The sequence below is a fragment of the Pan paniscus genome, chromosome 2, assembly GCF_029289425.2.
Source record: "Pan paniscus chromosome 2, NHGRI_mPanPan1-v2.0_pri, whole genome shotgun sequence".
NCBI classification, from domain to species: domain Eukaryota; kingdom Metazoa; phylum Chordata; class Mammalia; order Primates; family Hominidae; genus Pan; species Pan paniscus.
Window position 1 is genome coordinate 39593701 of NC_085926.1, and position 72089 is coordinate 39665789.

Consider the following 72089-nt stretch of genomic DNA (forward strand, 5'->3'; position numbering starts at 1 on the left):
CAGCAATCCTACTTCTGGGTATATATCCAAAAGGGTTCAAAGCAGGACCTCAAAGAGATATTTGTATACCCATGTTCATCACAGTGCTACTCACAATAACCAAGAAGTGAAAGCAGTCCAAATGTCCACTGACAAATGAATGGATAAAGAAAATGTGGTATATACATGCAATAGAATATTATGCAGCCTTAAAAAGGAAGAAATCTTGTCATGTTTTACAACATGGATGAAATTTGCTGAATACGCCAGTAACAAAAGGACACATACTATATGATTCCATGTATATGAAGTATCTAAAGTAGTCCAAATCATACCAACAGAAAGTAGAAAGGCGAGTGTCAAATACTGGGGAGGGAAGAGGGGGAATAAATATTTAGTGGATATAGAGCTTCATTTTTGCAAGACAAAAAAGTTCTAGAGATCTGTTTCACAACAATGTGAATGTATTTAATTGAACTATACATTTAAAAATGGTTGAGATGGTAAATTTTATGCTATGTGTTTTCTTACCACAATAAACCAGACTTTTTCTTTAAAGTCACAGATTGTTTGCTAGTCTTTGAGAATTGCCTTCTAATTCCACTGGAAGCATCCCAGTGACTTGCTTTGGTGACTTGTTTGACCAGTGAAAGGCAGAATAAGTGATATTCCGGGATTAGATCATAAGAAGACTTGCAGCTTCCAAGAGTCATTAGCTACCATTGAAGAAATCTGACTACCCTGAATGTGCCATGCAGGAGAGGCCATGTGCAGGTGCTCTGGCTGATGGTCTTAGCTGAGCCAAGCTTTCCATCTATTCCTCTCAGGCACAGGATGTAGAATGAAGCAATCTGGGACCCTCCATACCAGCTATCCACTGGCTGATTACCACTGAGTGATCTCTGTTAACAGCATCTGGAGCAGAATTGTTTTTAATGGCCAGCATGGGGCCTCCATGCAGCCTGTCCAATTTTTGTATCTGTGCCACTTTGAAAAAGTATAAATGAATATTCTTTAGAACCTAAGTAGGGAGTTCCAACTGTCCTTATTATTGTATGTATGTATGTATACATAGATGTACTTGTTCTCCTTTTTATATTTGGTAATAAGATTAAATCTTCTCCATGGGATAGGTTCAAAGTGATGGGACCAGTTTCCTTTCGGCCAGCAAATGCCATCTAGCCTTCTGAACAGCTCCTGTGGCCCTAGCTGGGTTGTGATTGGTACGAAGGAGCATCCCAGTGACCTGAAAATTTGAGCCTTCAAGGAGGGCTGGGAGAAAAATACACTTTTGTAGGTGCAGAGCAGGTATTGATAAAGGTCATATCTAGTGGGAATGTGCAATGGGCATCCCAGCATACCTGTGAGTAAAGGCCCTGGGAAAGCCTGGCTCACCCCACCTGTCCATGAGTGGATGCCTATGATCCACCATTAGTCAACTTCTCCCTAATGTTGAAGAGTTTTTACACCTGCTATTTCCTTATCTGGAAGAAGTAATATCTCAGTGCCTCAATTCCTTAATGTGAATGAGTTAATTAGGTGACTTTCAAGGGAATGGATGTTTGAAGGCCTTTGACAGTAAAGAAATAACGTGCCGGGCATGGTGGCTCATGTCTGTAATCCTAGCACTTTGGGAGGCCGAGACAGGTGAATCACTTGAGGTCAGGAGTTTGAGACCAGCCTGGCAACATGGCAAAACCCCATCTCTACTAAAAATACAAAAAGTAGCTGGGTGTGGTGGAACATGCTTGTAATCCCAGCTACTCAGGAGGCTGAGGCAGGAGAATCGCTTGAACTTGGGAGGCAGAGGTTCCAGTGAGCCAAGATCATGCCACTACACTCCAGCCTGAGCAACAGAGTGAGACTCCATCTCAAAACAAAACAAAAGAAAGAAAGAAAGAACCAAAGGAGAATGTGGAAGCACTACTAATGACTCTCCTCTTTCCCATTTTCTTGAGGCCACCATGCATGGGACAACAAAGGACCCGATAACTCCACAGCATATCAGATCTTGGTTTTCCATCTTGTCTTGCACACCCAAACAATTCTGTCTTCATTATGATGAGTTATAAAATAAATGCAAACACTCAGAAGATCAGCCATCACTATTCTGCCCAGGCAAAACTCCCTATCCATGTTTGTCTCATTCCAGGCTTCCCAGAGAAATAGAACTGTGCATGATGCTGGTGATTTCAGGTCCTCTGGGTTAATACCAGAAGGGTCATGATATGGTGGGCTGTGTCCCCACCTAAATCTCATATTGAATTGTAGCTCCCATAATCCCTGTACGTCATAAGAGGGACCCAGTGGGAGGTAATTGAATCATGGGGACAGGTTTTCCTGTGCTGTTTTCATGATAGTGACTAAGTCTCATGAGATCTGATGGTTTTATAAAGGGCAGTTCCCCTGCACATGCTCTTACCTGCAGCCATGTAAGATGTGCCTTTGCTCCTCCTTCACTTTCTGCCATGATTGTGAGGCCTCCCCAGCCATGTGGAACTATAACTCAACTAAACCTCTTTTTCTTTATAAATTACCCAGTCTTGGGTATTTCTTCATAGAGGTATGGAAATGGACTAATACAGGCCACTTCCCAGATCTGTAATTTCTGGTCTTTTAGAAAGGACTGGGGGAATGGGGCTGGTACTATGAATAGAAGAAGAAAAAAAGAGGCTGAGGGGCATCTTTCTCAGCAGGTGGAGTCATCCCTTGCTCCCTGCTTCCTCCACGTGGGGGACCCAGTCAGAGAAGCCCCATGTTTGGCTCCCAGATCTGCTGCACCTGTGCAAGCTGGCATTGGTTTTCTATTTGAAATAACAGTATCACAGCCTGTGGTCATTACTCTCTGGAGTAATTACCCTTCCACTACAAAGCTATAAAGTTCCACGCAGAGGAGGAGGAAGCAGGAAAGCCACACAGCCAGCCAGCTATAACCACTTAGAAACACTTTTATCCTTATGAAGTCAAGAGGCTCCAGCTGATAGAGCAAAGTGATGTCTCAATCTTTTCTCAAAGAGCACACTGGGACCAGGCTTTTATATATCACCCTTTTGTGGCCCATGTACTTGGATTCACATATTCCTCAGTATGTTCATGCCACTCAGCTGCTTCCCCAAATGTTTTCTCAGCTCAGACCTTCCAGAGCTGAAGACAGCATCTCACATTTGAAAATCCCAAAGTCTTGCCTAAATTTAACAAACTAGAATGATGGCTCAGACCATGCAGGGCAAATAAAGACAAAAAATATGTAATAGGTAGGCAGTGATATTCTTGGCTGGGCGAGGTGGCTCATGCCTGTATCCCAGCATGTTGGGAGGCAGAGTAGGTGGACTGCTTGAGCTCAGGAGTTTGAGACCAGCCTGGGCAACATAGTGAAACCCATTATCTATACAAAATACAAAAATTAGCTGGATATGGTGGGGTGAACCTGTAAACCCAGCTACTCAGGAGGCTGAGGTGGGAGGATCACTTGATCCCCAGAGGTTGCAGTGAGTTATGATTGCACCACTGTACTCCAGCCTGGGCAACACTGCGAGACTTTGTCTCAAAAATAACATAAAATAATAAAACCCTAATTAGACCAATGTATATCTGGCTAGTCAAAGCACATTGCCTCAAGATTACTTGTTATTAAATACTTGTAGGCAAAATCACTAATTTAACAAATATTAATTGAGGTCTAATTTCCTTCAAGGTCCTTTTCTAGGTGCTGAGGATACAGTGGGAATGAAATGAACAGTTTCTCTCCCCTAAATGGCTTTGCATTTTAGTGCGAAAGATATAAAATAAACAATGACCATCTCTGTCTGTTTGTCCCTCTCTCTTTCTGTCTAAATCTATCTATCATGTATGTATGTATGTATGTATCTATCTATCATCTCACACAGTTAGTAGGAATCATTAGTATAAAGTGGAGAAATTATAAATTTGGGTTGTCCAGTATGGTAGCCACTGGTCATATGGGGCTATTTAAATACACATTTAAATTTATTAAAATAAAAATTTAAAAAATTCAGTTCCTTAGTCTCATTAGCTATTTCAGTTGTTTAATAGCCATATGTGGTTAGTGCTTACTATACTGGATAGTGCAGCTATAAAACAATTCTATCATCACAGAAAGTTCTGAACGGCACTGCCCCAGCTTAGCTGTCTGCATGGCTAATTTCATTCTCCTTTAATATTAAGCCATGCTGATTATATTAGTCAGGGATCTTCAGAGAAATAGATACAATAGGGTGTGTGTGTGTGTGTGTGTGTGTGTGTGTGTGTGTAAGATTTATTATAAAAGTATTGGCTCAGGTAATTATACAGGCTGAAAAATCCCAAGATCCCAGGGTGAGTCCAATCTGGAAACCCAGGAGAACCAGTGTTGTAGTTCTAGTTGGATTCTGAAAGCCTGAGAACCATGAAACTCAATGGTGTGGTTCCAGTCTGAAGGCCAGCAGGGTTGAAGCCCATGAAGAGCCAATTTTTCAGTTTGAAAGCAGAAAAAAGCTGATGTCCCAGTATGACGGCTGTCAGGCAGGAAGGATTTTGTCTTACTTGGAGGATGGGCAGTCTTTTTGTTCATTTCAGGGCTTCAACAGATTGGATGAGGCCCACCCACATTAGGGAGAGCAATCTGCTTTACTCTACTGCCCATCCCTGCCCCAAATCACACAAATACCTAGAATAAAGTCTGATCAAATCTCTGAGCACCGGATGACCCAGTCAAGTTGACACATAAAATTCACTATCACCTCAACCTTAGTTACTTAACTTAGTTAATACTTAGTTAATATTAACACTAGTGATTGTGACATTTGGAAGCAGCATAAGTACACACCCAATCAGTCTAGCTACTAAAATTTCACCTGTGATTTCATTTCCTCTCCAAAATGGTAAATTCTGAAGTCAGAGGGAAGGAGCAGCTTACACTTCAACTTGTATCAAATGAAATTTTAGAGCATTTTCTTGGGCCAATATTGAGTTTGGATTTGTGGTGATATGACATGAGTTCAAATCCCAGCCTTGACACTTGCTAGCTGTACCACATTGAGCACATCATTTAAGATCCCTGAATCTTACTTTTCTCACCTGTAAAACAGGATGACAACATCTCCCTCACTGTTGCTGTAAAATATAAATGAAAAAAATGTGAAGGAGTGTTTGAAAGATGTGAGTCATGCCAAGGCCTCTACAATGTGACTTTGAAATGAGAGATCATTTCATTGTGTGCCTCCAGAGGGCACAAGATGCACTTTCTTCATTTTGATTTCCTCCAGTGCACCTGCTACATGATAGACATTGAAGACACATTGAATGACGAAACATATGCATGAATTTGGGGCCCAACTAATTATGAGCTTTTAAAAAGTAGATAACATATTTTGTCTTCCTATGCTTAACATAATGCCATATTCACATATTAAGCTTCTCTGGGACACACAATCTATACTCTCACACAACACTTCTGATAACAGATATCAAGCAATTCTCTAACTCTCCAAACACCAACTGAATATCCTACAATTTAACTCAATTCTTACACTATCTACCTGGAGTTAGGTTCAGATCCCACAAGTTAAGGGCTTAATCCTACAAGACTGCCCACTTCAGATGCCAATCACGAGTCTGGGCCTCCAGTGCTTCTGACAGAGCAGCTATAAATCACACGTTCCCATGACCGTCTCCTTAGTTTTGATGATTTGTTAGAATGGCTTATGGAACTCGGGGAAACACATCACTTATGTTTCCTGCTTTATTATAAAGAAAACAAAAGAGCCAGATGGAAGAGGTGCATAGGGCAGGGTATTGAGGCAGGTGGAGTGGAGCTTCCACGCCTTATCTGAGTGTGCCACCCTCCCAGAACCTCCACCTATTCAGAAACCCAGAAGCTCATCAAATCAAATCTTGTTGTTCAAGAGTTTTGTTGTTTTTTTTTTTATAGAATTTAATCTCCAGGCCTCCTTACCCCTTCCCAGAGGTAGGTGGGTGGGGCTGAAAGTTCCAACCCTTTAACTCTTAGTCTTTCTGGTATCCAGCCCCCATCTTGAAGCTATCTAGAGACCCCAACCTAAGTACCTCCATTAACATAAATTCGAGTGTGATCAAAAGGGGCTCCTTATGGATAACAAGACACTCTTATCACTCAGGAAATTCCAGGGGTTTTAGGATCTCTGTGACAGGAGCCTGGGATAAAGATGAACTACATTTTATATTATACTACAGTTTCCAAAAATGTTTTATAATATATTATCAAAGTTTGAAATTCAAAAAAAGAGTTTGTTCATAAGCAGCTTAACTCTAGGAGATTGACTACTTTATACAAATATAAAACCATTAGATGCTCAATTTTATGTCATTCCTCTTAGTGTGTCAGAGATTAAAATTACATTTAATAGCTTTTTGTTATTTTCACACCATCCAGCCACATTTTCAGTTCAATAATTCACCCACTACTGCAGTCATTACATCTCACTTGGGAGGAGAGAATAATTCTGTTTCACTCAAAAGGGCACATTGGTCTATTTTGTCTCCTCCAATATCACCTATAAAATAGTTTCTGATTTTCTATTTTTCAGCTTAATGTGACCTTTCTCTGTAATGAATAAAAATATATTCATCAACTGATCTCAGTGAATTTTCTTTCTGATAACAAATGCCATGACTCTATGAAGAGACTTCCTCATTATCTTAATAAAAGGAAAAGGGCTGAGTCACAGTGGTGTATGATTCATTGACTTAGCAGGCCAGTGAGTCAGTTGGGCCCTGACTAGAGATTGTAAGTATGACAAAGGGGGCAGGCAGATTTCTGCTTCATGAGTTGCCACTATGGAACAGGGGAGCAGGTCAATGAATAGGACCAGGGAATGGAAGCTCTGTTGCTTACAGAGATACTTGGACCTCTGCAGAGCAGCCAATGAAATCAAGAGGGCTTTCACCAGGATAGCCAAAAGGCTAAGAAGCAGGCGAGGGAAGTTTTGCAGAAACGGCAGAAGCATGAATCTGTCTGATGCGGGCTTGTTTGTGAAATCTGGAAATAAAAGCAGCACAATTTCTATTTTATTGGTACAATAGAATACTTATTAACACTTTTTCAACAAAGTGTTTATAAAAATGAAAATACCTGTTTTTAAGAGATGGTAAGGCAAGAAATACAATTGGGTTCAAGAAAACTAGAGGGATGGAAAATATTGGTAAGCACTTACTATGTGGTGTACTGCATATATCATTCTATTTAATCTTCAACACTCATGAGAATTATGATGAAGCTTATGTGTTGGGCAGGAAGTGATAAAATGACATTGCCCTTTTTAACGATAGTGCTCAGGAAAGTGTCCTATAACTGTAGAAACATGGGACCCATTGCCAAGCAGAAAAGAGTTGTTATCTTACTTACACAGTTAGCCAGAGTGCAAATGAGCACAGCTTTCTTGGAGCACAATTCAATAATATTCAAATTTGCCTTTGGTGTCTGCAAAATGTGGATGAGCATAAAAATATCACAAGGATATCCTTTATGACGCTATTAATAACAGAAAAAATAGAAATGACTTGATTCTATAATAAGAGGAAATTAAATAAAGTAAAAGCAGTGCAATAAATATAATAAAATGCTATTAAATCATTTAAAATGGTTATGTAGAAAAATAATGACATGGTGAAATAATGTTCGCAATGTATTGTTGGAAAAAAGTAACAAAATATGTGTGTAACATAACACAGCATAATAGGTAGAATCTCCTGATCATCTATGTAATTCTAAAGCCCATGGCTTTTAAAAATACATCAAATAGAATGTTTTCAGAGTCTCACTCTGTCGCCTAGGTTGAATTGCAGTGGCGTGATCTCAGCTCACTGCAACCTCCACCTCCCAAGTTCAAGTGATTCTCGTGCCTCAGCCTCCCAAGTAGCTGAGACTATAGGGTGCATGCCACCACACCCAGCTACTTTTTGAATTTTTAGCAGAGACAGGGTTTCCCCATGTTGGCCAGGCTGATCTCAAACTCCCGACCTCAAGTGATCTCCCCATCTCAGCCCCTCAAATTGCTGGGATTGATTACAGGTGTGAGCCACAGCACCTGGCATCAAATAGAATTTCCATTACAATTTCTTGTCTCATCTCCAGTATCACCTTCTTCATGGAGATTTTGTAGACTCCTTTTGCTGCTTGAGATTTCTTTCTCCCTGTTCTGTACCCCAGAGCACTTTGGTTAAGGAGTTTGGATATTTTACGAGCTTGCTTAGTTCAAGACCACATTCTTTGTTGACATGCTGAAGTACAGTTTCTTTAATGGTGGCTGCTTGGGGGAGGGGAAAAATAATTAGCTTCCTAATTTTATGAGCTTTTTGTTTCTCTAAGACCCTTACATTCAAACTTGTGCTTCTGTCTTTTCATTTACCATGAAGATTCCAAAAGACATCTTCCCTGTTGGTTGCCTCCTTATTCCCCAGAAGCAGTGCACTCTCAGATCATTTCCTTTCAATTTCCTTATAACCACCCCAACCCCATCCATAGCCTGTGTTGTGGTTCACCAGGTTTTAGATGCTCTCATTTTGCTCCACGGAGGGTGAGGCCATTTCCCTCTGGTGTGCTTTATTTTGTTTTTCATCACAGCTAGGCTCCTGCTGTCCTCTTCTTTCCCACACAGTCTCTGCCCGATGCTCCATTTGGGTGTGAGTTCTGAAGCTGGCTCCGGCTTTGCTGTTTTGAATATTTATTCCCCTACTTACATATGAGCTGATGATGTTAGTCATCTCTGTCTCCTAATTATGCTATAGCATGGTTGAGGGTGGTTTCCTTTGCTTTCTTTAATGGTCTGTACATTTTCTGGAGGATGTAGGAATTGATTCTAATTTAGACAGCTGCCATTATCCTCCAAAAACCTGTAAGCTCTATTCATGTAATTTTTGAGGGCATCAACATCTTTCAGAGAAGCCCAAGTGTTAATCAGATATAAAATAGAACTACTGTAGCATAAAGTTGGGAGCATAGTATGTTAGGGGCCTCAAAACCTTGCCTGCTCAGTTTTTTCCCCTATTCTTGGGATGGCCCTTGAAGGGGATCAATAGAAGGTCTCCAGGGAGCATTATACAGATCCTTGGACTTGACATTCTCTATGATCCTTCCAAGTCCTGATATTCTATAATTAAATAAATCATGGGCATTCCATTAATGCTTAATTAACAAGAAGATTCAGTCAACTGGAACAGTATTATGTGCAATCTTGTCCATTGATAATTCTTGGATTTTCCTCATTTTCTTTGTACTCTAGATTTTTTTGTAAGCAATCTTTTGAGACACAAGAAGTGGGGTGTAGAGAGGAATTCATTACTGTGGATTGTGTACCCCTATTAGTGGGCTAAACTAAAATCCCTAATTGGCATGAGCAATTTTCATTCTGCTAGATAAAATTCTTTTCCTGAAACAGCTTTATAATGCTTCCTGTTCATAATCTTTGCTTACTGAAGGCTCTGTGTCTAGATCTGCTAAAAATGACTCTACAGCACTCCCTCTTGCTTCTTACTACAGTAATTGGCTTCCATAAGCTTCTGTCTACATTAGCAAATTTTAAATGCCCTTCTGAATATCTGGTCTAGTGCTCTTTACACAAAAATAAGAAAACTTTTCTAATCATGATGCTTCTTAGCATAAATATAATGCTTTCACCTTTTTCCATAAACCCTTTCAAATCCATTTTCTCATCAGACCCATTTTTATTGAGCTAAGCTGGGTAGACATTCTTTTAAAAGTATTTTAGTTTTCACAGTATAAAACTAAGGCCAACAGCAGTGAAGTCACTTGTTGAAGATCTATCTGAGAAAACTAGACTTATAATTTGTTTCTTCATTCTCAGACAAATGCACATTGTCCATTAGATTTCTCAAAATCTGTAATTAAAGCAGATTAAGTTAATCTTCAATTCATTTTAACTCAATGATAATAGCACTGTGCTCATAAATATTAGGAATTATAGTTGCTTAATTATGGGAGGGGGCCTTTGCATCAAGCTCATGTCTGTCTTAGTGGTTACTGACACTTTCGAGTCACTGACCACAAGTTGTACAGTCTGTCATTCCTGACACATTTGGTGGGCTCATGAGGTAATTCATAAAACCATAGGATATAGGGAACAAGAAGGGAGAGGAATTAATTTAAAGATATGGGGAACCGCATGTTTCCTCCAAGGCATTTAGAAAACAAACCTGACCCTCTGGTCTCCTGTAAAGGACAAAGGAAAATGACAGTACTCAAGTGACGAGTGGGTGATCATGTTATTGTGACTCTGCTGGGGACAAAACCTGATTATAAGTCTAAGAACTATATTTTTGTCTATATGCCAGAACATGGTATCAGGAAAGGGCAACCTGCTCCTCTACATACCCTAGAAACCATGGAAAGGCCAATCAAAGTCTTTCACCCAGAGAAGCTGTGGCAGAACACACTATTGACAATAAAGGTCGATCTACACTCATGGGAACACACTGGACTGAGCAAGTGGTGGGGTGCTGAAGAAGGGGAGCCAAGTGGGAACTGACAACCCATCATCTTCTTTGAGCCTCACACACCTTTTAGATGGGTGTGATTATACCAGCCTTGTTGATAAGGAAACTGAGACTAAAAGAGGATAATAAATTATGCACCCTAAGAAGTCAAGTAGGTGTTGGAGCCCAGAAGGAACCTAAGTTTGTCTGAATCCACAGCCATGACTTAACCAACATGTTAAACTGCCCTGGGATCCACCACTGGATTCAAAAGGCAGATGCTTCACTATTTGAACAGATGCTTTACCTGTTTCAACCTCACATGCTTCACCTGAAAGCAGAGATAATAGTATCTACTTTACGCAATGGCATGAAGATGGAGACTCTGGGACTAAGATGGCAGCAGAGGCCCGGCATGGCTGGGGAGCTGCGGCTGTTGCCATGGGGCTGCACAGGTGATTCCACCATTTGTTGAAGAATCTATACACCATTAAGAAACAGCCTCTGGGCCGGGCATGGTGGCTCATGCCTGTAATCCCAGCACTTTGGGAGGCCGAGGCGGGTGGATCACGAGGTCAGGAGTTCAAGACCAGCTTGGCCAAGATGGTGAAACCCCGTCTCTACTAAAAATACGAAAATTAGCCAGGCGTGGTGGCAGTTGCCTGTAATCCCCGCTACTCGGGAGGCTGAGGCAGAGAATTGCTTGAACCCGGGAGGCAGAGGTTGCAGTGAGCCGAGATCGTGCCACTGCACTCCAGCCTAGGCAACAGAGTGAGACTCCGTCTCAAAAAAAAGAGAAACAGCCTCTGCATCAATTTGTAGAAAGACTACTCTTCCCACTACCTGCAGCCTTTTGTAACCCAGTGAGATACATGTTTATTCAAACACAAGATATCTCAAATCCTAACAGTTTAAAGTTTATACCATGAAAACCAGTTTTTGAGACAAGACCCATGGATTTTCCCACCCCAGCTGCAGCATTTCGCTCCCCTTTGGCTATGCAGTTATTTAGGATTGAAGGAGTAAAAAGTGTTTTCTTTGGGCCAGATTTCATCACTGCCACAAAGGAAAATGAAAAATTAGACTGGAATTTACTGAAACCAGATATTTACGCAATAACCACGGACTTCTTTGCATCTGGTTTACCCCTAGTTACTGAGGAAACATCTTCAAGGAGAAGCAGGATGTGAAGATGATGAAGTTGTGGCATTGATTAAGGAAGTGTTAGATACTAGAATGCGGCCAACTGTGCAAGAAGATGGAGGAGACGTAATCTACAAAGGCTTTGAAGATGGTATCGTATGACTGAAACTCCAGGGTTCTTGTACCAGCTGCCCTAGTTCAATCATTACTCTGAAAAATGGAATTCAGAACATGCTGCAGTTTTATATTCCAGAGGTAGAAGGTGTAGAACAGGGTATGGATGATCAATCAGATGAAAAGGAAGCAAACTCGCCTTAAAATAATCTGGATATTCTTTGGGTACAATAGTCGGACTTATCGATAATATATACCAAGCTGTTATTATTAATATGCTGAGGAACTTGAAGATTAATAAAATATGCCATTTCTTCAGAGTCCAAAAAAAAAAGATCGAATGAAGAACTTATGGAAATGTCTGGCACACTATAGCCAATCATTTTCCACTGACTGATTTTATTTGACCATCTGGTTTTTATATCATTAATTGAAAAAGCATGTATTGAGTCAATAATATCAGCTGTAACTTATTTGTTGATCACTGTCCATGTTCTAGGCACAGTGCTTGATACTTTCTATTTATTATTTTATGTAATCCTTACAATAACCCTACAATGTAGGCATTCTTATTATCTTCACTTTACGTTGAGGGAGCAGGTTCAGAAAGATTAAAAGAGTAAGAGGGTCAAGTCTCTGAAAATTCATTTTCCAAAATAATTTCACTAAAAGAGCAACTTGCTGAATATTTAAGAATTTTATTTTTACATTCAATTTTGCATCAGCATCATCCCCGCTCTTGCCTTGGCTTTTACATTTTCCTGTCTATACATTTTATATAAGAAAAGATGACATTTCTCTTATGCACAAAATCCAGTGTTTCATGGTATTCTATGCTTATGACTGCCCTGGCACTTGCACAGCCCCTTGCAGGAAGATCATGCAGTAAGCTGTCTTATTCTAGTTTATTTGCCCAAAAGTTTAGAGTGAATTGTTATTTAGTTAAAATATCATTGAGTGATCAGTAGATAATTGGATGAGCTAAATAAAAGCTATTCATTTATCACAAATTGAGCTTCAGCAAATTGACCCAGGGCCGAGGTGGTGGCCAGCTTTCTGCCATTGTTATTGTTGCTAGTGATCCTTTACCATGTGGCAGGTGACTGACATCAAGTACCCTGAATGATGCGAGTGCTCAGTATGTTTGGAATTTAAAACAAAACTTATTCTTCCTGACCTTGGGGCTCTATGTAGTGGGAGCAGAATGATCTCTGTGAAAGCTATATCTGGCAACTATATATTTATACACCCAACCTCATGTTTATAAAAAGGCCAATAATGCATGTTGTTTATTTTCATGCATGTTGTTTATTTTTAGCTTTGACTAGTCTCTGGCAAAACCCACCTCTTGTAATAGAAAGAAAAGGGCTGGCTTTGTTTTCCCTATCCCATGCACTTGTCTAAGCTATAAATATCAGAATCATTAAGCTCCTCTTTTTCCTTTCACTCCCCCTATATTTATGCACATCAATTTGTGCTTCTTAAATATCTCATGCAGTTGTCTTTGATACAACCTTTCACCATTACCCAAGAGAAGACACCATCATCTGTTATCTAATCACTAAAACAATCTTCCAAAAGCTCTCCAACCTTCATCTCTTCCTTATCCAATCCATTCTCCACACAACAAGCAGAATAATCAATCTGAAATGCAAATGCCATATGGTGTCACTCTGCAGCTCAGACCCACCATAGGCTCCTTGTCACCTGAAGAATAAAGTCCAAATGAAAATATATGGCAGCCAAACACTTCACAGCTAGGACCCAGCTTCTTCTGCACCTGGACTCTCTCCTCCTGCCAGCATGAATCAGGGCAGCTCTCCAAATGAAACAACCTCTTCTCAGCTCTAGAACTTTGCATATGCTTTCCCTCTGCTTGGAATGTTTTTCTCTTTTCTCTGTCCAACTGCTTCTTATTTATCTTCTTCCAAATCACTGAGGTGCAGTTTTAATGTATTCACATAGCTCTTCTATCAGAGAACTCATCACGCTAGACAGCAATTGATGGTTCCTTTTGTGCCTTCACCATAGGACTCTTGACTCATTAGGGGCAAGCACACAGGAAGGCCAAATAAATAGACGTTTAAGGAATGAATGAAATTTAAATATGAGGTAATTTGAATTGCACTCCTGCCCCCAACTGATGACAACTAGAAAACCTGAAAAAAAGAAAAAAATCTTGAAGGCACAGAAGAACTAGCAAGATATTGAAGAATGACTAGACCAAGAGCCAGCGGGAAGTGGAGGTCTAGACATACGAGCTCAGCTCATTTTAGGAGGTCACCATAACCTTGATACCAAAGTCTGGTATGGGTACTATAAGAAAGAAAATTTACAGGTAAATTTCATTCTTTAATAAAGATGGAAATAGCCTACATATTAGCAAATTCAGCAATATTTTAAAGTGGTAATACACATTGAACAAATGGTTTTGTTCTAGAAATACAGGGTTAATTTAACATTTGAAAATCAAACAGTGAAATCCTCCACATTAACAGAATAAAGCCAAAAAAAAACATACATTCAACATTGTTTTGGAGGTCCTAATAATGGCTGTAGAACAAAGTAAAGTTAAGAAGATTGAATATGATTAAATAAAATTAGTATTATTCACAAGTAATATAATTTATGTAAAAATGTCTAACACTCCGCCGGGCACGGTGGTGCATGCCTGTAATCCCAGCACTTTGGGAGGCCGAGGTGGGTGGATCACGAGGTCAAGAGATTGAGACCATCCTGGCCAACATGGTGAAAACCCGTCTCTATTAAAAATACAAAAATTATCTGGGCAGGGGGACATGCGTGTGTCTCTGTAGTCCCAGCTACTCGGGAGGCTGAGGCAGGAGAATTGCTTGAACCTGGGAGGTGGAGGTTGCAGTGAGCTGAGATCGCACCACTGCACTCCAGCCTGGTGACAGAGTGAGACTCCATCTTAAAAAAAAAAAAAAAGTCTAACACTCTAAGTATCTAAAATTTCTGTTAGTTTCCTCTTGCTGTGTAACAGATTATCACAAATCTACATTTGTGCTTAAACGACCTACATTTATTATCTCACAATTTCCTTTGGTCAGGAGTCCAGTTACAGCTCAGCTGGGTCCCCTGCTCCAGATCTTGAAAGGCTGCAGTAAAGGTATAATCTGGGGCTGGGCGCAGTGGCTCACATCTGTTATCCCAGCACTTTGGGAGGCCAAGGTGAGTGGATCACAAGGTCAGGAGTTTGAGACCAGCCTGGCCAATATAGTGAAACCCTGTCTCTACTAAAAAATATAAAAACAAGCCGGGCGTGGTGGTGTGTGCCTGTAGTCCCAGCTACTCAGGAGCCTGAGGCAGGAGAATCGCTTGAACCTGGGAGGTGGAGGTTGCAGTGAGTGGAGATCGCGCCATTGCACTCCGGCCTGGGTGACAGAGTGAGACTCTGTCTCAAAAAAAAGAAAAAAAGGAAAAAAAAGGTGTCAGGTGGGCTGTGGTCTCATCTGAGGGCTTCTTCCATGCTCATGCACCGTAATTCATTTCCTTGCAATTGTATAAGTAAACAGCAGATGGCTTATTTTTTGAGGCAAACAGGAGAATCTCTCTGAACTAAGGGAAGGCCACAATCCATCTAGTGAAGGGCTCCTTTGATCCCGGCCCACTAAGGATAAGCTTCCTTTAGATTAAAGTCAGTTAATCAGAGACTTGATGCACATATGCAAAATCCTTTCACAATAACAGAAAGATTAGCATTTGATTGAGGAACTGGGGACTATAGTTCAAACTAGGAGGGTGACAAAGGAAAAAGCCATCATAGTTTGACAACTTTATTAAATAAACATTAATAAGCAAAAATCAACTGTTTATCTGTGTCACAGCAACCATTCATAATGACACAAAAATATGAAATGGCTAGTAGCAATCTAATAAACAATGGGCAAGAAGTCAATGTTGAAAACAATACATTATTATTGAGATAAATAAGAATAGCTAAATAAATGAAAGAATAAACCATGTTTATGGATGAGGAGATTCAGTATTATAAAATTATCAGTTTTCTTAAAACTTGTCTATAAATGCAAAAACCCCCACATTTTGTAAGAAATGACAAAGCAGTTCTAAAATTTATGTGGAAGTATAAAGAACCAAAAATAGACAAGAGTTTTGAAAAAGTAGCAAGTTAGAAAAATTTGTCCAACAAAATATCAACATTTATTATAAACTAATAAATGGGTTATTTACACAAGGCAAACCCACATACATAAAGACCCTTGCTTTATAACAAATGGATCACTGCAGAGTAGTGGAGGAAATGTTAATCTTTTCAAAACATTGTGCTGGACAATATAAAATTAGCCTTCTACATCATACTATACCTAAAAATTAACTCCAGAATTGTAGATCTAATTGTGAAACATGAATCAATAAACTTTTAGAAGGTAAGAGAAGATAGCTTTATGATTTCAGAAAAGAGATTAAAAACTTCATAAATAAAATATTGAAAGAACTAATAATAGGTAGAAGATAAATTACACTACAGTCAAACTGAAAACTTCTGTTCACCAAAATATACCATTAAATAAGCAAAAAATGACTGTTTTTCTGTAATGATGTAAAAATACAAAATATACTTCATAATGACATAAACATATAAAATACATAGGAATAAATCTAACAAAAGATGGGAAAAAGGCCTAAGTACAATCCAATACATTATTATTGATACGAATTAAAGAAGAGCTTAAGATAATTTAAAAGACATAAATTGCAGAAGAAATAATTTAAAAAGAAATTATCTCTAAAAAAATCAAATAAGAAATTACAGAAGATAAATAGAATAAGAATATAAAGAAGACAAAGGTACAGAAGTCAAGTCACAGAGTGAAAGGAGATTTTTGTAATACATAGCACTCATATCCAGCTCATATCATAACCTGCTCATATCCAGCATATTAAAAAAAAAAACCTCTCACAAATGAATAAGAAAAAGATAACCCAAAGAACAATGGGCAAGAGACCTGAACAGATTCTCTCTCTCTATCATCTCTATCTCTATCTCTTTCTCTTTCTCTATCTCTATCTTTATCTCTCTCTATCTAGCTACATCTATATCTGTATGTAAACAAGTGCCCAAGAAAAAAAGAAAAAGTGTTTACCCTCATCAGTACCTAGGAAAATATTTGTTAAAAATAATGAACATGAGCCAGAATGGCCAAAAGTAAAGAGACTGACAATAGCCAATGTTGATGAGGATATGGAGCAACAGGAATTCTCATTCACTTTGTAATGTTTAAAATTATCTATAAAATTTAAAGATACACATAACTTAAGCTGAGTGATTCCAATCCTGAGTATAAACTTCTATAAATATGCCACGTGAATCAACAGACATAACACCAATGTTGATAATGGCACTATTCTTAGTAGACAAAAGCTGGAAAAAAACCCAAATGTCCATCAACAGTAAAATAGATAAGTAATTCATGGTATATTCATTTACTTAAATAGAGTAGAAAAATGGCATTGGACAAACAAGAGTTATGGGTAACATGATGATTCTTGTAAACATTATATTGAACCAAAGAAGCTGGAGACAAGAAGATACTTACATTCTAAAGTTTTTCCCACACCAGGAGATAGACAAAATTAAGAGAAACAAGAATAAATTGCCTCAAAAGTCAGTGTAGTAATTGCCTTTGGGAAGGAGGTAGAACAGAGATTGGAATGGAGCACTAAGGAAGCTTCTGGTCTGTTGGTAATGTTGTTTGTTGGCCTTCGTGATGATTACATAGGTATTTACTACATGATAGAACATTGTTCTGTATATCTTTGCTATATATCATAATATTAAACATTAAGCACACCAGAATTCAAGTGAATTCATGAATAAAAACCCAAAGTTCTTTCTAGTCCCTAGAAGGTTTCTCTAACCTTTCCCTAATCCCACACTTCTGGGGTGGAAAGTGAGGAAAGGTATTCAGATAAGAGGTCCTATCCTTCTCTCTTCGGGGCTTTCCCTACCACATACTTACTTTGCTGTGTCCTCCCATTCCCTGCCTCCCCACCTGTCTCAGAGAGTTGAAGAGCTGCCATGCTGGTCTGCCCAGGGGCTGCTGACCACAGAGGAAAAGTCCTTTCAGGTTGTGAGGGCACTGAAGGGTGACCCTTTCTTTCCATCACTCCTAGCAGGGCATTATTCAATGGGCAGGTGTTTCTAGGAAACACAAGGAACAAAGCATCAGTCCAGACCACTGGAGTCAGTCTTCATGAAATGTCATTGCTGGGCCATGTTGCCACTGTCTACATGTCTGGGCTCTGGCAGGGCTACAAGCACTGCAGGTAGGATTCAGCATCTGGCTTCCCAGGCATTGTCTTGATAAGAGCTGGCAGCCACCACCCGCCCTCCCAGCCAGGATAAGTATGGGAGAAGCAACACATGTATGAAGGGCAAAGACAAGTGAACCAGATCCCTGGAATTTTATCCATTTCCCTTTCTCTAGCATAAAAAAAAAAGAGCCTACAACTCTCTCAAGGGCCTGACTGACTCAATTCCAGCCTGTCCCTGACTTGCATGATTCTGATTTGCAGACATTGGCCAAGAGCAGACAGGTAATCTGCAGAGATCCCATAGCTTTCTTGGGTTGATTTTTCCCCAGACTGATGCATGAAAAGCTGGTGCAGTGTACTGCATTTGAAAAGAGCTTGAAAGAGGCAGAGTGAGTGTTTTGCTCTGTCAACAGAGCCTGGAGGATTTTGCTGGTAAAGACAAGGAAAAATCAATATGGCTATTTAAAAATGTAATGGTGGCTGCTAAGCAGTATCAGAAAGGGCATTCCAAGGAGGACTTTCAAGGCTTTAGGAAAGGAGAAGGAAGAAATTTAGTGGAGTTTTAAAGCTTTATATTTCTGTTCTTATTCCACTTCCAAATAGCCTACTTCCAAGACATTTCTGCTGTCTAATCTTGCCTGACAATGTTAATAGCTGCTCTTTCTTGAGTACCTAACATATGCTTGGAGCTTTGCACACACAGTCAGTGGAAATATGAACCCTAGTTAAAGATTTTGCTACCAATATTACTAATACTAGATTATCTCACTTTTTTTTTTTTTTTTTTTTTGCCAGGCTGGTCTCAAACTCCTAGTCTTAAGTGATCTGCCCACTCCACCTCCCAAAGTGCTGGGATTATAGGTGTGATCCTGTACGCTTGGAAAAGATTTCTAGAAATGGGGTTTTTGGGTTAAATAATGCTAGGATAGCCAGAAGAGAGGAGCTAACGCAGTGGCAGAGTTGTCTTGGTATTCCCGTATGCAACCGAAGACGTCAATGGACAGAGGCCCATGGAGGTACGGGGTGGGGTCATCGTGAAGGGGCTCATTTTCACTGGTTTGGGGAGATGTGTTTAATGCCACAGCCTAACCTCAAAATAAATATTTCTTATTATAAGAGAGGGTTGTGGGGAACGCAAGTAGGGACGTGGGTTTTCCATATAGGATCTTTGGGCCATAATGGGCAGAATTGTTACAAGGAGGCAATTATCTAGACCCTAAGTTGTGGCCAATATATTAGTGTCATGAAGGGTTTTATCTTGCTTCACAAAGATAAGGAAATCCAGCATCTGTAAGAGTTTTCATCTGTAGTGTTTATTCCAAAGCTAAGACTCCTCCATTTTCCGTGAGAACTGGAGCTCTAGGAAGCCTAATCTGAGTTTGTTCTCCACAAAAGCCAGAATAGAACATCTTGACACCCAAATTTTGTGTATATGTGTGTGTGGGGGCGTGTGTGGAGGGAGGGTTTAAAGGGAGTGGAGGCAGGAGGCTAGACTAGGGGAGCAATTACCTAAAATCATAGTCCTTCTTAAAGGACTTAGAGCTGCAGGTGGCAGGAACAGAACATAGACTAGTAACACCTTGCAGGTTGAAACCTTGAAAATTTAAACCAATCTGTTCAATAGCCTGGCTTCCCATTCGGGGAGGGTTTCTCTGCCCTGCTTTGCCTACTTGCCACACCAACCCCCTGGGAAAAGCTTCTTTCTTATGACTTTAAAGTCCCCTCACCCTATGAGACTAACATTATAGAAGAAACCCATCTAGGGAGGTGAGAGGAGATCATATCTCTGAGGGTAGGTGGGGAGGTGCCTTAGAAATACCTGCATTAGAACACCTTTTTAAAATTATTATTATTTTTTAGATAGAGTCTCACTCTGTTGCTCATGCTAGAGTGCAATGGCGTGATCTCAGCTCACTGCAATCTCTGCCTCCTGGTTCAAGCGATTCTTGTGCCTCAGCCTCCCGAGTAGCTGGGATTACAGGTGTGTGCCACCATGCCCAGCTAATTTCTGTGTTTTTAGTAGAGAAAGGGTTTCATCATGTTGGCCAGGCTGGTCTGGAACTCCTAGTCTTAAGTGATCTGCCCACTTCTGCCTCCCAAAGTGCTGGGATTACAGGCATGAGCCACCTCACCACATTTTAATAAAACTGCTTGATTCGCACCCTTCCCCGAGTTCCGGCCAAGAGGATTCTTGCCCCTTTCAAATTATTAGAAAGTTCAACTAGAGAATTCCTTCTCCCTGTGGAGTTTTACCCCCTGCTCCTCTGGCCACCCTCCCAATGGATCCCTGTGGTGCCAGGCAGGAATGGGCTGCCTGGGGAACCAGCAAGCTCCCAGGGCCTTTCTGCTGCTTCCTCTATGCCTGTATTTCACTCAGCTCTCTAACTTGACTCAGCTTCAGGTAAAAGTCAGAAACTTCTCCCACAAACAGATCTTCAGCTTCTCCAGTGGGGGTGTGTGTTTGGGAGAGGAGGGTCCCCCTTTCTCACTTCCGCATTTGGGCACTCACAGTATTTGGGGTGTTTCCCAGGTCCTGCAGGAGCAGTCCACTTTTTTGAGAGGTCCTGTAGGTCCTCTTGGGATTGCTGGTTTGTTCTTGCAGTAGATCTGGAGCTAAAATTCACAATGCAAGCCTCTGCATGTTGCTCTGTCCAGAACTGCAATCTAGTCCTGCCTTCTGTCTGCCATGATCCCCTAGTCTCTCGAAAATGCATTTAATACACCAAACCTAATAAACATCATAGCTTATCCTAGCCTACCTTAAACATGCTCAGAACCCTACAATTGGGCAAAATCACCTAACACAAAGCTTATTTTATAGCAAAGTGTTGAATTTCTAATGTAATTTATTGAATACTATACTGAAAGTAAAAAACAGAGTGGTTGTATGGTACCTGAAGTATGTTTTCTACTGAATGAAGGTCACTTACACAACATTGTAAAGTTCAAAAATCATTAAGTCAAACCATTGCAAGTTGGGGACCACCTGTTGTAAGTTGTGTTGAATAGCATAGCCTCAGACTAGGCCTTTTAAATTTATTTTGGGAAATGACCCTAGGGAACAGGAGTAGGCTGATTGAAAAAATGAAACCTCTCCCTCTCCCTCCTCCCGCTTTCCACGGTCTCCGTCTGTTGCTGAGGCTGGAGTGTACTGCCGCGATGTCGGCTCACTGCAACCTCCCTGCCTGATTCTCCTGCCTCAGCCTGCCGAGTGCCTCGGATTGCAGGCGCGCGCCGCCACGCCTGACTGGTTTTTGTATGTTTTGGTGGAGATGGGGTTTTGCCATGTTGGCTGGGCTGGTCTCCAGCTCCTGACCTCGAGTGATCTGCCCGCCTCGGCCTCCCGACGTGCTGGGATTGCAGACGGAGTCTCGCTCACTCAGTGCTCAATGTTGCCCAGGCTGGAGTGCAGTGGCCTGAACCTCCACCTCCCAGCTGCCTGCCTTGGCCTCCCAAAGTGCTGAGATTGCAGCCTCTGCCCGGCTGCCACCCCGTCTAGGAAGTGAGGAGCGTCTCTGCCTGGCCACCCATCGTCTGGGATGTGAGGAGCCCCTCTGCCCGGCCTTCATCCCCTCTAGGAAGTGAGAAGCGTCTCTTCCCGGCCACCCATCGTCTGGGATGTGGGGAGCACCTCTGCCCGGCTGCCCCGTCTGGGAGGTGAGGAGTGCCTCTGCCCAGCCACCCCGTCTGAGAAGTGAGGAGCCCCTCCACCCAGCAGCCGCCCCGTCTGGGAAGTGAGGAGCGTCTCCGCCTGGCCGCCCCATCTGGGAGGTGGGGAGTGCCCCCGCCCAGCAGCCGCCCCATCTGGGAGGTGGGGGGGCGCCCCCGTCCGGCAGCCGCCCCGTCTGGGAGGTGGGGGGTGCCCCCGCCTGGCAGCCGCCCCGTCTGGGAGGTGGGGGGCTCCTCTGCCCGGCCGCCACGTCTGGGAAGTGAGGAGCCCCTCTGCCCGGCTGCCATCCCGTCTGGGAGGTGTACCCAACAGCTCATTGAGAACGGGCCATGATGACGATGGCGGTTTTGTCAAATAGAAAAGGGGGAAATGTGGGGAAAAGAAAGAGATCAGATTGTTACTGTGTCTGTGTAGAAAATAGACATAGGAGACTCCATTTCGTTCTGTACTAAGAAAAATTCTTCTGCCTTGGGATGCTGTTAATCTATAACCTTACCCCCAACCCCGTGCTCTCTGAAACATGTGCTGTGTCAACTCAGGATTAAATGGATTAAGGGCGGTGCAAGACGTGCTTTGTTAAACAGATGCTTGAAGGCAGCATGCTCCTTAAGAGTCATCACCACTCCCTAATCTCAAGTACCCAGGGACACAGACACTGCAGAAGGCCGCAGGGTCCTCTGCCTAGGAAAACCAGAGACCTTTGTTCACATGTTTATCTGCTGACCTTCTCTCCACTATTGTCCTATGACCCTGCCAAATCCCCCTCTCCGAGAAACACCCAAGAATGATCAATAAATACTAAAAAAATTTAAAAAAAATGAACCAAGGAAGAATGGAAAGCAAATTCAAATGTACCTTATTAAGCTAATTGATACTATGAACAACTGGGGTTCTGCTCTGCTGATGATATTCTGAGAGAAGTAGACATTACCTCAGAATAGACCCCACAAGAAATGGAAGAGGAAAATAGTTATCTGCTGGCTTCCATCCCCCACTGGTTAAAAGTTGGTCCAGGGGAATTTAACTTTCTTGTACTTCTAGGTATGTGTTGGTGTCAGAATGGATAAGTAGTCTCATCTAAAATAAAAGAATGTTTCATTTTGGAAATTGATAAGTGTATTCCAAAAAGTGTATATCAAAATTCAAAAGAACATGAATATCTCAAAGAAGAACAAAGTTAGAGGAATCCCAACCTATCAATTTTTATTAAAACACTACACTAATAAAGTAATATGGTATTTCTACAAAGATAGGCAAATAGATCAGTGGAACAAAGTAACAAGTCCAGGAACAGGCCTACTGTTTTAGTCGGTTTGAGTTGTTATGATAGAATACCATAGCCTGGGTAGTTTATAAATAACAGAAATTTATTTCTCACAGTTCTGGAGGCTGGGAAGTCTAAAACCAAGGTGCTGACAGATTCATTGTCTTGTGAGGGACCACTTCCTCATAAATGGCCATCTTTTTGCTGTAACCTCACATAGTGGAATGGCTGAGACATCTCTCTGGAGTCTCTTTGATAACTGCACTAATCTTATTTATGAGGGCCTGTTTGCCAGACCTAGATGTCTCTACTATTAGGATCACTAGAACCTGTTAGTTATCCCCATTAAAGAATGTTGCATACTAGAATATAATTGCTTATTTGTTTGTCTTCCTATTAAACTGTGAGTTCCTGGAGTCTTCTATTGTATCCCAGTCCTGAGTATACTGCCTGGCACATAGTCAAAATTTAGTAAATATACTCTGAACTGGATTGAATGGTAAAATAATATAGAATGTGGGCCTGAGTGATTTATTCTGTTTGTTTTACTCTCTTTTTTTTCTCTAGAAAACATAAGATGAGGGAAGTACTTTATTTGCTCATTTTATACCTAAGATGAGGTGTGCCTTCATATCACCTAGTCCAAATTCCCACTACCCTCTACATGAAACAATTCTTTCCTGATAAATCTAGCCTTGCAATCCATTTATGAATATCAACATCTAGGGAGGTCAACACTCGCTCTTACCTTGAAAATATGGATGTTCAATTTTCTTAGCAAATAGAAGTAAAAGTGAAACTAACTGACATAATATTTTTTATTGATAAAATTAACAAAGATTCAGGTGGGCAAAAAATGTGTTGAATCTACTATCTACTTGCAAAGAAAAACATGGACACCCTACCTCACACCGTATTTTAAAGAAACACTCAAAATGGATCAAAGACCTAAACATAAGTGCTAAAACTTTGAAACTCTTGGAAGAAACAGCACAGGCAACAGAAAAAACAACAGATAAATTAGACATCAACAACATTTAAAACTTGTGCTTCAAAGGACACCATCAAGAAAGTGAAAAGACAACCTAAAGAATAAGAGAAATTTTGTAAATCACGTATCAGTTGTGGGACTTATATCTAGAATGTGTAATAAACCCTTGCAAATCAATAATAAAAAGACAAATTACCCAATTAAAATTGGGCAATACACTTGAATACACAGTTCTCCAAAGAAGATATACAAATGCCTAATAAGCACATGAAAATATGCTTAACAGTTAAAATAATACAGGGAAGAGATCTTACTGTGTGGACATCTCAGTGAGTATGATATGAATGGCATACTCACTGCTAAAGGAGACTTGTGGCTGTCAGACAACCATTTACTTAAATATCAGGCTCTATTACTTGAAGGGCCAGTGCTGCGAATGCACACTTGTGCAACTCTTAACCCAGACACATGTCTTCCAGACAATGAAGAAAAGATAGAACATAACTGTCAACAAGTAATTGCTCAAACCTATGCCGCTCAAGGGGATCTTTTAGAGGTTCCCTTGACTGATCCCGATCTCAACTTGTATACTGATGGAAGTTCCTTTGTAGAAAAAGGACTTCGAAAAGCAGGGTATGCAGTGGTCAGTGATAATGGAATACTTGAAAGTAATTCCCTCACTCCAGGAACTAGTGCTCAGCTGGCAGAACTAATAGCCCTCACTCGGGCACTAGAATTAGGAAAAGGAAAAAAGGTAAATATATATACAGACTCTAAGTATGCTTACCTAGTCCTCCATGCCCATGCAGCAATATGGAGAGAAAGGAAATTCCTAACTTCCGAGGGAACACCTATCAAACATCAGGAAGCCATTAGGAGATTACTATTGGCTGTACAGAAACCTAAAGAGGTGGCAGTCTTACACGGCCTGGGTCACCAGAAAGAAAAGGAAAGGGAAATAAAAAGGAACCACCAAGCGGATATTGAAGCCAAAAGAGCTGCAAGGCAGGACCCTCCATTAGAAATGCTTATAGAAGGACACCTACTATGGGGTAATCTCCTCCAGGAAACCAAGCCCCAGTACTCAGAAGAAGAAATAGAATGAGGAAACTCATGAAGACATAGTTTCTTCCCCTCAGGATGGCTAGCCACCGCAGAAGGAAAAATACTTTTGCCTGCAGCTAGCCAATGAAAACTACTTAAAACCCTTCACCAAACCTTTCACTTAGGCATTGATAGCACCCATCAGATGGCCAAATTATTATTTACTGGACCAGGCCTTTTCAAAACTATCAAGCAGATAGTCAGGGCCTGTAAAGTGTGCCAAAGAAGTAATCCCCTGCACTGCAGGCCATACATTTCAATCCCTGTATCTTTAACCTCCTTATTAAGTTTGTTTCTTCCAGAATCGAAGCTGTAAAACTACAAATCGTTCTTCAAATGGAGCCCCAGATGCAGTCCATGACTAAGATCTACTGCAGACCCCTGGACTGGCCTGCTAGCCCATGCTTTGATGTTAATGACATCGAAGGCACCCCTCCCGAGGAAATCTCAACTGCACAACACCTACTACACCCCAGTTCAGCAGGAAGCAGTTAGAGTGGTCATCGGCCAACCTCCCCAACAGCACTTGGGTTTTCCTGTTGAGAGGGGGGATTGAGAGACAGGACTAGCTGGATTTCCTAGGCTGACTAAGAATCCCTAAGCCTAGCTGGGAAGGTGACCACATCCACCTTTAAACATGGGGCTTGCAACTTAGCTCACACCCGACCAGAGAGCTCACTAAAATGCTAATTAGGCAAAAACAGGAGGTAAAGAAATAGCCAATCATCTATTGCCTGAGAGCACAGTGGGTGGGACAAGGATCGGGATATAAACCCAGGCATTTGAACTGGCAACGGCACCCCCCTTTGGGTCCCCTCCCTTTGTATGGGAGCTCTGTTTTCACTCTATTTCACTCTATTAAATCTTGCAACTCCAAAAAAAAAAAAAAAAAAAGAAAGAAAATATGCTTAAAATTCTTAGCTCAAAGGGAAATACAAATCAAAGCCACGAAGAGACATTACCTCACACCTACTCAGATAATTATAACAAAAAAGTCAGATAATAACAAGTATTGACAAGAATATGGAGAAATTGAAACATTCATACATTGCTGGTGGGAATGTAAAATGGTGCAGCCACTTTGGAAAACAGTCCGGTAGTTCCTCAAATGTTTAAACATACAGTTAAAATGTGATCCAGAAATTTTACTCTTAGTTATATATCCAAGGGGAGTAAGAACATGTCTACACAAACACTTGTACACAAATATTCATGGCTGTATTATTCATAATAACAAGCAGAAGCATCCAAATGTCCATCAACTAATGAATGGATAAATAAAATGTGATATCCATACAATGGTATATTATTCAACAATAAAAAGAAACGAAATACTGATGCAGGCTAAAATATGGATGAATGTTGAAAACATTATGCTAAGTGAAAAAAGCCAGTCACAAAGAACCATGATCACATTTATGCAAAATCTCCAGAAAAGGCAAATCGATAGAGACAGAAAACAGATTAGTGGTTGCCTAAGTCTGAGGAGTGTGGAAGCGGGATGTTGACAGCTAAGAAATATGAAGTTTTTTTTTGGAGGGAGAATAATGAAAATGTCCTAAAATCGAATGTGCTAATGGATCCTATTTTATCAGTTAGGAATTACTGAACTGTACACCTTAAATGAGCGAATTACATGGTATGTGAATTATCTCAAAGAGCTGTTAAGAAAATTTTTAAGATGTAATATTGAAGCCAGTGCTCTACTCTTCTTGTATATTTTCAATGAAAATAAAATTTGATACAACTAACTTAGTTTCATCAAACTGTTGTATGTCTTTTGGTCCATTTATGAAGAAAGATGTATATCACTTTACTGTTAATAGTTAATATCATAAATAAATTTTCAAAAATTTGAAAATATTAGAATTATAGCTGTACTTGCCAAACTCATAAGGCACTATATAAAAAGGCAGTCAACATCATTAGTTATTAGGGAAATGCAAATTAAAACCATAATGAATACCAGTGCATATTTATTAGAATGATTAAAATGGGGAAAATGACACTACCAAGTACTGATGAAGAAGCAGAGCAACTGGAACTCTCATACTTTGCAGGTGGGAATGCAAAATGATACAAAATCACTTTGGAAACAGATTTTCAATTTCTTATAAACATATGCTTGTGGCCGGGCATGGTGGCTCACACCTGTAATCCCAGCACTTTGGGAGGCTGAGGTGGCAGATGACCTGAGGTCAGGAGTTTGAGACCATCCAGGCCAACATGATGAAACCCCATCTCTACTAAAAATATAAAAATTAGCCAGACGTGGTGGCACACACCTGTAATCCCAGCTACTCGGCAGGCTGAGGCAAGAGAATCGCTTGAACCTGGGAAGCGGAGGTTGCATTAAGCCAAGATTGCACCACTGCACTCTAGCCTGGGCAACAGAGCGAGACTCTGTCTCAAAAAACAAAAACAAAAACATATGCTTGCCATATGATGTGGGAGATATGAAAACTTATATTCACACAGAAACCTGTACATGAATGTTTATAGTAGCTTTATTCATAAGCTCCCCAAAGGAAACAACCTAAATGTCCTTCAGCTGGGGAATGGATAAACAAACTGTGGTACAGCCACACGATGGAATACTATTCAAAAATAAAAAGAGGAGAACATGAATACATGCAGCAACAGGGGTGAATCTTAAATTCCTTCAGTTAAGTAAAGGCAGCTAGACTCAAAAAGCTATATACTGTTTGATGCCCTCAACATGCCATTCTGGAATAGGCAAAACTACAGAGATAACATACAGATTAATGGTTTCCAGAAGTTGGCATAGGGGAAAACTTGACTATAAAAGGGCACAAGGTAATTTTTTTGGTGATAGATTATGTATTGATTATGGTGATGGTTGCATTTGCCATGCATTTGTCATATATGTATTTGTCAAAACTCAGAATTTTGACAATAGGGTGACTTTTTCTGTATGTAAATCTTACCTTAATAAAAAGTTCTAAAAATAAGTTTTGAAAAACTGCTCAATATGCTAAATTAATATAAAGTACCCTTATTTTAAAGTGTGTTTACCAAAGCTGTAAAAGCATGGAGACATATTTATAACATGTGAAAAAAACAAGTGATTATGTTATATATTTATAACTGTAGTAGAAATACAAATACTGTGTTTAAAAATCTTCATATATTAGCTCAAAAAGATAGAAAAAAGTTAGCCAAAATGTCAAGAGTAATCCTTTATGATTGGGGGTGAGGACAGGAATGACTTTTTTTGCTTTTCATTTTCTATTTTTAAATTATATTAATAAGTATATTTTGTTTTTCACAAGAAAAATGACATATTACATTTAATAAAAGGACTATATGGGAGTCAGAATAATTCTTTTCAAATATAAAAATTTTCTCAAAGTGTATTGGTCTAAGTAAGACATTCATTTCGTAAATAAGTCATTAGGTTTTGTGGCTTTAGTTTGCTTTTCTGCAAAATGAGAGAAATCTGTTTAGTATTTTTGCTACTCACCCTGAAGCAAAATAAATAAATTCTCACACTGAAAACAAAATAAATAAATAGCAGCTAATTCAGAGTAGGTGGAAAAGGTGTGTTTGTAAAAACAAGAGTGTTTATTTTCATGTGTGGACTTTAATTCATATTCTCAATCAACTATTTTCTACAGCCTCACCTTTTCCTTCTTAATGAGAACAGTATAGTTCTCCTATTACTAGACAACATTTTTATGTGAGCCACACTCTCACTCACCATATCTATGACAACATGCCCAATAAAAAATCTCCACTAGCCCAAGTCTGTTTCCATAGCACTAGCCAACAGAAAACTATGCGGCAATCAGCCCTAGAAAGTAACCTCTTATTTGTTCTCATAGAGATCTATGAAGAATAATGTATTTTAACTTTTCCTTGTCTAGTATCACCATGGCCCAGATTCAGTGTCAGTGCCTGTGCGGTTAAAGGATGGTTTGAACTGAGCAAGAAACAAGGATAACCTAAACTTTTCTGAAGGATAATTTTCTTTGAGTCAATACGTGTTCTGTGATCCAATGAGAGATAGCCCAAAACTTCTGACACCAACAAACTGTCAGAAGGCAGCAGGGCAGAGGGAGAGCATTTGGAGATATACCTAATGTTAAATGATGAGTTATTGGATTCAGCACACCAACATGGCACATGTATACATATGTAACTAACCTGCACGTTGTGCACATGTACCCTAAAACTTAAAGTATAGTAAAAAAAAAAAAGAAGGCAGCAGGGCTATGAAATCAGATAAATCTGAGGTTGAATCCCACTTCTATCCAGAATTGGTGCTAACAAAAAGTTTAATTTCTTTGAGTCCCAATATCTTCATATGTAGCAAGGGAAATAATAAGACCTACCTTTGAAAATTATGGGGATTAACTGGGGTAAATGCAAAGTGCCTCTTATGTAATAGGCACTTAATGAAATGTTACTCTTTTCCACAGAGTTTCAGAAGTTGTTTTGCGAAAAACCATAAGGCAGCCTAGCCAACTGTTCTAGAGAGAACAACAGGGTTGTGAGTGTGTATGTGTGTGCCTGTAAGCATGACTGTATTAGGAGTAGTAATCAGAAAGAATCATGTGGGATGCTGTGGATATGTAATTAGAGGTGAAACTGAAGTCTATAAGATCTGGAAAAGAGGTTTCTAGACTCCAAGAGTAAACGTTGTAAAAAAGAAAAACAGCCAACCCATTTTTAATGGGTCACTTGAACCTAATTATCGGGTCATAGTATATTCCACTTGAAATATATTTTCAAATTAATTGTGTCAAATTTTCTCATTTTTAAAGCAAAAAACAAAACAACACTAATGCTCAGAGAAGGGAAGGGAATTTCCCAAGGTCACACAACACATGGAAAGAAGTGGGACTAGAACATTCCCAGTCTCCTGTTTCTGAGAAAGTAGGGCCCTCTTTGCCCTTGGAGATATTGCTGATTCTTCTTTATGGAATGCCTATGTAAATAGATCCTGTGCTAGGTGCCAGGCAAAGCAAGGCATTGACCCAATCCTCAGTGCATTACGAGGACAGGAAGATAGAGAGGGTGCCATAGAGATGGCACAACCATGATGTGTACCCATTAGGAGCATGGAATGAAGCACGCGCACAAACACACACACATTTACACATGAACATTTACATTACACAGGGTTGTAGCCTGTTGTTATCTGTCATGGAGGGCTCTATGGGAAAGAGGTGTTTGGTCGGCTCAGCAAGGAGAATGTATGTTTAGAAGATCACTGAAGAGGATGAGTGGTGATGCTGGATGGAAAAAAGAAACGGATATGTGAGGAGTTGCAAGGGTCTGGAAGGTTTTTATCTGCCCATGTGTCCTCAAGAAAGTCATTTGATTGATTCTCAGAATAGGGGAGTTACAAGAGAAAAAAAAGTCACTTGACAACCCCTTCTTCACTTTCATTTTTGATTATGTTGTCTGATCCCAAATCCTCACCAGCATGGGACTACAGTTGAGGTCATGGGAATTTTAATGGATAAATGATTTAGAGCTGCCAGTTGTATATCCAAGACTCCAATCCCTTTTCTAGATTATTCCCTCTCCTAAGACACTTCTGAATCTTCTTAAGAAAGATATCTGGGTGACTCATACAGAATTTGAAACCAGTGTCTCTGCTGTACTGGATGTTAGGTGCCATAATCCTGAAAGAATGGGACTGATAGGGAGAACTTCACATTACCCTGAGATCCTGGACTTTGAGCTGTCTTCATGGTCATGATGGGACTTTGGCGGCTTCTCTTGAGTAAGAGGTTGAAAGGTGTTCTCTACGTGGGAAGAAAAATCAATTGGGATTTGATAGAGTGCCAGACTGTAGTGGTGACAACTAAGTATTCACCACAGTCTCTTTCCTTTTTCTCCAAAGCACACAGTGAGACAACACTTCCCAGACTCGCTTGCAATTCGGCATGGTCACATGACTAGTTCTGGCCAACCAAAGGTAAGCAGAAATTACACATGTCTTAGCTGAATGGGGAGGGGTCTGAGGATCTGCGTGAGGGTAGAGCTGCATCATGGAAAGAGCATAGACCATGAATCGCTGAATTACTGAGTTATATGAACAAGAAATAATCTACTGTGTTATGCTTCTGAGATTTGGAAGTTACCTGTTACGGGATTTAGCCTACCCTATCTATCATTATTTCGTCAATCTTAAGATGTACATATTTCCATATTTTAATACTCCATTTTAGACTTGACTTAGATAAAATACTGCAATACAGGAATGTTAAGAGAGACATATCAACACACTCACATTCACACAGCTAGTGTGATACTGACACTCCAAGTCTCCTCAACACTAGACCAAATTTCTAAGTTCCATGAGGTACTGATAAGAGAGACAAAGTTACCTAACCACAGAAGCTCCTACATTTGACTAACTTACCTACAGCTCATTGACCTGGTGTGAGACCATGGTATGTTATCTCAGTATTTTGGATGCTAGCTCTCTGGATTCTGTGACTTAGGAGGAGATTAAAGATTGAACTCCAGCTAGGTTTGGGGGTGATGAAGAGAAGAGCTGATAAACCTGGTATGCCACTGGCAGTCCTATTGTGTCTAAGAAAGAGGAAGATTCTGCTTTGCAGAGCAGCTCAATTTCAAGTCTTGTTAAAGTATAAAAAAAGGTTCCTCTGCTTGCAGTGTTAGTATGTGTCCCCATCAAACAGACTTTGGATATTAGATCTGCCATCTGCACCATGGTATCTGTTGCTAGGGTTACAATGCTCTCCTTGAACAGAAAATCAAATAGCTGCCTGAAACCTGCAGGTAAAGGTCACAGTTGGCACAACATCCATCCTTTTGCGTATATAAAGGGAAAAGTATGGCTGTAGGGGAAGGAGGTTCTTTAGATTCTCCCTTTGAGGCCAACCTGGTAAAGATGATCTGGGTAGAAACTTCAGATATCAGCTGTATGTAAGAGGGCATCTTGATAATGCACAGAAAATTCATAAATGGGGATTGGAAACAAATGTTTAAAAACTAAATGCAAGATATCATTTTTTGAAGGGGATGGTCTCACATGAGTCACCCCACATTGTCTACTCTCAGCTAACCCCTTACCTTCCCAACTTTTAGAATGAATAATGTCCATATGTCTAAAGCATAGGAAATCTTTCCAAAGTAATGATACAGCATTGGAAGAAATACATTTCTCAAATTATATGGACAGTTTAAATAATAGTTTGATCTTTTCGGGGCTCAGACAGGCTTGGGGGATGCAGAGTTGAGAGGAGGAAGATATCCTCTGGCCAGGTTAACTTAGTTCTGTAGCCCAAGCTCGAAGATACAGAGCACTTTTGCCAAGAGGCTAGAGAAGTAACAGAGTTTGTCAAAACTCTTAGAGAACGGGGAAGAGAGCTACCAATTGCCTTGTGAGTATTGCTTTTTATACTTCTTATAATTTTTACAAGTGTTGATGGTTGTAATGATATTGCTGCTACTACTGCTTCTAATACTACTAGTATTTGTGGCCATTAGTTCTTTTTAAATCATTTCCAATGAATTATCATAAAAGCAGTATAAACAAGAGGTAAAAGTATAACTGTACAAAAGTGTGTAAAATGAAGTTTCCTTCCTCTTACCTTGGATACCCAAGAACCACTCCCCAGAAGTAACTAATCTAAAGTGTTACTTCAGAAATATTCTATGCTTATATGAAGATATATAAATATAGTTAACAGATGCAGGATTTAATATACATACTGTTCTGAAACATGTTTTTATCACTTAACACTGTGTCTTGAACATATTTCCTTATTAGCACCTATAGTGCTATATATATGTGAGATACAAATTTGGCAACATGGTACAGTGGAAAGAGCATGGGCTAAAATTAAGACTATGTGAAGGGATTTGACTAAAAGATGATAATAACTTCACTCTTTATAATAGCAGAATTGTTTTAACAACTCAAATGTCCATTAAAAGCAAATGCCATTATGGTATGTGTCATAGAAAAATATATAGCATGGCCGCGGTGGCTCTCACCTGTAATCCCAGCACTTTGGGAGGCCAAGGCGGGTGGATCTTGAGGTCAGGAAATCGAGACCATCCTGGCCAACATGGTGAAACCACATCTCTACTAAAAATACAAAAATTAGCTGGGCGTGGTGGCGGGTGCCTGAAATCCCAGCTTCTCCGGAGGCTGAGGGAAGAGAATCGCTTGAACCAGGGAGCTGGAGGTTGCAGTGAACGGATATCGTGCCACTGCACTCCAACCTGGGCGACAGAGCAAGACTCCATCTCAAAAAAAAATAATAAGAAAGAAAGAAAAAGAAAAATATGTAGCAAAACTGTGTTTTATTTACATTAAATTATACTTAGGTGACTATTAGGTTTCACCTTTTATATGTATTATAATTATTGTTACTACGCTGTTATATTAGAACTTATTGCTGCTATCTTAATTTATACATGTTATTGATAAGTTTTCAATATTTTATATGTATTTATATTATCCTGACAGGGAGATATGTGCTTTCTCTAGCAAAGACAGGTTATTACTTATTCACAGCTGTAACCACCTCAATTTCATTTTTTCCCAGATTCTTCCCCTCAGGGTGATGTGGTAAGAGTTAGATGTCATTCTCTACATACTGGGATCTGTATATAAGTAAAGAACCCACAAAATATAAATCTTGGGTTTATATAGGAGAGAGACAGCTTTTCCCTCTTCTCTCTGAGAAGGAATTGATCTCAAATGTAAATAAAGGAAAGCATCCTCCAAAGTTGGGAGGAAAAGAAAATGTATCCAAAGAGTTTTTACTATTTGGAAGGTAAGTAAATGTTTTCAGGGGGAAGATAAGACAAGTATCTCTGAATTACAACCCCTGTGATATCTTCATGCTCCTGAGTTTCATTGCCTTTCTGAAATATAACACATACCTCCCAGGTTGTAAATCTCCACTTAATGATCATTTAAACTCCAAGGTTTTAACCCAGGTCTTAGTAAAAATTTCCCAGAAAGCCCTGACCATGCATAAAGATAAACATAATCACTTCTTGAAAAAATTTACTACACTTGATTTCAGTGTAATTTTAAATTTCCCCTCATTTACATTGGCTAGATATTACTTTCTTCTGGGAAGTAGGTATATAATTTTTAATTATTCTTAAGGTTTACTATAATTTATTAAGACCCATATTCATGGTTTTTTTCTACCAGTTTTTGAGGATTATCATTACCAAATCTCCCATCTGAACCAGATGAAACCTCAGCCTTCTCACTTTCTTCTTGTCTATTCTTTGATCTGCCATGTTGACATCACCTGTAGTTTTAACTCAAAATTTTTTGTGTATCCATTTGACATAGTATGTTAATATATTCTTTACTCGTCTTAGCCTGGGTTTCTGGAAAGCACAGTCTGAGGCAGACGTTGGTGTTCTCTTTCTTCAGTACACCAGGGGGCAGTAGTGAACGTAAAGCATAGTGAGGCAGGAAAAGAGAGATGATACAATAAAGCATCACCGAATTGGCCGTTGCTTGGCACTAAACATGACTAATTATTCATCCTCATGTGCCTTTATTGTGATAATCCATATAAAAGCTATTTTAGGATAGTGTATCTGGAGAATGAAGGAAAAATTATTTATGCACTGGCTCCTATCTCCCACCGGTCCAAGATTTGTCTCAGTGGCCATAAATTTTCTGCACTTTTGAATTGGCATGTGTTGGTACTGAGCATGGCCTGTGATGTTTCATGCTTTAGTGTCAACATGAAAGTTTTGGGGCAGGAAGCAGCAAGTGATAGTGTGGGCATAAGCTAGGACTTTGTGGCTTGACTTTTGCCTGCAAGAAGTTTTAAAAGTCCACCTAAAATTGATGTCTACAGAGGCAACAGGAACTGGAACAAGTGGCTAATTCCCCTGAAGACAGATGAGGCCAAGGGATAGGAAGCATCTGATATAGTTTATCCTTCTCAGATACTTGGTAATCTCCCATTATATCTGGCCACCCTTAAATACAAGAGGAAAAAGATGTCCACACTGCCTTCCTTTGAGGGGAAGTAGAAGTCCAAACTTCAGAGAGTCCCCTTGAGATTGAAGCGAGTCGGAATCTCTGGAAAGATTTAAGGCAAGAGGGTTAGTGAAACAAGTTATCACTTCTGTTGTGGCAAGTGGTCCAGACGTCATGATTTATATTATTCATCACTCCCCTCCTCTACCACTCAGTTCAGACTTTCCTAGCAGACAGCATTTGGAGTGATCTCAGTTGCTTGTCTGATGGGGTTATTTCAACTTTTATCTCAGAAGAGTCTCAACCCTTAGCTGTTTTTCTATTGTCAGATCATGGTTGTGACACTTAGACTGTGCTTTTTCACAACTGTCCATTTGCTACTATCACCAGATAATAATGGAAACATCAAGAGATGTCCCAGTATTCCAATTATCTATTGTTGTGTAACATACTATCCCAAAACTTAATGGTTTAAAACAACATTACCTTTATTTTGGCACATTTATCTGTGGATCAAAAATTTTGTCAGAGTTAAGCTCAGAAATTCTTCTTTTCTAGTGATATCAACTAAAGTCACTTGGTGGTCTTCAGCTGGTGGCTGAGCTTGTTTTGAGGGTCTAAGACAGCCTCACTCATGAATGGTGACTTGCTGGGGACATCTGAAATGCTCAGCTTCATTGGGCCATTCTTTTTCTCCATGTTGTTTCAGGGCCTCTTTATATGATCTCTAGCAGGGTAGTAGGGCTTCTTAGATGGAGGCTCAGGCTCTAAGAACCAGTGTTCCAAGAAGCCAACTCAGAAGCTACAAGGCTTTTTATGACCTACTCTTGAAAGTCATGCAGTGTTACTTCCGTTGCACTCTATATGTTACACAGTGCTGGTCCATGTTTAACATGGGAAGAGACTACACAAGGGTGTGAATATTGCAGGAAAAGGCTTAAGGGGAGAGCATATTTGGACATGAGCTACCATACCCAGTGAATGCCCTAGGTTCCAGACATTCTATTGTGTATGCTTCTATTGTGTATTAGCTCCTTGTGGTAATGAGAATTGATGAACCCTGTCAGCACAGAAACTTCGTTCTTTGTCTTCGGCTTCCAGTTTGGTGAAATTCTTACTATGTCTGTCCTTGTGAGAAAGCACTCTCCCTCTCGGAGCCAGGACATTTTACCAGGAAAGTCTAAGGTTGTGGGAATGGGAAGCATACATTTCATGACTGGGTAATAGTTAGAAGGACTAATTCTACTTCCATTCATTGGTTCCCAGATCCATATTTTCGGGCTATTAGGAAGACAGTATCATATATTTATTGATTCAATGCATATAACATATCCCAGAAGACATGGCTCTAACCTCCTAAGTTGTATCTTTAAAGTGGCACCTTAGTTAAACCTCTTTTTTTTTTTTTTTAAATGCAATCTGCTTCTCTGGATGGTGGTAAGAGCAGTGAACTCTCTTATCACATGCTCATGGTCTCTCTTTCAGTCAAATGGATGTCTTGATCACAGGTAATGTAGTGTGACATACTAAGCCAGATCAAGCCTTCCATAAGTCTTAGACAGATAGTGGTGCTGATGAAGACTTTGGACACAAGGTGGCAAACCCATATCGAGTGAGGATGAATCACTATTTTCCCAGAAGATGCCTTAATCACATTCAAGTTTATACGCAAATTGTTTGAGCATTTTTTGGAGAATGCTAATTTCTCCCCAGAAGGAAATTTTTAACTATATTATACAAAGTAGTTTTGTCTTAGACCAGATTTGAGACAATTTTTAAAATTCATCCTTATTTTTTCTAATTGATTCTTTTCTGCAACAGCTTATTCGAGCTTCTTGTTTCAAAAACTCTTTCTTATCACTCTGAGGATATGTATTAAACATACTTTAAATTTTATTCCACAGGGCCTTCAATTTGGCCTCCTTTAGTATAGTTCATTCAGCGTGGTTTTCTTTAGGAGTGCTTATATTTCTTTGACATTGGGTTATTTTGCCTTATGAATTAACATGGCTGATAATATGACCCAGGAGGAAGATAGTAAGCCTAAATATTAATTTGAGCAACTCTAGCTGAGTTAAGAAATGGGTCAGGAGGGAGGAGCATCTCAAGATGAAGAGGAGAAGAATAGGTGTTGCAATCTGAGTTTGACTCACCCTTACTAGCATCTTTCCCAAGTTTCTCAGGCGACCATTACCGTTGAATTACCACTGCCCAGAGCTTTCACCTTCTCCTTGTAAAAGACACAAGCACTGCACTAGGGAGGGAGACATTTTGAATTATGAAGGAGGAGAATGCGTAGAGGCTTGCCATCTGCCAGCCACCATTGTTACTGGCTCCCTCACTCAACCAGGTTCAGCACTAGGGTGATCTTTGTCATATGCAAGTGAGATCATTAGCTCTCTAACTTGAAATTATACCACAGCTTGACGTTATATTACACTAAAACCCAAAGTCATTCTCATGGCCCACAAGGTCCTGCATGACTCCTGCCCATCTCCCCTCCCTTATCTGTTCTCCCTCCAGGAATCTAATCTCCAGGAAATCCCACTGGTCAAACCCAACTAAGGTAATCCACAGACGTCAGCCTCTTGGGAAAGAGAGCAAAATGTACAGAGTGGTTCAGAAGGGGAATGAAAGAGATCCAGCATGATAATTACACAAAGTTAAGAAAGACTTATGGGGCTAGTGATGACTTGAATTGGCAATACAGCCCTTCTTTGAGGAGCTGTTTTGCATTGCCTCAAAGAATCATAATCACCTAGTGCAAGGAGAGTACATATGTGGAGAGGCTTTCAGGGATGCTGACATTCTCCCCAGAAGAAACTCGTTCCTCTGATTCTTTATGCTATTGGAGATCAGATAATGCCTAAATAAAGGGAGGGGGAGGTTTCCCTTCCTTCCAGGACAGATACCTTGGAAAATCTTAAGTCAATTAGTCTGTTTCATTCAAGGCAAACATTTTAGTCTATAAATGAAGTTTGGTCATAACATCCCTAAAACCTTAATCAAACAAGCTCTTGATCATTAAGATCCATGGTTTTTAAATATGGCACTATAAATTGAACAGTTTCCAAGGAATCCATGCATGCTCCTTTTTTTTTTTAAAGAATAGAATGTGGACTTTTTCCACCTAAGATGTGTAAATGATTGTGTTATATGCAGAAGGCAGCCAGCTGTGTCTTTCCCTGTTCCTCTTCCTTTTCCCTGGAAAAGGAAGCATCTCAGTAGCACCTGAGATAACAGATGGAAAATAGTAATAGAATATCTGATATGGCCCAAATTCACTGCAAGGACATAGACCTCAATCCTAAGACTTTACTCCAAGTTCATGCAGAGACTAGAATTCTGAATCTCTGAATACTCAGTCTAGACCTCTGTTAGGCACCCCCTCTGCCTCCTATATGGTCTTTGACATGACCACAAGCATGGCATCATTAAGCAGATCTAAAGCACCTTAGATCTGGGAAACACATCACATAGAGTGGTGAGTTAGAATAGGCAATAGAACATGTTTGGAGAGGACGTGTGGTGTATGTCAAAATAAAAAGGGAGATATGGGGCAAATATTAAACCCAGAATGTTTGCTGTTGACTTTTTTCTCAAATATGCCAAATGTTTATGTTTACAGATGAAAAGTCTTAATGCCACCATTTTATTAACTCATTAATTAAGAGAAAAGACTTCCAAAAACTCCTAGATGTTAAGGATGCATTATTCTCTAAGCATGCAGGTCATAGATGACAGGTACTCCATCAGCTCAAAGTATTTTTGAAGCAGTGGCAGCTAGTGAAAACTGACATGGTTACTGGTCATGCAAAGTTATTTTGATGGTTGCCACTGGAAGCACCTGCTAGACAAGAAATCATTGATCTATCTGTTAAAATAATCTAATAAAGAAGTGGCTGAATGGACTTAGTTATATCTCCATCAAGACCTTATTAAAGCTGTCCTGTGAATAAGGCCAACCAGTCTTTGAGATTCGAGGAATAAACCAAGTGTGCACACAATTACCTTTTGTGACATTCTCTCCTTGTTTCTCCAGGTCTCTGAATTTCCAAGTTTGGGCTCCATGCATACTCCTTCTGATGTGTATGCATTTTAGTTTCTGAGCAAGCTCTAAATATTTTCTGACGTTTATTATCAAAAGTAAGTATCAAGAGAGGACAAGAAAGCAGAGGTTGGATTCCAGACACTTGATTGGTCCCAATTCTGCCTTAGTAGTTGGGAGAGCATAGGGCATCATTAACTGAAAGGTGGTCACTAACTCTTTCAAATCTAAACCATCTGCATCTGTCAACCAGTATCTGATTATACTTATCTCTTCTTGCTTCTCTTATAAAAACTTAATTTAAATTCCTGAGTCTGTCATCTTCCCACTCAGAGCCTATTTATCCTCTGTATTTTCAGTTAAATTTAACAAGCCTGGCTCTGTGACTTCCTGGCCCACTCAGAAGCACATTAGAAATAGAGGATGTGGGCCAGGCATGGTGGTTCATGCCTGTAATCCAAGCACTTTGGAAGACCAAGGCAGGAGGATCATTGAGGCCAGGAGTTTGAGACCAGTCTGGGCAACATGGAAAGACATGATCTCTACAGAAAAAAACAAACAACAAAACTAACTGGGCATAGTGGCATGCAACTGTAGTCCTAGCTACTTGGGAGGCTGAGGTGGGAGGCTGGTTTGAGTGCAAGAGTTCAAGGTTTCATGAGCTATGATTGTGCCATTGCACTTCAGCCTGAGCAACAGAGCAAGACCCTATCTCCAAAAAAAGGAAAGAAAGAAGAGAGAAAGAAAGAAAGAAAGAAGGAAAGAAAGAAAGAAGAAAAGAAAGAAAAAGAAAGAGAGAGAAAGAAAGAAAGAAAGAAAGAAAGAAAGAAAGAAAGAAAGAAAGAAAGAAAGAAAGGAAGGGGTGGAATGATGGTAGTAGACAAGAAAACAGGGAAGAGGGGAGGGACAGACTTTTTTTTTTTTTTTTCCAGTTTGCTAAGGCCACTGTAACAAAGTACCACAAACTGAGTGGCCCAAACAACAGAAATTATCATCTTACAGTTCTGGACCTTACATGTCTGATATCGAGGTGGGCCATGCTCACCTTGAGAATAAGAGAATAAGAAAGGATCCATGCCCCACTGTCTCTTAGCTTTTGGTAGTTCCTTAGCTTGTGGCAGCATAACATCAGACTTCACATGGCATTCTTTCTGTGTGCATACCTGGGTCCACATTTTCCTGGTCATACTGAATTAGGGACCCGCCCTACTTTAATATAATCACGTCTTAGCTATTTGTCATCTGCAATGACAAATAAGGTCATATTCTGAGACACTGGGAATTAGGACTTCAACATATGAATTCTGGGGGGACATAATTCAACCCATAACAGACTTCAATAACCTCTGATGATGGAGTCACATTACAGAAAAATCCATAATAAACCTCAGGCAAGAAAATGCTATGTGAGAGGAAAGATGAACTTGCTGGGCCCCAAATCCCGATTTAAGTCTGTATTCTTTAGATCTATATTCTTTCTAACCATGTAGCTTGAGGCTCATTGCTTAATGGCTCTGAGCCATTTTCTAAAAAAAAAAAAAAAAAAAAAAAACTCTGAAAAAGGGGATAATGAAGACTTTTCTTGACTCATGATGGTTGGAATCAAAACATTTGTAAAATCTCCCTAAAATTTTTAATTTTGTTCATGTAACATATAGCATATGTTCACAGTCTACTTAGAATTGGTATTAAAATAATTTATGTGAAACATAAAAACCTTACAATATAGTTTTAGTTATTTCCCATAATTTTTACACTGTATTTGTTAACCGTATTACATTTTCATACATTATACATTGGCAAAGTGATGTTATAATTTTCATTTTAAAGACATATGTATTTTAAATAACTTGAGGAAAAATGGCTGTTATCTACCCAAATATTTACTATTAAAAAAATTTATGTTTATTTTAATAGCTTTTGGGGTACAGGTGGTTTTTTGGTATTATAACATGGGTAAGTTCTTTAGTGGTGATTTCTGAGATTTAATGCATCTGCCACTGGAGCAGTGTACACTGTACTCAATATGCAGTCTTTTATCCCTCACCCTCTCCCAACCTTTCCCCCACACAAGTCCCCAAAGTCCAAGTACCATTCTTAGGCCTTTGCATCATCATAGTTTAGCTCCAACTTATACGTGAGAACATACAATATTTAGTTTTCCATTCCTGAGTTACTTCACTTAGAATAATGGCCTCTAGCTCCAGCCAAGTTGCTGCAAAAGACATTATTTCATTCCTTTTCATGGCTGAGTAGTATTCCATGGTGTATACATACCACATTTTCTTTATCCACTTGTTGGTTGATGGGCACTTAGATTGGTTCCATATCTTTACAATAACAAATTGTGCTGCTATAAACATGCATGTGTATGTATCTTTTTCATAAAATAACTTCTTTTCCTTTGGGTGGCTACTCAGTAGTGGGATTGCTGGATTGAATGGTAGATCTACTTTTAGATTTTAAGGAATCTCCATACTGTTTTCCATAGTGGTTGTACTAATTTACATTCTTACCAGCAATGTAAAAGTATTCCCTTTTCACCACATTCATGCCAGCATGTATTGTTTTTTTTTTACTTTTTAATTATGGCCATTCTTGCAGGAGTAAGGTGATATCTCATTGTGGTTTTAATTTGCATTGCATTGTGGTTTTAATTTATTTTTCCGATAATTAGTGATGTTGAGCATTTTTTCTTTTTTTTATTTTTTAATTTAATTTAATTTAATTTTATTATTATTATACTTTAAGTTTTAGGGTACATGTGCACAATGTGCACGTTAGTTACATATGTATATGTGTGCCATGCTGGTGTGCTGCACCCATTAACTTGTCATTTAGCATTAGGTATATCTCCTAAAGCTATCCCTCCCCCCTCCCCCCACCCCACAACAGTCCCCAGAGTGTGATGTTTCCCTTCCTGTGTCCATGTGTTCTCATTGTTCAATTCCCACCTATGACTGAGAATATGCGGTGTTTGGTTTTTTGTTCTTGGGATAGTTTACTGAGAATGATGATTTCCAATTTCATCCATGTCCCTACAAAGGACATGAACTCATCATTTTTTATGGCTTCATAGTATTCCATGGTGTATATGTGCCACATTTTCTTAATCCAGTCTATCATTGTTGGACATTTGGGTTGGTTCCAAGTCTTTGCTATTGTGAATAATGCCGCAATAAACATACGTGTGCATGTGTTTTTATAGCAGCATGATTTATAGTCCTTTGGGTATATACCCAGTAATGGGATGGCTGGGTCAAATGGTATTTCTAGTTCTAGAACCCTGAGGAATCGCCACACTGACTTCCACAATGGTTGAACTAGTTTACAGTCCCACCAACAGTGTGAAAGTGTTCCTATTTCTCCACATCCTCTCCAGCACCTGTTGTTTCCTGACTTTTTAATGATCACCATTCTAACTGGTGTGAGATGGTATCTCATTGTGGTTTTGATTTGCATTTCTCTGATGGCCAGTGATGGTGAGCATTTTTTCATGTGTTTTTTGGCTGCATAAATGTCTTCTTTTGAGAAGTGTCTGTTCATGTCCTTCACCCACTTGTTGATGGGGTTGTTTGTTTTTTTCTTGTAAATTTGTTTGAGTTCATTGTAGATTCTGGATATTAGCCCTTTGTCAGATGAGTAGGTTGCGAAAATTTTCTCCCATTTTGTAGGTTGCCTGTTCACTCTGATGGCAGTTTCTTTTGCTGTGCAGAAGCTCTTTAGTTTAATTAGATCCCATTTGTCAATTTTGTCTTTTGTTGCCATTGCTTTTGGTGTTTTAGACATGAAGTCCTTGCCCATGCCTATGTCCTGAATGGTAATGCCTAGGTTTTCTTCTAGGGTTTTTATGGTTTTAGGTCTAATGTTTAAGTCTTTAATCCATCTTGAATTAATTTTTGTATAAGGTGTAAGGAAGGGATCCAGTTTCAGCTTTCTACATATGGCTAACCAGTTTTCCCAGCACCATTTATTAAATAGGGAGTCCTTTCCCCATTGCTTGTTTTTGTCAGGTTTGTCAAAGATCAGATAGTTGTAGATATGCGGCGTTATTTCTGAGGGCTCTGTTCTGTTCCATTGATCTATATCTCTGTTTTGGTACCAGTACCATGCTGTTTTGGTTACTGTAGCCTTGTAGTATAGTTTGAAGTCAGGTAGCGTGATGCCTCCAGCTTTGTTCTTTTGGCTTAGGATTGACTTGGCGATGCAGGCTCTTTTTTGGTTCCATATGAACTTTAAAGTAGATTTTTCCAATTCTGTGAAGAAAGTCATTGGTAGCTTGTTGGGGATGGCATTGAATCTATAAATTACCTTGGGCAGTATGGCCATTTTTATGATATTGATTCTTCCTACCCATGAGCATGGAATGTTCTTCCATTTGTTTGTATCCTCTTTTATTTCCTTGAGCAGTGGTTTGTAGTTCTCCTTGAAGAGGTCCTTCACGTCCCTTGTAAGTTGGATTCCTAGGTATTTTCTTCTCTTTGAAGCAATTGTGAATGGGAGTTCACTCATGATTTGGCTCTCTGTTTGTCTGTTATTGGTGTAGAAGAATGCTTGTGATTGTTGTACATTGATTTTGTATCCTGACACTTTGCTGAAGTTGCTTATCAGCTTAAGGAGATTTTGGGCTGAGATGATGGGGTTTTCTAGATATACAATCATGTCATCTGCAAACAGGGACAATTTGACTTCCTCTTTTCCTAATTGAATACCCTTTATTTCCTTCTTCTGCCTAATTGCCCTGGCCAGAACTTCCAACACTATGTTGAATAGGAGTGGTGAGAGAGGGCATCCCTGTCTTGTGCCAGTTTTCAAAGGGAATGCTTCCAGTTTTTGCCCATTCAGTATGATATTGGCTGTGGGTCTGTCATAGATAACTCTTATTATTTTGAGATACGTCCCATCAATACCTAATTTATTGAGAGTTTTTAGCATGAAGTGTTGAGCATTTTTTCATATGTTTGTTGGCCATTTGTGTATCTTTTGAGAATTGTCTATTCATGTCCTTTGCCAACTTTTTGATGGGACTATTTCTTTGTTTCTTGCTGATTTGTTTGAGTTCCTTGTAGACACTAGATATTAGTCCTTTGTCTGATGCATAATTTGTGAATATTTTCTCCCACTGTGGGTTGTCTGTTTACTCTGCTGATTATTTCTTTTGCTGTGCAAAAGCTTTTTAGTTTAATTAGGTCCCATTTATTTATTTTTATTTTTGTTGCACTTGATTTTGGGGTTGTAGTAATGAATTTACAATTTTTTAATGCTCTTCCTATGTCCTGAAAATCTAAATTTTCTTCTGGTATCATTTTTCTTCATTTTGAAGAACTTCCTTTAGCATTACCGTTTCCTTTTTTTAATTTTTCTTTTCTTTCTTTCTTTTTTTTTTTTTTTTTTTGACAGAGTCTCACTCTGTTGCCCAGGCTGGAGTGCAGTGGCATGATCTCAGCTCACTGCCTTCTGGTTCAAGTAATTCTCCTATCTCAGCTTCCTGAGTAGCTGGGACTACAGATGCACACCATGATGCCTGGCTAATTTTTGTATTTTTAGTAGAGATGGGGTTTTACCATGCTGGCCAAGCTGGCTTTGAACTCCTGACTACAGGTGATTCACCTGCCTCAGCTTCCCAAAGTCCTGGGATTACAGGCATGAACCACCACGCTCAGTTCCTTTAGTAATTTTTGTAGAGAACATCTGTTAGTGGCAAATTTTCTTAATTTATTTTTATTTGAAAATATCTTTGTTTTGCTAGAATTCTTGAAGCATATTTTTCTAAATATAAAATTCTGGGATAACAATTTTTATCCCCATTCAGCACTTTAAAGATGTTTTCCACTGTCTTCTGGCCTCTATGGTTTCATAAGAGATGTATGCAATATTTCAAATCATTCAAATCACATTATATATAATGTGTCATTTTTCCTTAATTTCTCTCAAGATTTTTCCTTTATCTCTAATTTTCAGCAGTTTGACTATGACATGCCTGTGCATGGTTTTCTTCTTATCTTATTTGGAGTTTGCTGAATTCCTGAATCTTATTTTATTTTATTTATTTTTGGCATGAGACTGGAGTTTTATTATTGCTCAAAGCAGTCTCCTTGAGCATCTGTGGATCAGAGTTTTTTTTTAATTTTAACTTTTATTTTAAGTTTAGGGGTATATGTGCAGGGTGTGCAGGTTTTTACATAGGTAAACGTGCGCCATGGTGGTTTGCTGCACAGATCATCCCATCACCTAGGCATTAAGCCCAGCATCCATTAGCTATTCTTCTTGATGCTCTCCTTCCTCCTCCCCACCGCACCCTCTGACAGGGCCCAGTGTGTGTTTTTCCCCATGATGTGTCCATGTTTTCCTATCATTTAGCTCCCACTTATAGGTGAGAACATGCTGTATTTGATTTTCTGTTCCTGTGTTCGTTTGCTGAGGATAGTGGCTTCCAGCTCCATCCGTGTCCCTGCAAAGGACATGATCTCTTTCCTTTTTATGTCTGCATATATGTATATGTACCACATTTTCTTTCTTTTTTTTTTTTTTTGGATGGTGTCTCGCTCATTCGCCAGGCTGGAGTGCAGTGGCACGATCTTGGCTCACTGCAACCTCTGTCTCCTGGGTTCAAGCGATTCTCCTGCCTCAGTCTCCCGAGTAGCTGGGACTACAGATACCCACCACCACGCCCAGCTAATTTTTTTGTATTTTTAGTAGAGACGGGGTTTCACCATGTTGGCCAGGCTGGTCTGGATCTCTTGACCTTGTGATCTGCCCACCTTGGCCTCCCAAAGTGCTGGGATTACAGGCATGAGCCACTGCGCCCGGCCCCACATTTTCTTTATCCAGTCTATCACTGATGGGTAGTTAGGTTGATTCCTTGTCTTTGCTATTGTGAGTAGTGCTGCAGTGAACATATATGTGCATGTATTTTATAATAGAATGATTTATATTCCTTTGGGTATATATCCAGTAGTGGGATTGCTGGGTCAAGTTGAATTTCTGCCTCTAGGTCTTTGAGGAATTGCCACACTGTCTTCCACAATGGTTGAACTAATTTACACTCCCACCAACAGTGTAAAAGTGTTCCTTTTTCTCCACAACCTTGCCAGCGTCTGTTGTTTTTTGACTTTTTAGTAACAGCCATTCTGACTGGTGTGAGATGGTATCTCACTGTGGCTTTGATTTGCATTTCCCTGATAATTAGTAATGTTGAGCATTTTTTCCTATTTTTTTTTTTGGCCATTTATATATCTTCTTTTGAAAATTGTCTATTCATATTTTTAGCCCACTTTTTTTTTTTTTTTTTTTTTGCTTGCTGCTTTCTTTGAGTTCCTTGTAGATTCTGGATATTAATCCTTTGTCAGATGCATAGTTTGCAAATATTTTCTCCCATTCTGTGGGTTGTCTGTTTACTTTGCTAATTGTTCCTTTTGCTGTGCAGAAGCTTTTTAGTTTAATTAAGTCCCATCTATTTATTTTTGTTTTTGTTGCATTTGCTTTTGGGTTCTTGGTCATGAACTTTTTGCCTAAGCAAAACTCTAGAAGAGTTTTTCCAATGTTATCTTCTAGAATGGTTATGATTTCAGGTTTTAGATTTAAGCCTTTGATCCATCTTGAACTGATGTTTGTATAAGGTGAGAGATGAGGATCTAGTTTTGTTCTTCTACATGTGGCTTGCCAATTATCCCAGAACCATTTGTTGAATATGGTGTCCTTTCCGCCACTTTATGTTTTTGTTTGCTTTGTCAAAGATCAGTTGGCTGTAAGCATTTGGCTTTATTTCTGGGTTCTCTATTCTGTTCCATTGGTCTATGTGCCTATTTTTATATGAGTACCATGCTATTTTGGTGACTGTAGTCTTGTAGTATAGTTTGAAGTCAGGTAATACGATGCCTCTGCATTCCTGAATCTTTAAATGTATGTCTTTCATCAAATTTGGGAACTTTACCACCATTATGGGAGAGTTAGTGTGTTAGGAGGCTACTCTATCATACCTGAAGTAGAACTACAGTTATTCCCCAGTATCAGTGGGGGATTTTTTCCAGGATCCCTTTTGGATACCAAAACTTGTGGATGCTCGAGTCTCTGATATAAAACATTTGCATATAACTCATGCACATCCTCCTGTATACTTTAAACCATCTCTAAATTACTTAAAGTATCTAATATGTAAATGCTATGTAAATAGTTGTTATACTGTACTTTTAAAATTTGTGTATTTCGATTGTATTTTTATTGCTTTTTAAAAAAATATTTTGATACATGGTTGGTTGAATCCACAGATGCAGAACCTGTAGATATGGCGGGCCAACTGCACTTCCAAACCATTTTGGTTCAGAAGTGAAAGACTGGCAGAGCTCTCTGGAAAAGTCATCCCATATGGCATGTGGAATCTAGCGTCCCTGGGAGTTGAGCACAGATGTACCACGGTGTCTCAGTTCAGACTCTGTGTAACTCTGTTCTGAAGGGGTGATCACAGGTACTTTTGTCAGCAAATATTAAAGGCATACTACAGGACTAAAAGTTTGCCTTATAGAGGAGGTCCTAGATAAACCTGTGGACATTCAGAAGTGCCAAGGAATATAAAATCATGTGAGGACATTTGCCTGAGAGCTTTTGTTTATGAGTTACAGCCAGCCTGGTGTTGCCCTCTTCTCTGCTTGGGGTACATAGTAGCTATGTTAGCTTGCAGGCATCCTGGACATGTGTCAGTGGGTGGCTCTGATTGTGGGCCATCTCTTTTTTTTTTTTAGAAGCTTTGACTAGCACAGGTACAGCCTCAACATTCAGTGTCTCACTCATCTCAACCATGAACTACTGACCAGAGGCTTGGATTCACTCTTACATTCCTCTGCTGCTGCTTCTCTCTCTTCTTTCTTCTGAGTTAATAAGTTGAACCCAATTGATTCTGTGAGAAGTTAAGAAGGCATGACTTTTGGACACAAAGGTACTCTATCTGAGTAAATTATGATGGCTTTCCAAGTCAAAAGAACACTCATGCCCAAACAGATGATGAAATAAATATTTCAAAATGAAGACACTCATGCTCCCCGTGAGTTTTCCATGCTGATTGGAAAATCCAAAAAGTCTAGCAGGTTTCTGGTATTAAACTTAACCACTTGTCATAGAGTCACAACTTGTCCTCTGCAAATTGTGTGATCCAGACTCTTTAGTTATGATTCATCAAGCATGAGTTTTAGTTAACAGATTAAATGCTATCCTGCCTTCAGAAAATTAGGACAGTCAACCAAGATTTTACTTAGAGTTGTATGGATTTTAATGCTGAAAACAGAACAATATTTTCGTTCATTGTCAAAATGTCTAACAGGTCTAGGAAAGACTTTTTGTTAAAAAACACTGGAGTTAGCAAAGTCAGAATCTAAGGGCATTTGTGTCTATAACAAGACATATGCCATCAGATTAGAGACTCATGATACCAGGAACTCTAATCAATTTTTTTTTTTTTGTGAGACAAAGATTCTGCTCTCAGAATTATTGGTTCTTGTAACAGTGCTTTAGTAATTTAGACCAGCGTCTCACTAAGAACAAGAAAAACAGAATGAAGCATCATTGAAAAGTTTATCTGAGGCAACAGATAACTAACAAGAAAGGGAAGAACTTTAGGTCAAGCATCTAGGAGGAGAACAGAATGCAAAGAGGTGAACCCTGCATTTGGGGCCACTTTTCTGTGGGGTTAGCACCATGGGAGGATAAACTGTAATTATTTTTTCAACTGATCTGAGGGCAATGAGTAAAAGCTGCTCACCCAGCAGCTTTCTCACACATTCCTCTTCTGGTTCCTTTAGGGGAACTTCTTATCCATTCCATGTAAGACTAGCGGAGATTTTAAATCACTAATGTCAATGGGGTAGGCATAAGACCCAAGCTGGGGGCAATAAAATGTGCCAAACAGGAGAACAGTGTTAAATAATAAGATTGAAAACTGAAATTGGAAAAAGTCCAACCCTTACAGGTGGTTAGGAGAAGGGTACTAGGAAAGGAGTCAGCCAAAGAAAGTACGACCAGTAAGATTAGAAGTGGATGATGTCATGGGAACCAGGAGAAGAGAGTATTTTATGAAAAACAGAGAGGCCAACTACACCAGATGCTACTGAGAGGTCAAGATGACAACTGAAATGTATCTATTATATATGGCAACGTGGAGGTTTTTTGGTGATTTTTGACAAGAGAAATTTCAGGAAAGTGGTAGAGGAGAAGCCAGATTGAAGTGAGGAGAGAAGCCAAGTGGTGAGGAAGTGGAAATGCTATATAGACCATTATTTTGTGGTTGGTCTTTTAAAGGAGTAGAAAATGTGGCCCTATCTAGCAGTCCCTGAAGAGTGAAAGCTGTGTTTGTTACATTTTTATTAAGGTGAAAAATATTTAGGCATATTTGTATGATGTTCCTGAAGCCTAATTTTGACTATAATTGAAACCAACTTTGCTCCTAGTTTTAAGTTCCTCTCTATGCTGCCCTCTACCACCAACTTCTTGAGATCAGATGTTGACATCACATAAGTTTGCAGGTCCTGCATTTGGCCACATGTTTGGCAGCTTTAGAATTGTCATGAGATGAACCTTGGGTCATTTAGTCCAATCACAGCATGCTGTGCCAAAGGTCATGCAGCTAGTTAATGACAGGCTCTCCTCCTCAAAGACTAGAATGCCAGACATGGAACTTCGTTTTACTGCTTAATCCAGTGACTTGCAAGGCTCACATTTACTCCCAGAGCTGTCTTAATTGTGTGCAGAGAGAAACCACCAAGAAGCCTCCTTTCACTAGTCTCCTGAGTGTGTACATATGAGTCTGTTCCATAAACCATAACCATCTTTGGAATATTGATTACACTGAATCTCTGGGATGAAAATCTGAGGCAAAATGTCTGATGCACACTATGATCCTTTAAGTTGGTCAGTCGGTTGGAATCCTCAGCGAGCATTTCTTTCTTTTTTTTTATTTTGAGACGGAGTCTCTCTCTGTTGCTAGGCTGGAGTGCAGTGGCATGATCTCGGCTCACTGCAAACTCTGCTTCCCAGGTTCAAGCGATTCTCGTGCCTCAGCCTCCCAAGTAACTGGGATTACGGGCACCCACCACCACGCCCAGCTAATTTTTGTATTTTTAGTAGAGACGGGGTTTCACCATGTTGGCCAGGATGGTTTTAATCTCCTGACCTCGTGATCTGCCCCTCAGATAGCATTTCTGTTTGGAGGAAGGAGGAAGCTCAACATTCAACATTCAATACTCTTATTTCTTAATTAGACAATTGGCCCAAATGAGGCTCTTTCAGCTCTAAGCACCAACTCAGAATCTAGTCGTGGGCTAAGCAACCAGTATATAATGCTTCTTTAAGCACCCTTCTTTAGTTGGCATGTGCCAAACAAACAAACTTCCAAAGATCAAGGATAAAGAAAAGGTCCTAAAAGCAGCAAGATAAAAGAAAAGAATAACATACAATGAAGCTCCAATACACCTGACAGCAGGCCTTTCATTGGAAACCTTACAGACCAGGAGAGAGTGGCATGACATATTTAAAGTGCTGAAAGAAAAAAAAACAAAAAACAACTTTTACTCTAGAATAGTATATCCAATGAAAATATCCTTCAAACATGAAGGAGAAATAAAGACTTTCCCATACAAACAAAAGTTGAAGGATTTCATGAACACCAGACTTGTCCTACAACAAATGCTAAGAAGAGCACTTCAATCAGAAAGAAAAGAACGTTAATGAGCAATAAGAAATCATCCGTAACAGTGAATTTTGTACACAGAAAAACACAGAATATTGTAACACTGTAACTGTGATGTGTAAACTACTTTTATCCTAAGTAGAAAAACTAAATGATGAACCAATAAAAAATAATAACTACAACAACTTTTCAAGACATAGTACAACAAGATACAAATAGAAACAACAAACAGTTAAAAAGTTGGGGAAGAAAGTTAAGGTATAGAGTTTTTATTAGTTTTCTTTTTGCTTGTTTGTGTATTTATATAAATAATGTTAAGTTATTAGGTTTAAATAATGGATTACAAAATAGTATTGGCAAGCCTTATGGTAACCTTAAACCAAAAATCATACAAAGGGTATACAAAAAATAAAAATCAAGAAAATCATATGATCAAAGAAAATGACCATCACTAGAGGAAGGCAGGAAGAAAAGAAAGAAGAAAGAGAAGACCACAAAACAACCAAAAAGCAAATGACAAAATAGCAGGAGTAAGTCTTTACTTATCAATAATATCATTGAGTGTAATTGGACTAAACTCTCCAATAAAAAGACATTGGCCGAATGGATGAAACAAGACCAACTGATCTGTTGCCTATAAGACACACACTTTACCTACAAAGACACACATAGACTGAAAATAAAGGGATAGAAAGAGATATTTCATGCCAATGGAAACCACAAAAGAGCAGGAGTAGCTATACTTATATCAGACAAAATAAATTTTAAGACAAAAACTATAAGAATAGACTAAGAAGGTCACTATATAATGATAAAGGGGTCAATTCAGCAAGAGGATAGAACAATTTAAAATATACATGCACACAACACTGGAGTACCAAGAAATATAAAGTAAATATTATTAGAGCTAAAGAGAAAGGTATGCCCAAATACAGTAATATCAGGAGACTTCAACACCTCACTTTCAGCATTGGATAGATCTTCCAGATGGAAAATCAACAAAGAAATATTGGATTTAATCAGCACTATTGACCAAATGGTACTAATAGATATTTACAGAACATTTCACCCAATGGCTGCAGAGTACACATTCTTTTCCTCAGCACATGGATCATTTTCAAGAGGGATCATATGTTACGTCAAAAACTAGTCTTAAAACATTAAACAAAATGAAATATTGTCAAGCATTTTCTTTGATCAAATGGAATAGAAATAGAAATTAATAAAAAGAGGAATTTTGGAAACTATACAATTAGCTGGAAATTATACAATATGCTCCTGAATGACCAGTGGGTCAATGAAGAAATTAAGAAGGAAATTTAAAAATTTCTCGGAACATATGATAATGGAAACACAACATACCAAAACCTATGGGATATAGCAGAAGTATTACTAAGAGGGAAATTTTTAGCTGTAAGTGCCTACATCATAAAGAGGGAAAATTTCAAATAAACAAGCTAACAATTCATCTTAAAGAACTAGTAAAGCAAGAGTGAAACAAACCCAAAATTAGTAGAAGGAAAGAAATAATAAAGATCAGAGCAGAAATAAATGAAATTGAAATAAAGAAAATACAAAAAAATCAATAAAACAAAAGTTGATTTTTTGAAAAGTTAATCAGAATTGACAAACCTTTAGCAAGACTAACCAAAAAAAGAGACAGAAGATCCAAATAAATAAAACCAGAAATGGAAAAGAAGAAATTACAACTAATACTGTAGAAATTCAAAGGCTCATTAGTAGCTACAATGAGCAACTATATGACATTAAATTTAAAAATCTAGAAGAAATGGACAAATTCCTAGACTAGACACATACAACTTACCAAGATTGAATGAGGAAGAAATAAAAAACCTGAACAGATGAATAACAACAAGCTCAAAGCCATAATAAAAAGTCTCCCAGTTAAGAAAAGCCTGGAACCCAATGGCTTTACTGCTGAATTCTACCAAACATTTAAAGAAGAACTAAAACCAATCCTACTCAAACTACTCTGAAAAATAGAGGAGGAAGGAATATTTCCAAACTCATTCTATAAGGCCAGTATTACCTATCAGTATTACCCTGATACCAAAACCAGAAAAAGACACAACATAAAAAGAAAACTAGAGGCCCAAATCCCTGATGGACATTGATGCAAAAATCCTCAATAAAACACTAGCAAACTGATTCAACAATACATTAGAAAGATTATTAATCATGACCAAGTGGGGTTTATCCCTGGGATGAAAAGATGGTTCAACGTGTGCAAATCAATGTGATATATCATATCAATGGAATGAAGAACAAAAACCATATGATCATTTAAAATAATGCTGAAAAAGCATTCAATAAAATTCAACATAATTTCATGATAAAAACCTTCAAAAAACTGGGGATATGAGGAACATACCTCAACATATAAAAGCCATGTATAGCAGACCCACAGCTAGTATCAAACTGAATGTGGAAAAATGAAAAGCCTTTCCTCTAAGATATGGAACATGACAAGGATGCCCACTTTCACCACTGTTATTTAACATAGTACTGGAAGTCCTACCTAGAGCAATTAGACAAGAGAAAGATATAAAGGGCATCCAAATTGAAATGGAAGAAGTAAGTTATCTTTATTTGCTGATGATATGATCTTATATTTGGAAAAAACTAAAGACTCCATAAGAAAACTATTAGAACTTTAAAACAAATTCAGTAAAGTTGCAGTATACAAAATCAGCATACAAGAATCAGTAGCATTTGTATATGCCAACAGTGAACAATCTGAAAAAGAAAACAAAAAAGTAATCCTGTTTACAATAGCCACAAATAAAATTAAATATCTAGGAATCAACCAAAGCAGTAAAAGAGCTCTATGATGAAAACTATAAAACAATTGAAGAGCACACCAAAAAATGAAAACAAATTTCATGTTCATGGATTAGAAGAATCAACATTGTTAAGGTGTCTATGTTACCCAAATCAATCTGCAGATTCATTGCAATCCCTATTAAATACCAATGTCATTCTTCACAGAAATAGAAAAAACAAAAACAATCCTAAAATTTATATGGATTCACAAAAGACCCAGAATAGCCAAAGCTATCCTAAGCAAAAAGAACAAAACTGGAGGAATCACATTACCTGACTTCAAGTTATACTAAAGAGCTATAATAACCAAAACAGCATAATACTGGCATAAAAAAAGGACAGATAGACCAGTTGAAGAGAATGGAGAACCCAGAAACAAATCTACAAACCAACAGTGAACTCATTGTTGACAAATGTGCCAAGAACATACGCTTGGGAAAAGACAGTCTCTTCAATAAATGGTGCTGGGGAAACTGGATATCCATATGCAGAGGAATGAAATTAGAATCCTATCTCTCATCATATACAAAAATCAAATTGAAATAGATCAAAGACTTAAATCTAAGACCTCAAATATGAAACTATTACCAAAAACATTAGGGAAAATCTCCAGGACATTGGTTCGGGCACACATTTTTTGAGCACCTCACAAGCACAGGCAACAAAAATAAAAATGGAGAAATGGGAACACACAAAATTAAAAAGCTTCTGCACAAAGGATAAAATCAACAAAGTGAAGAGACAACTCACAGAATGGGAGAAAATATTTGCAAACTATCCACCCGACAAGGGATTAATGACCAGAATATATAAGGTGCTTAAACAACTGTACAGCAAAAATTCCAATAACCTAATAAAAAATGGGCAAAAGATTTCAATAGACATTTCTCAGAAGAAGACATACAAATGGAAAACAGGCACATGAAAAGGTGCTCAACATCACTGATCATCAGAAATGCAAATCAAAACTACAATGAGATATCATTTTACCCCAGTTAAAATGGCCTACATCCAAAAGACAGATAATAATAAAGGCTGGTGAGGATATGTAGCAAAGGGAATCGTTGTACACTGTTGGTGAGGATGCAAATTAGTGTAACCACTATGGAGAACAGACTGGAGTTTCCTCAACAAACTAAAAATAGAGCTACCATATGATCCAACAATCCCACTGCTGGTATATACTAAAAAGAAAGGAAATTCGTATATCAAAGAGATAGCGGCACTTCCATGTTTATTGCAGCACTGTTCACAATAGCTCAGATTTGGAAGTAACCTAAGTATCTATCAACCAATAAATGGATAAAGAAAATGTGGTACATATACAAAATGGAGTACTATTCAGCCATAAAAATGAATGAGATTTTGTCATTTGCAATGACTCGGATGGAACTGGAGATCATTATGTTAAGTGAAATAAGGGAGACACAGAAAGACAAACATCCCATGGTCTCACTTATTTGTGGGATCTAAAATAGAAACAATTGAACTTATAGACATGGAGAGTAGAAGGATGATTACCAGAGGCTGGGAAGTGCAATGGGAATCTGCAGGAGGTGGGATGGTTAATGGGTACAAAAAAGAGTTAGAAACAATAAAGACCTAGTACTTGATAGCACAACAGGGTGGCTATAGTCAGTAATAACTTGATTATACATTTAAAAATAATGAAAAGATTATTGTTGGATTGTATGTAACACAAAGAATAAATGGTTGAGGGATGGATACCCCATTCTTTATGATGTGATTATTTCATATTGCATGCCTATATTAAAACATCTCATGTACCCCATAAATATATACACCTACTAGGTACCCACAAATATTAAAAATTTAAAAAACATAATAAAATAACAAAATTACTATATGCTTATTTTCATGGTAAAATTATACTTCTAGTCATACAAAATGGGTATAAATGTATTATATAAAGATTTATATCTATGTAAATATAGACATACGTATTGATTATACAAAATACCTCAATATGTCTATATCTCTATACAGCTAATTAAACACATAAACCAATATTATAAAGCTGATCTAAAACTAATGTAAGACCTGCAATAAATATTAATTGATAATTCAATAATTTTATTTGATTTCTTAGCATTTAGAAGCCATTTGGGACAGATATAATTTGGATACTTATAAACTGTCTTGAGAAGTATTAGTCATAAAGGTTTGAATTGACATATTGTTTTTTGTTGAAATTTTTCCATTTAATAAGCAGAAATATTCTCTACCTTCTTTAATATTGTTGCTTCCCTCAAGGACTGCAGAGGTGTCCAATTCCTGTTTATTGTCCTTATTGTTTTGTTGTTGTTGATAGTAATGATAATGATGATGACAGCATTAAAAGTAACTTGTTTTTTTTCCTGTCAAAAGATAAAGAAAATCATAAGAAAACTTTCTAAAACGTGAGAAAGATATAAATATCAAGGTACAGGAACATCAGAGAATGCCTAACAGCCTTGACCTAAATAAAATGACCTCAATGCATATAATAATCAAGTTCTCAAAGGTCAAGGACAAAAAGAGGATACTAAAAGCAGGAAAAGAAAAGAAGTAAATAATACTTAGAGGGCCTCTAATTCATCTGGCAACAAACTTCTCAATGGAAACAGTACAGGCCAGGAAGGAGTGAGATGACATTTTCAAAGTGCTGAAAGAAAAAGAAAACTCGCCATCCAAGAATATTGTTATGGCAACATTGTCCTTCAAATGTGAAGCAGAGATAAATTCTTTCCAAGACAAACAAAAGCTGAGAGAATTCACCTCCACCAGACCCATTTTACAAAATTTCCAAAAAGAGTTATTCAGTCTGAAAGAAAAAAGCCCAGTAATATGCAAAACAAAACCATTTGAAAGTATAAAACCCACTGGTAAAATTAAGTACATGAACAAACACAGAATATTCTAATACCATATTGTGATTTGTAACCACTTGTAACTCCAGTATGATGCCAAAAAGACAAATCTATCCAAAACAATAATAGCTACAGCAACTTAAGAGGTAGGTAGTATAAAAATATGTACATTGAGACACCATAAAGCCAAAATGTGGGGGAATGGAGTTAAAGTGTGAAGGTTTCTTTCCTCATGTGTTTCTTTGTTTATTTATATTCTGTTTTTGTAATCTAAAATAAGTTGTCATCTTTTAAAAATAACTTGTTGTACCTATAAGTTTTTTTTCTGTAAGCCTCATGATGACTACAGTGCAAAAACCTATAATAGATGCACTAAAATAAAAACCAACAAATTAAAACATACTATCAGAGAAAACCATTTAACCACAAAGAGAAAGAAAGGAGTTATAAAAACAACCAGAAAACAAGCAACAAAATGGCAGTAGTAACTCCTTGAACTCCAGACCTCAGGTGATCCACCCGCCTCAGCCTCCCAAAGTGCTGGGATTACAGGTGCGAGCCACCAGACCCAGCCTAGTAAGTCCTTATTTACCAATAACGTGAAATGTAAATAGATTCAATTCTTCAATTAAAAGACAGAGGGATGAATGGATAAAGAAACAAGACCCAATTCTATGCTATCTACAAGAAACCTACTTCATCTATAAAAACACACAAAGACTGAAAGTGAAGGAATGGAAAAAGGTATTCCACACCACAGAAAACCATAAAAAAGCACGAATAGCTATACTTATATCAGATAAAACAGACTATAAATCAAAGATTGTAAAAAGAGACACGGAAGGTCACTGTATAATGATAAGGGAATCAATTCAGCAAGAGGATATAACAATTACTTTTTATATGTATGCACCCAATACCAGAGCTCCCAAGCATATAAAGCAAAAATTAATAGACCTAAACTGAGAGGTAGACTACAATACAATAAAAGTAGAAGACTTCAATATTCCACTCTCAGTAATAGACAGATCATTCACAATGAAACAACAGAGTTGAATTATACACTAGATCAAATGACATTTACAGAACTTTTCATCAAATTGATGCAGATTACACATTCCGTTCATCAGCACATGAAACATTTTCCAGAATAAACCACATCACAGGCCACAAAACAATTTTGAACACATTTTAAAAAATGGAAATCATATCAAGTAACTTTTCTGACCACAATGGAATAAAATAAAAATCAATAACAAAAGGAGCCTAGGAAATTACACAAACACATGGAAATTAAACAATATGCCCCTGAATAACCAATGGGTCAATAAAGAAATTAAGAAATATATTTAATAATTTCTGGAAGCAAATGAAAATGGAAATACAACATACCTAAATCTATGGGATTCAGCAAGAGCAGCAGTAAGAGGGAAGTTTATAGCAATAAATGCCTACACCAAAAAAGTAGAAAGACTTGAAATAAACAACGTAATAATTCACCTCAAGGACCTAGAAAAATAAAGACAAACCAAACCCAAAATTAGTAGAAAAAAAGAAATAATAAAGTTCACAGCAAAAATAAATGAAATGGAGACTACAAAAAATACAGAAGTTCAGTAAAACAAAAATTTGGGTTTTTTTTTGAAGATAAAATTGACAAGGTTTTATCTAGACTAACTGAAAAAAAGAGGGAAGACTCAAATAAAACCAGAAACAAAAACGAGATATAACAACTGAGAACACAGAAACACAATGAATCATTCGAGACTATTATGAGTAACTATACTTCTACAAATTGGAAATCCTAGAAGAAATAAAGTCTTGGACACATACAACTTACCAAGATTGAACCACGAAGAAATAGAAAACCTCAAAAAAATAATAGCAAGCAACAAGATCAAAGCAATAATAAAAAGTCTCTCATCAAAGCAAAGCCCGAGACCTGATGGCTTCACTGCTAAATTCTACCAAACATTTAAAGACCTAATACCAATTCTACTCAAACTGTTCAGAAAAACTTGAAGAGAAGGGAATATTTCCCAATTCATTCTGCCAGACCAGCATTATGCTGATACCAAAACCAGATAAAGACACAACAAAAAGAAAAGTGCAAGCCAACATCCTTGATGAACATAGATGCAAAAATTCCCAACAAGTAAACCAGATGCACCAACACATTTAAAAGATCATTCATCATGATCCAGTGGAATTCATTTTAAAGGTGCAAGGATGGTTCAACATATGCAAATCAACGAATATGATACATCCCATTACCAGAAGCAGGAACAAAAACCATATGATTATGTCAATAGATGCTGGGAAAAATTTGATAAAATCCAATATCTCTTTATGATAAAAAATTTCAACAAAGTGGGTATAGAAGGAACATGCCTCAAAATAATATAGCCCATGTATGACAAACCCATAGCAAGCATTGCCCTGAAAAGAGTGAAAGCCTTTCCTCTAAGATCTGGAGCAAGATAAGGATGACTATTTTCACCATTTTTGTTCCATAATGCTGGAAGTCCTGGCCAGAGCAATTTGGCAAAAGAAAGAAACAAAGGGCATGCAAATTACAAAGGAGGAAGTCAAATTAGCTTGTCTGCAGAAGACATAATCTTATACTCATAAAAACCTAAAGATTCCACTAAAAGACTGTTATAACCAATAAACAAATTCAGTAAAGTTGTAGAATACAAAATCAACATATAAAAATCTGAAGCATTTAGATATACTAAGAGCAAATAATCTGGAAAAGAAATCAAGAAAGCAATCTCATTTACAATAGCTACAAATATTAGAAAATACCTTGGAATCAATTTAGCCAAACAAATGAAATATCTATACATGGAAAACCATAAAACATCAATATAAGAAATTGAAGATGTCCTAAAAAAGTGAAAGATATTACATGGTCATGGATTTTTTAAAAAATTGTTAAAATGGCAATATAACTCAAAGCACTTTATGGATTCAATGCAATTCCTATCAAAATACCAATGACACTCTCTAGACAATTAGAAAAAAAAGTACTAAAATTTATATGGAACCCTAAGACCACAAATAGCCAAAGTAGTCCTGAGCAAAAAGAACAAATCTGAAGGCATCATACTATCTGCCTTCAAAATATTAATAGATTATAAAACTAGAGTAACCAAATCAGCATGATAATTGCATAAAAACAGACATACAGACTAATGGAACAGAATAAAGAAACTAGATATAAATCCAAGCATTTACAGCCAACTCATTTATCACAAAAGTGCCAAGAACATAACAATGAGGAAAGGACAATCTCTTCAATAAGTGGTGCTGGGAAAACTGGATAACTATATGAAGAACAATGAAATTAGATCCCATTACTCAATATACATAAAATCATCTCAAAATGCTTTAAAGACTTGAATCTAATACCTCAAACTATGAAGCTACTAGAAGAAAAAATTGCAGAAAATCTCCAGGACATCAGTCTGGGCACACATTTCTTGAGCAATACTCCACAAGTACAGGTGACCAAAGCACAAACTGACAAATGGGATTACATCAAACTAAAAACCTTCTATAGAGCAGAAAAAAATATTCCACCAAGTGAACAGACAACCCACAGAATGAGAAAAAATATTTGGAAACTATCCGTCTGAAAGTGGAGTAATACCCAGAATGTATAAAAAACTCAAATAACTCAACAGCAAACATAAATAACCTGACTTTAAAATGAGCAAAAAAGCTGAATAGATATTTCTCAAAAGAAGTCATACAAATGACCAATAGGTAAATGAAAAAGTGCTCACTGTCAGTAATCATCAAAGAAATGCAAATCAAAACCACAGGAGACATCATCTCACCCCAGTTAAAATGTCTTTTACCAAAAATGTAGGCAATAACTATGCTGGTGAGGATATAGAGAAAGGGGAGCCCTCCTACACTGCTGGTGAGAATGTAAATTAGTACAGCCACTATGGAAAATTGTGGGGGAGTTACTTAAAAAACTAAAAATATTACTACCATATGATCCAGCAATTCCACTGCTGGGTATATAAAAGAAAGGAAATCAATATATCAGTGCTCCCTTTTGCTGTTAATTTACCAGGTAATCATAATATAAAAAATGTAAGTGTATAAATGCTATAGTATCTATATAAAATTATTTGTAGATTTTTAAAATTAATCTTGTGTGTTACTTTAACTAATATGAGAACTAAGTGTTTCTCAAACATTTTTATATAGTCAAAGGTGAGGCCTGAAGCCTTTTTTTTTTTTTTGAGATGCAGTCTCACTCTGTTGCCCAGGCTGGAGTGCAGTGTCGAAATCTCGGCTCATTGCAACCTCCATCTCCCGGGTTCAAGTGATTCTCCTGCCTCAGCCTCCCAAGTAGCTGGGATTACAGGCAAGTGACACCACGCCTGGCTAATTTTTGTATTTTTAGTAGAGACGGGGTTTTGCCATGTTGGCCAGGCTGGTCTCAAACTCCTGATCTCAGGTGATCAGCTGCCTCAGCCTCCCCAAGTGCTGGGATTACAGGCATGAGCCACCACTCCCAACCCTGAAGCCCTTATAAGTAGCTCTTTAACAAATTTTCCCTCCACAAATTTGTCTTGGTAGAATTTTAGGAATTATAATATTATGAGCAAATTCAACACTCTTGAGAAAAATTTAATGACTAATGCTAATAGTTAGGACTGTTTATGAAAAAAGTAACAGAAACTCAACTACAACAGGCTTTAAAATGGAATTGTATAGTTCATGGAGGAAGTGAACAACTAAAACTCAGTATGACAAGCAAAATATTTGAAACTACAGGGATGCTGTCTTCATCTCTCAAATCTGCTTGTATCTGTTCTTATTATCCTTTTCACTGTAGGCCAACTTCTTTCACTTCATGTTGAATATGGATGCCAACACTATAATTTTCACATCTTGAGATGTCAGGCACCAGAGAGAAACTAAAGAAACTTATTGGCTTCAAGTTTTATATTCTTAGAAAAAGGACTCAGTGATATCTAGGTTGAGCCAGGTGTCTGCACGAATTAACTATGCTCATCAGAATGAATGTATTTTGATCAACCCAGTTTGAGTTATAAACTCATCGATGTACTAATCAAATATGACCAGAGAGTGTAGCACAATGAAAAATAAGAGAGTTCCCAGAAATTCATACAAATGAGGGGTTCCCAGACAAGAGTTGCTGTCACTGTCACGTATCAATTTCTTCTAGATTTTCAACTTTATTACTACAGTAATATCCTATCATTAACAATCTGTTATTTTATGATTGGCATTGTTTCTAATGCTGTATATTTAGTTGGGCTTTCTTCATAACAGTAGATAAAACAGATCAGTTATGGTCTGGCAGTGCATCTTGGCAGCCAAGAGGACAGACACTGGGGCAAAAAGAACTGGGTTAAAACCCAGCCCCACCGCTTGCTATGTGACCTTGCTTAAGTTTTGTAAGCTGGGGTGAGTAATTCAAACCTGCTCTGCTTGTTTCTTCATCTGCAAAATGGGAATAATAAAAGTACTGACATTGTAAAACTGTTGTGGAGTACTTAGAAGAGTGTCGGTTTGTGATGTTAACTATTTAATTGCATAAAAACAATGCAATTAAAACATAAGGGTAATGGCAAAGACTGCAATTACTTTTGCACCAACCTAATATTTTCTTTCTTTCTTTATAAATTGTAATAGAATTTAGTGCAAGGCAGGACCTTTTCAAGCCTGCAAGAGCCACAATATTACTGGGCTTATGCAGTCCCCTAATGCAGATATAGCTGCAGTAACCAAAAATTTAGATCACAACACCCAGGTTCCTTTGAATACCCACAAATCCTTCCCAAGAAAGACAGGTACAAACAAGCTCAGATTGCAAAGACGACAATAAATGCCTAACTCTTCAATACCCAGACACCGAAGAACATCTACTAGCATCAACACCATTCAGAAAAATATGCCCTCTCCAAATGAACTAAATAGGACATCAGGGACCAATCCTGGAGAGACAGGAGTATGTAGCTTTATGCACAGAGAATTCAAAATAGCTGTTTTGAGGAAACTCAAAGAAATTCAAGATAACACACAAAGAAGGAACTTAGAATTCTATTAAATAAATTAATAGAAAGTTGAAATAATTAAAAAGAATCAAGAAAGGAAACCAAGATAATTAAAAAGAATCAAGGAGAAATTCTGGAGTTGAAAAATGCAATTGACATACTGAAGAATGCATCAGTCTCTTACTAGCAAATTCATGAAGCAGAAGAATTAGTGAGCTTGAAGACAGGCTACTTGAAAATACACAATCAGAGAAGACAAAAGAAAAAAGAATAAAACAGGCCTACAAGATCCAGAAAATTGCCTCAAAGGGGGAAATCTATGAGTTATTGGCCTTAAAATGGAAAAAAAGAGAGTGATAGGAGTAGAAAGTTTATTGAAAAAGATAAGAACAGAGAACTTCCCAAACCTAGAGAAAGATATCAATATTCAAGTACAAGAAGGGTATAGAACACCAGGCTGACTTAATCCAAATAGAACTATCTCAAGATATTTAATGATGGAACTTCCAAAGGTCAAAGATAAAAAAAGGGTTCTAAAAGCAGCAAGAGAAAAGAAACAAATAGCATACAATGGAGTTCCAATACATGTAGCAGCAGACTTCTCAGTGGAAACCTTACAGATCAAGAGAGTAGCATGACATATTTAAAGTGCTGAAGGAAAAAAAAAATACTGGACGGTGAGACGAACACACAGGCAGAAGAAGACAAGCAGCTAGACATCAAGAGGACGTCGAGGGGAGCACGCTGGCAGAAGAGCACAATGACAGACATGAGCATGCCGGCAGGCCATCAACCAGCACATGAGATGGAGTTTGGCCAGGACAGTCAGCCCAACTCCAGGGAAAAACCATCTCCCTTCTGGCTCCCCCATCGGCTAAGAGCTACTTCCACTCAATAAAACTTTGCACTCATTCTCCAAGCCCATGTATGATCTGATTCTTCCGGTACACCAAGGCAAGAACCCAGGATACAGAAAGCCCTCTGTCTTTGCCACAAGGTAGAGGTCTAATTGAGCTGGTTAACACAAGCCGCCTATACATGGCAAACTAAAAGAGCACCCTGTAACACACACCCCCTGGGGCTTCAGGGGTAAACATTCACCCCTAGACACTGCCATGGGGTCGGAGCCACACAGCCTGCCCATCTGTAGCCTTCCCTAGAGGTCTGAGCAAGCCACACCCCATTGCATGTCCTTCGAGGGGGATAAGGGAACTTTTCCCATTTCTCAAACACATGGAAATTAAACAATAAGCTCCTGAGTGACCAGTAGGTCAATGAAGAAATTAAGAAGGAAATGGAAAAATTTCTTAAAGCAAATGATAATGGAAACACAACATACCAAACCTATGGGATATAGCAAAAGCAGTACTCAAAGGAAAGTTTATAGCTATAAGTACCCACATTAAAAAAGTAGAAAGACTTCAAACAAACAACCTAATAATGCATCTTAAAAAACTAGAAAAGCAAGAACAATACAAACTCAAAATTAGTAGAAGAAAATACATAATAAAGAACAGAGCAGAAATAAAATTGAAATGAAGCAGACAATAATATAAATAAATAAAATAAAAAATTAAGTGTTTTGAAAAGATAGACAAAATTGACAAACCTTCAGCAAGACTGAGAACAAAAGGGAGAAAATCCAAATAAATAAAATCAGAAATGAAAAGGGAGACTTTACAACTGATACTGCAGAAATTCAAAGGATCACTAGAGGCTTTGAACAACTATATGCCAATAAATTGGAAAGTTTAGAAGAAATAGGTAAATTCCTAGACACATACAACATACCAAGATTGAGCCATGAAGAAACCCAAAACCTGAACACACCAATAACAAGTAATGACATAAAAACTGTAATAAAAAGTCTCCTAGTAAAGAAAAGTCTAGGATCTGATGGCTTCACTGTTGAATTCTACCAAACATTTAAAGAAGAACTAATACCAATCCTACTCAAACTATTCAGAAAAATAGAGGAGGAAAGAATACTTCCAAACTCATTCTACAATGCCAGTATTACCTTGATATCAAAATGAGACAAAGACACATCAAAAAAAGAAAACAACAGGCCAATATCCCTGATAAACATTGATGCAAAAATCCTCAACAAAATACTAGCAAACTGAATTCAAAAGATCATTCATTATGACCAAGTAGGGTTTATCCCTGGGATGCAAGGATGGTTCAACATGTGCAAATCAATCTATGTCATACATCATATCAATGGAATGAAGGACAAAAACATATGATCATTTCAATTGATGCTGAAAAAGCATCTAATAAAATTCAACATACCTTTATGATAAAAATCCTCAAAAACATGGGTATAGAAGAAACATACCTCAACCCTATAAAATCTGGAGAACAAGGATGCCCACTTTTACCACCGTTATGCAATAGGATACTGGAAGTCCTAGTTAAAGGAAACAGACAAGAGACAGAAGTAAAGGGCATCCAAGCTGGAAAAGAAATAAATCAAATTATCCTTGTTTGCAGATGATATGACTTTATATTTGAAAAAATCTGAAGACTCTACCAAAAATCTATCAGAACTTATAAACAGAGTCAGTAAAGGATACAAAATCAACATACAAAAATCAGTAGCATTTCTATATGCCAAGAGTGAACACTCTGAAAAAAATCCAGAAAACAATTCAATTTACATTAGCTAGAAATATAATTTAATAATTAGGAATTAACTAACCCAAAGAAGTGAAAGATCTCTACAATAAAAACTCTAAAATCTTGATGAAGAAAATCAAAGAGGACACACAAAAAAGGAAAGATCTTTTATGTTCATGAATTGAAAGAATCAATATTGTTAAAATGTCCATACTACTCAAAGCAATCTGCAGGTTCAATTCAATCCCTATCAAAATACCAGTGACATTCTACATAGTAATAGAAAAAAAATCCTAAAATTTATACAGAACCATAAAGGATCCAGAATAGCCAAAGCTAAGCAAAAAGAACAAAACTGGAGGAATCACATTACACCTGACTTCAGATTATACTACAAAACTATTGTAACCAAAAAAAGCATGGCACTGGCATAAAAACAGACACATAGACCAATGGAACAGAATACAGAACCCAGAAACAAATCCACACACCTACAGCGAACTCATTTTTGCCAAAGGTGCCAAGAACATACATTGAAGGAAGGCAGTCTCTTTAATAAATGGTGCTGAGAAAACTGGACGTTCGTATTCAAGAGTGAAATTAGACCCCCTGTCTCACCATATACAAAAATAAAATCAAAGTGGATTAAAGACTTAAATCTAAGGCCTCAAACTATGAAACTACTACAAGAAAATATTGGGGAAACTCTCTAGGACAATGGACTAGGCAAAGATTTCTTGAGTAATATCCCACAAGCAAAGCGAACCAAAGCAAAAATAGACATATGAGATCACATAAAGTTAAAAAGCTTCTGCACAGCAACAGAAACAATCAACAAAGTGAAGAGACAATGCATAGAATGGAAGAAAATATTTGCAAACTATCCATCTGACAAGCAATTAATAACCAGAATATATAAGGTGCTTAAACAACTCAATAGGAAAAAAAAATCTAGTAATCTGTTTTTTAAAAGGACAAAATATCGGAATACAAACAAATGGCAAACAGGTATATGAAAGGGTGTTCAACATCATTATCATCAGAAAAATGCAAATAAAAACTACAATGAGATATTATCTCACTCCAGTTTTAAAAATGGCTCTTATCCAAAAGACAGGCAATGGGGAGGATGTGGAGAAAAGGGGGCCCTCATACACAGTTGGTGAGAATGTAAATTAGTATAACAACATTGAGAACAGTTTGGAGGTTCCTCAAAAAATTAAAAATAGAACTTCCATATGATCTAGCAATCTTACTGCTAGGTATATACCTCAAAGAAAGGAAATCAGTATATTGAAGAGATCTGCATTCTCATGTTTATTGCAGCACTGTTCACAATGGCCAATATTTGGAAGCAGCTGAAGTGTCCATCAGCAGATGAGTAGATAAAGAAAATATGGGCCGGGCGCAGTGGCTCACACTTGTAATCCCAGCACTTTGGGAGGCCAAGGTGGGCAGATCATGAGGTCAGGAGATCGAGACCATCCTGGCTAACATGGTAAAACCCCATCTCTACTAAAAATACAAAAAATTAGCCAGGCGTAGTGGCGGGAGCCTGTAGTCCCAGCTACTCGGGAGGCTGAGGCAGGAGAATGGTGTGAACCCGGGAGGCGGAGCTTGCAGTGAGCCGAGATCGCTCCACTGCACTGCAGCCTGGACGACGGTGCAAGACTCTGTCTCAAAAAAAAAAAAAAAAAAAAGAAAAGAAAAGAAAATATGGTACATACACACAGTGGAGCACTATACAGCCATAAAAAGAATGAGATCCTGTCATTTGCAACAACATGGATCAAACTGGAGGTCATTATGTTACGTGAAATAGGCCAGGCATAGAAAAACTTTAGATGTTCTCACTTATTTGTGGGAGCTAAAAACTAAAACAATTGAACTCACGGAGGTAGAGAGTAGAATTATGGTTACCAGAGGCTGAGATCCATAGTTGGGAGTGGAGGATAGCGGGAATGGTTAATGGGTATGAAATTATAATGAGATAAAATGAACAAAATCTAGCATTTGATAGCACAACCGGGTGAATACAGTCAATAATAATTTATTGTGCATTTAAAAATAACGAAAAGATTATAATTTGATTATTTATAACACAAAGACAGGGTATATGCTTGAGTTGATGGATACCGCATTACCCTGATGTGAGTATTATGCATCGTATGCCTATATCAAAATATCTCATGTACCTGATACATATAAACACCTACTATGTTCCAACAAAAAATAAAAATTAAAAAATTTTAAAAGGCAGCTTCACAAATGAGCCAGTTAGTAGCACTTTAAAATTGTGTAAATAATATGTTGAAGAAAAGAGAATTTCACAAAAAACTGGAATGCGTAAAGAAGATTCAAATATAAATTCTAGAATTAAAAATTACTGAAATTGTCCTATGACCCACAAATGCTACTCCTAAATATATAGTAAGCAGAAATATCCCAAATCTTCATTGAAATATGTATACAAATATTTATAGACACCTTAGGTCATAATATCACCCAACTTTGTCTTGTTCAAGTTTGCTTTGGTTATTCAAAGGTTTTAGTTTGTGTATTAATATAAATTTTAGGATTTTTTTCATTTTCTGTAAAGAATGCCATTGATGGAAATAACATTACATCTGTAGATTACTTTGGTTAGCATAAATATTACAGCAATTTTAATCCTTCCTATCTACAAACACGGGATGTCTTTCCATTTATTTCTTTAATGTCCTTCATCAATGATTTGCAATTTTCTGTGTACAAGCCTTTCACTTTGTTGGTTAAGTTTACTGTTAAGTATTTTATTAATTTTGTTGCTATTATAAATGGGATTTTTTTCTTAATTTTCTTTTGAATAGTTCTTGTTAGCATATAGAAATGCCACTGATTTTTGTATATTAATTTTGTGTCCTGCACCTTACTAAATTTGTTCATTAGTTCTAATAATTTTTGTTGTTGTTGTTGAATCTTTAGGGTTTTCTATATATGTGATCATGTCATCTGCAAACAGAGATAACTTTACTTTTTCCTCTCTGATTTGAATGCCCTTTAGTTCTTTTTCTTGTCTAATTGCTCTGGCTAGAATTTGTTTGATAGAAGTAGTGAGAGTGGGCATCCTTGCCCTGTACCATATTTTAGTGGAATAGGCTCAAGTTTCCTGATTCTGATGTTAGCTGTGAACTTCTTACATATGGTCTTTATTGTGATGAGGTTTCTTCGTTCCCTGTACTGAGAGTTTTTATCATGACTAGATGTTAAATTTTGTCAAATGCTTTTTCTGCAACTATTAAGATAATCGTGTGGTGTTCTCTTTTATTCTGTTAATGTGGTTTGTCATATTTATTGATGTGTGTATATTAAATCAGCCTTGAATCTCAAAGCTAAAACCCACTTGGTCATGGTGAATAACCCTTTTGTTTTTGTTAGTTTGTTTGTTTTGAGACGGAGTCTTGGCCCAGGCTGGAGTGCAGTGGTGTGATCTCAGCTCACTGCAATCTCCGCCTCCCGGGTTCACACCATTCTCCTGCCTCAGTCTCCCGAGTAGCTGGGACTACAGGCGCCCGCCACAACACCTGGCTAATTTTTTTTTTTTTTTTTTTTTTTTTTTTTTTTTTTTGTAGAGACGGGGTTTCACCGTGTTAGCCAGGATGGTCTTGATCTCCTGACCTCGTGATCCGCCCGCTTCAGCCTCCCAAAGTGTTGGGATTACAGGCGTGAGCCATCGTGCCCAGTCGTGAATAACTCTTTTAATGTGCTGTTAAATTTGGTTTGCTATTATTTTGTTGAGGGCTTTTGCATTTGTCTTCATTAGGGATATTAGCCTATAGTTTTGTTCTCTTATGGTATCTTTGTCTAGCTTTGTTATAAGGGCAATGTGGCCTCATAAAATGAGTTTGAAGTATTCCTTTTTATTTTTTGGAAGAGTTTAAGAGGGATTAGAATTAATTTTTTTTAAAGTGTTTTGTAGAATTCACCTGTGAAACTATCTGGTCATGGGCTGCTGTTTTTTGGTTTTTGTTTGGAGCATTTTGATTACTGAGTCAATCTTATTTGTTGTTGGTCAGTTCAGGCTTTCTATTTCTTCTTGATTCAGTCTTGATACGTTGTATGTTCTAGAAATTTTTTTTTAGGTTATACAATTTGTTGGCATATGACTGTTAATAATAGTTCCTTATGATTCTTTTAATTTCTGAAGCATCCATTGTAATGTGTCCTCTTGCATTTCTGACTTATTTATTTTAGTTTTCTCTCTTTTCTTAGGCTAGCTAAGAGTTTGCTGATTTTGTTTATCTGTGTTTAAAACTCTTAGTTGTGTTTATTTTTTCTATTGTTTTTCTAGTCTGTATTTCAATTTATTTCTGCTCTAATCGTTATTTCCTTACTTCTGTTAGCTGTGGGCTTATTCTTCTTTTTCTAATTCCTTGAGGTATAAATTTAGTTTGTTTATTTGAGGTCTTTCTCTTTTTAAATGTAGGTGTTTATTGTGATAAACCTTCCTCTAAGTGCTGTCTTTGCTTTACCATAAGTTTTGGTATACTGTGTCTTTATTTTTGTTTGCCTGGAGATATTTTTAAACTCCTTTTTTGACTTCCTGTTTACTAAATGGTTGTTTATGAGTGTGTTGTTCAGTTTAGTTTTCACATATTTGTGAATTTTCCCATTTTCTTACTGCTATTGATTTTTAGTTTTATTTCACTGTGGTCAGAAAAAAATACTTGGTTTGACTGTGGTCTTATTAAATGTATTAATACTGGTTTTGTGACCTCACATGTGATCTATCCTGGAGAATGTTCTGTGTGCACTTGAGAATGTGCATTCTCCTGCTGTTGAGAGGAAAGTTCTGTATGTGTCTGTAAAATTGACTTGGTCTATTGCGTTGTTCAAATATACTGTTTCTTTGGTGATTTCCTGTCTGGATGTTCTATCCATTATTTCAAATGGAGTAACAAAGTCTCCTACTGTTATTTTGTGGCTGTCAGTTTCTCCCTAATTTAGCTCTGCCAATATTTGCTTTATATATTTAGGTGCCCTGATGTTGAGTGCATATATATTTACAATCTTTCTGTTGAAATGGCCCTTTTATGAATATATAATGAACTTTGTCTTTGGAGACAGGTTTTGACTTAAAGTCTATTTTGTCTGAGAGTCCAGAGTCTCCTATTCTGCCATCTTGCTGATGTCACCTGCCTCAGGAGTGGTTTCTTTCTTTCTTTTTTTTTTTTTTTTTGGAGATGGAGTTTCGCTCTTATGGCCCAGGCTGGAGTGCAATGGTGCGATCTGGGCTCACTGCAACCTCCGCCTCCCAGGTTCAAGCGATTCTCCTGCCTCAGCCTCCTGAGTAACTGGGATTATAGGCATGTACCGCCACGCCCGGCTAATTTTGTATTTTTAGTAGAAACGGGGTTTCACTATGTTGGTTGGGCTGGTCTCGAACTCCTGACCTCAGGTGATCCACCTGCCTCGGCCTCCCAAAATGCTGAGATTACAGGTGTAAGCCACCTCGCCTGGCCAGGAGTGGTTTCTTAAAGCATCTTTTTGAGTAATTTGACATTTAAGGAGCCTTGATAGAAAGTTCCAGGTTAAAGGCTAAGTGTTCTCAAGCAGAATGACACAGAGCCCATTCAGACCCCATCCCTCGGTGGGTGGGGATTTAACTGGATAGGCCGCTGGCTTGGCAAGGCAGCTTTTGTCAACCAAGGGCAATCTGGAGAGCTCACATGTATGAACCTCATATGTGTTCAATCTTTCAGAAACAGGGAATGGCTGTCCCAGATGGTAAAGAGAATTTGGGGGGGGGGCATTAACAAGGTCTGCTATACCTTCCCTCTATTGAAAGCTGCTAAGAGAGTGGGACATAAATTTCTGGGAGAGACATAAGAAGCCATGTATTTGATGTTACTAAAAAGTTAATAAAACAGGACATTCAGGACCCCTACCCTTGAGTGCTCTAAAGATAGATATGTGTTTGGAGAATTTTTCCTTGAACATACCCAATCCCTCCTTCTTGGATTTCCCATGAAAAGAGTTGTTCCCCTTTTCTACAAAATTGGGGCTATCATAAATTCCTTATTCTTGCCTCCCAAAGAATTAACCCAGAGGAAGTTAAACTTCTTATATAAGCATAGTCAGAGGACTGTTCTTACTGAGGACCTCTGGAGCCCCCCAAAAAAGCTGACTATCCTCCCACACCCATCTCACAACCTTTTTAGCCACAGTAACATAGACTATCTAGGTAGCTTGCTATAAATTGTAACTAGAGCTGAACTTCCTGATGAGTCATGTATCAACTCTCTCTCCCTCTTTCTTTTAGTTTAATTTTATTTGAATACAAGTAATGTGCTTAGACAGATTTAAAGGTCAGTATCCCCAGAGAGTAGTCTTCCACTCTCCTTTCTGAGATGCGTATGTCTGACCATCAGTATTTCAGTATCAGATAGTGAATGAGGCCCACAAAGTTTCATCATCCAGAATGGAGGCCAATTTTCTCTGCACAACATCTCACCTCAGCTATGCAAGGCTTTCCAGAAAGTAATTCTCCTTTTCTCTTGCCAGGACACCACTGATTTCCCTGCAATAGGGGAGCTGATGGATAGATTCTACCAGCTATCAAACTATCACTGTATCTTTTTTTTTCACATTCACCCAACAGAGACCTTCACTTCTTTAGAAGTAATTCGTGTTTCTAATTCATGTGTCTTCTTTGGGTTCTGTGGTCACAGTTCACACATGTTTCTTGTTGCCTTTACCATCTCCAGCACCAGGTTGATGCTTTACCTGGTTAGCTAAGTCAGTTATCAGGTAACCGTTTCACTTTTGGCCTTTTGAAATTTATGGAAATTTGTAAAATCTCCAGATTTTTGTTGTTGTTGTTGTTTTGTTTTCTTTTTTGAGATGGAGTCTCGCTCTGTCACTCAGGCTGGAGTGTGGTGGCGCAATCTTGGCTCACTGCAACCTCTGCTTCCCAGATTCAAGAGATCCTCCCACCTCAGCCTTT

The 72089-nt window shown here is 38.2% G+C and overlaps 1 protein-coding gene and 1 pseudogene across 1 annotated transcript; both read left to right on the top strand.

Annotated features, from left to right (window-relative positions):
- The first annotated feature begins 10842 nt into the window (after positions 1 to 10842).
- LOC100986050 (NFU1 iron-sulfur cluster scaffold homolog, mitochondrial-like) lies at positions 10843 to 12006 on the top strand (annotated as a pseudogene).
- An 11826-nt stretch (positions 12007 to 23832) lies between these two features.
- On the top strand, positions 23833 to 26767 carry LOC129397537 (ribonuclease H-like). The gene has a single exon (XM_055111035.1). The coding sequence runs from the start codon at positions 24266 to 24268 to the stop codon at positions 25028 to 25030; it is 765 nt and encodes a 254-aa protein (XP_054967010.1). The 5' UTR covers positions 23833 to 24265; the 3' UTR covers positions 25031 to 26767.
- The last annotated feature ends 45322 nt before the right edge of the window (positions 26768 to 72089 follow it).

Excerpts from the sequence above, each read along its gene's own strand:
- LOC129397537 (XM_055111035.1), top strand. The coding sequence starts at position 24,266 with ATGAATGGCATACTCACTGCTAAAGGAGACTTGTGGCTGTCAGACAAC.